This window comes from Patiria miniata, unplaced genomic scaffold, assembly GCF_015706575.1.
Source record: "Patiria miniata isolate m_02_andy unplaced genomic scaffold, ASM1570657v1 HiC_scaffold_29, whole genome shotgun sequence".
Lineage (NCBI taxonomy): Eukaryota > Metazoa > Echinodermata > Asteroidea > Valvatida > Asterinidae > Patiria > Patiria miniata.
This window is the reverse complement of record NW_024037068.1, coordinates 18,052,898-18,124,986: the sequence shown is the minus strand read 5'-3', so window position 1 is coordinate 18,124,986 and position 72,089 is coordinate 18,052,898. Positions and strand designations below refer to the sequence as shown.

Below are 72,089 nucleotides of genomic sequence, written 5' to 3'. Positions count from 1 at the left end.
ATGTTTGCGTCCCGCCCGCTTCCTTTTTGGGGGCCCTCTCCTTTCCTTTTTAATTTTTTTTTTAAATCACCAAAAAATGATAGGCTATAAGAAATTAATAACTTAATATCTTAGGGTGAATTTACAGCTGTCACGGCTGTGGATTTTCTAGCACTACTGCGTGGAGCGTTGAACTGCGATACCCTTCGTACTAACACTCCACCGATTTGGCATACTTTGGTGACATGTACACGGTATGCATTTTGAGCATACCCTCGCGAGGACAAAAGGCCCCCCAAAAAAACTGGTAAAGAGAATACAAATGAGACAGACAGTAAATTTTGTATATGCTTTTGAACATTAAAAGTAGCTTGATATGGTAGAAAAAGCAATAAAGAACAGCTTCTGCATATCAATTATGTTAAACTTATTTAAAAACTTGTTTTTTTGAACGCGAAATGTACGGCGAATTTGTCAATTTTCGTCTGGTGCGTTGTCGTGGAAAGCATTCTCGTTGTCTTGCTTTCCGCGACAACGCACAAGACGAAAACTGAACCCACTTGCGGCACCTGAAAGCTGTGTGGTACCCACATACATCGCACGCGCAGATTTTTTTTCGATGTCATCACATGATGCATGTATTTGAATAATTAACAAAACAAAATGGACAACAGCCGTTGGAACTGGCGTTTTTTTTACGGACAAGCCACCGAAATCGTCAAGATTTTTCACATTTTTTTTTTTTGGTCTGTTTCAAGTCGATCATTAGCTTCGTGAATGACTGCTGAATGAATGAGGTGTGTAAATGAAATCTGGGGTGGGATATTAGAGGTGAAAATGCACAATTTTTGAGAGGCCATTTTTTTTAGGGTCTCTTAATTGCTGCCATTCTAATGAACAGGTTATGTCTCCAGCGTAATGCATGTGAATGAATATGAGCATGTCAGCTGGAGTTCCTCTAGCCCCATAAATGTGGCCTATTTACTGGACTGCCTCCGTAAACATAGGCCACACATCCACCTGTACAAAAAACGTGTCGACTTTGCCAAATTTTGATTTTCGCATTTAGGCTTAGGCAAAATAAAAAAAAAAACATGTTTAGCGTCCTGCCTCTTTGACGAAAAGGAAGGAGGAGGCCCTTTTTTTTTTTCTTTTTTTCTTTTCAAAATGGCCGCCCGACACATTTTTCAAGACAACACGGCCGGGCTATTTTTCAAGATGGTTACCAGCTTTTTTCAAAATGGCCGCCACTTGGACTCATTGACTATTTCCACAGCTTTATACACGGTATAAAAGTCTAAAAATATGATTTCTTTCGTCAGAGATCGTTAAAAGTTATCAATTTTTGTCTTTAAAAAAAAAAAAAAAAAAAAAAAAAAAAAGGAGGCGGCCTCTAAAAAGGAAGCGGGCGGGGACGCTAAACATGTTTTTTTTTTTACTTCGCCTTAGTTTGTAGTTTTTTTTTGCTTTAGAAGCATACTCACCCTCTTTATAGGCTAATCAGAAAGTGCTGCCTTTTTCAGATGTATATTTTTCGTGAAATTTACAGATTCATTTTTACACGTTTGCGTATCAAAATTTCATTTTCAACATGAAATTTCACAAAAATTAGACATCTGAAAAAGGCAGCACTTTCTGACTAGCCTATAAAGAGGGTGAGTATGCTTCTAAAGCAAAATAATCCTACGAACTAAGCCTAAATGTGAAAATCAAAATTTGGCAAAGTCGACACATTTTTGTACATGTGGACATGGTGGATGTGTGGCCTATGTTTACGGAGGCAGTCCAGTAAATAGGCCACATTTATGGGGCTAGAGTTCCTCAAGCTAGATACAAACCATATCCAACGCCTTGTGTCACCGATTCTGGCGTCTGGTTGCCATCCTCGGGTAGTTTTCTGTCTTCAAAAAGCCCTTCAGACATTCTGACTTTTTCAGTAACTAGCAACTAGCATCAACTAAATTCCGGGATTTTTTGTCCCGCTAGCACACTGCAGTCGATCTACAATTGTGAGTGGTCTGGTTCCTGACATTTTCTGGTTGCTGCACTCGTTTGAGAAGTCTAGAACCTAGACGTAGGCTGACGTGTTGATAAAGGGCGCCCTCTATTGATTTCGTTTTATTACACAGCTTCTATTTTCTAACATACATGTATTAATTATTTTGCTTCCTAATTCATTACATTTAATGAATAATTACATTTATTTAAATTCATTGAAATGGGAATCTGGTTGCATAATAATAAAACTAAAATCCTGTAGAGACATCTCAGCTCAATTCTCAGGGAAAACTCACAAAGTGATTTACAATTTTGGTAAACAAAAAATATAACATTTTCCCATTTATCACAAACTGCAGTGGTTTTCAAAAAGAGAGTGTGCCGGGTCTCAACCGGTGGCGGCCTTTAACAAAGCTTTGTCAACCACAGTGAAACATTAATTTTGTTTAAAGACATCGAATCCCTGCATCAAATGACACCTATAACAATATTTTTTTTTATCTAGAGTAGAGTTTACAGACGAACAAGGAGTACACAGTTACAGCTGACACTTTGGGTTCAAAATAATTTAATTCCAATTTTCATTCTTTGGTTCACCATGTACTGAATTAAAAAGTACCAATTCTTACAGTATTTTCTTTGGCTTGGAAAACAAAATTACAACATGTATCATACAAGTCAATACACAACGTTAAAGTTCTTACAAAAAAGTGGCATTTTGAAAACAAAAAGTCACTGGCTTCAGAGTGTATGATGCTACCTGATCAAATGTGACGTTGCAAATACCGTGCATTTCAAATAATCATAAAGTTGACATGAGTTCAGTACAATGTATTAGTAATAATTACTCTTTGCCTGATTACCTACAGTTAGTAAAAAAGTATACTAAATGAAATGAACAAAAACTGCTCTTTATACACAATTTTTACGAAGTCAAACTTTTTTTTTTATAAAATACAAAATTTGGTCACAACTTTATTGCCTTTTAAAACAATAACTTCATATAAATTGTCAATTTTAAATATCAAGTACATACTAAGGGCTTGGTCATTTCAGCTAACAAAAGGAGCTATTCATAAAATTCCCTCTATCAATTTGATTAATTAGTGTTTGTTGCAGAGTTTTGAAGGATTGATGCAATTATGGTCACCCCTCCAATGAACAAATTCAACTTTTAATGGATTTTATTTTAGGATTAAAGCTGAATCCAATTTTTACATGGTGGCAATTGGAGGATTTTGCAGGATTGAGGATGGTTCCTATCCAAAAGGGCCTAGGTTACAATGAAGGGTTACAATGTACCTTTATAATGGAAATAAACTTGCTGCTGACCATTGTATCTTTTCTTGAAAAAAAACACCATAGTTTTCGTCAAAACCTTTCTTATTCAACTCCATTTTGTATATTGGCTCCACACACAATACTGTACAAAATGTACTTCCTTTAGGCCAAAAAAAAAAAGTCTCCAGTTTCTGGTATGGAGCTTGCCCAAAAAGTGGTGCGGCGACGCGGCTTTTCTTTTTTTTTAACTGATTTTTTTGCTTCAAATGTCGGCTGATGACTGCAAATGGTGCCCGACTAAACTTAGTGCAATTACTGCAAATAATATGGGAGTCCAGAGAGGCCACATAAAGCTTATTCTCGACCATAACCCAATCTAAAAACACGTTAAAATTGTGCAGCAGTCAAACCAGTAAGTTTGGCGGTTTTGAGACATCATCTTTCATTGAAAAAAAAACTTTTTCATTTTGCCGACGCGCATGGCTACGGCGACGCGCGCGCATACCAGAAACCGGAGACTTTTTTTTTGGCCTAAAGGGACTGTACAACATTTGCTTTTGCTGCAATTTTCAGAAATAAATCGGGATTTGGAGGATTAGTATGTTATAGCAAATATTGTTACACTGACTTGCTTAAGATGAAACGGAGCAATTAATACAATTTGGGTAATGAAAGGTCAGAGAATCAGTCTAGCAGGCTTGTATCCATTCACAGGTGTGTAATCCATTGCACAGAAAAGGCAGAATAACTAAATATGAAAAATCAGGAAAAGCTTTTTTGAAAAAAAAAAAGTTTTCTCCAATGGTGGTCAGCCGACCAGGTGTGGAAAAATACAGTATTTCTTGAGAATGACAGCACACCAGGAGCCATGATTTTACAGGATGCTTGAGACTGTTAGTCCCTATAATTCAGTAAGGTATTTCGTGATAATTTGATCATTTCGTTTATGTTTGCATATGTTGTAGTTTCCCTTTAATGTTGACCAAAAAGGTTTTATAGACACATGAACGCTACTCCAATGAATATAAAAACAAACAACCTAGACCTTAGCTGTGTTTCTAACCACAAAATGCTGCGTCCAGTAACCACCATGTTGTAAACGTAAACACTCATTGTGATCGTAAACAACCCACATCATCATGTGACCGTCCCCTTGCGCGTTTAATGCGCCACAAATTTTGTTCAAATTTATAGTCTGAAAATTCAGGCGCTTGTCAGGTCTAGGTTTTTGTTTTTAAACGTCTATGGTTCACAAATACAAAGCTTTCTCCAAATACGGCCATCTGCAAGTACATGAACTGTTCATTAACAGAGTCAACAAGGAAATGAATACATCATGTGTACTTATTTCTAAAACTTTTTTGCAGGTTTATGCTCAATTAAATAACAAAATAAAGTAACTCTTTATCACACACAAAGCCAGGTTACTGAGGCTACAAAAATATACAAACACTGGAGAAGCTAAATATACAGTCTCACATCCTGAAAGCACCAGATGAACTTATAAATATTTAAAAAATGCATATCGACATACCAAAAATATAAACAAGTTCTTGTCAAAGTTATGTTGCATAATTATTAAATACATGTAGCACAGAGCTTTAAAATTTGTCATTAGTACCAAACAGGTACAGGTTACTCATGCGACAGCCTACTACACCAAGGACGATATTAGCTCCCCGCGGTATTGGAAGTTGACAAACTAGTTCCTCAGATTTGCCTTGGGAACTAGTTTGTCAACTTCCAATACCTTGGGGAGCAAATATCAAATGCCCACTCTCAAACCATGTTATATTTGTATACTGTTCTGCGCTCGGTTCTATATGATCTTTGCCTACTACAATGACGACACTGACTTTCCAGGGAGGGCCCTCTGGCTTCTACCTATCAGATAAGTCTATTGATGCCTGATATCTCACCAATGCTAGCACAAAGCCTAGCCCGCTCCAGCAGCAGGCTTGACAACTTGAACATTCCCCGGCCGTTTCATTTTCATCTTAGCCTTCAAGATTTGTAGGTAATCAATGGCAGGGTAGGTGATCCGTTTACACTGCATGTCGTTCTTGGCCTTTGGCCGCAGCACGTATCTCTCGATGACCGTCCTGCCGCTCATTTCGCTGACTTTCTTCTTCCCTTGCACGCAGTGAGCCTTCAGCTCCTGGTTGCGCCGCTCGAGCTCTGCGACATCCGCAGCCATCCGCTCCACCCCGTACTCCTCAATCTTGGTCCAGAGCACAGTGTTGAAGTGTTGGTAGAGTTTGAAGTCACCGCTGAGCCACCCCAGGAGGTTTTTCTCCGTCTCGGTAGTGATGGTTTCAACCAGCATGCCGCTGCGAGCATTGCTGGTGAAATAGGTGATGTCATCAAACGTCCAACACATCGTGTCCTTCAGCAGAATCAAGGACTCCTTCAGATGCTCGGCAATCAAGACCAAATCAAAGGACTCTCCCAGGTACTTGATCCATTTGTCTATCGCCACGCCATTATCCATTGCCTTCAGCTCCATTCCCAGGTCATACAGCATGGGATTCCGTGCGCTGTGCTTCGGGCTCTTCGGACCGTACTTTCCGTAGATGGCCTTGGGGGACGAAGCAAACTCTTCAAGGGAGGCTTTGAACTTGTCCTTCATTCTGTAGAAGCTGTACATGCTCTCAAATTGTCTGGGCGGGTAACGAAGGATCGTGATGAATTTGGCTCCTGGGACCATAGCTTTCTTCATATCTGAAATTCAAATAAATGATATGAGTTCTCAATGACTAATGACACATTAATGTAACTTACACTGCTGCTTTTGTGAGGTCTCAACTTCAGAGATGCCGACTTTACAGACTACAAAATAGTAATGATTCTTCCTGCAAAGAGTAATGCTAATGTAAATACATCTACATGTAGGACAACAGTCAAGTTTAAGAGTAACCACAGTATTTTTCAGAGTAACCACAATGTTGGCGTATAGGACAGCTGGAATTTTCAAGAGTAGTAACATGCCTCAAAATCCTAATAATTACTCCAATAGAGAAATGGTTGGCATCTCTCCAACTTTGAAACCCTGTTTTGTAGCCAAGCTTTACATTACAGTAAAAAGTAAAGTCTGTCCCGAGCCAATGTGGCTCATCAGGCCTGTGTTTATCTCCGGTTTCCTTGGCATGAAACGACTCAGAATATTTCTACTCCCCCTGAATGGGATGCCAGTCCATCGCAGGATTACTCCCCAGCTAATTCCGGTACCCATTTATACTCCTGGGTAGAGAGGGACAAGTGGGGGTGAAGTGCCTTGCCCAAGGACACAATATATGGCCAGCGGCTGGATTCGAACCCCGGACCCTCTAATCATGAGTCACGAATCCTAACCACTAGGCCACACACTCCCCCACAGTACAGTACAAAAGTTCAAAACCTTTAAATTTGGTCTTGACTTTATTCCTGGCTCTGGCTTTTTAAATATAGATTCGAGATTTCTTTCAAACGAAAATCACATTGGCTTTTGACCCTTTAGTGACTGCAGAATCAACCACAGCTGCGCTGGATGTACCCAATATTTGATCATCAAACTAATGTCTGAAAGAATTTTTAATCCAAATATTCGCAAAATGTGAGCGATGATGATGAAAGGTTTATTGTTTGGCAAATTCCACAATTTAAAGTGCATGATATGACGGCTTCCGTAAAAAGAATACTAGCTCAAATTTTCTTTTTCAAAATAGGTCAAATATTGGCTGCAATAATTATTGCAAATCCTGAATGGCAGTTGAATCCAGATTAAGCTGGTGCATTTTTAATTGATGGGCACATTTTGAATTATCGAATATTTGATCATGTCCAAGCTTAGAATAAATTATTAGCAAACGCACAGCCCTACAACTTTTTATTAGAAATTTGTAAGTTTAACTTTTGCATAATTTGAAATGAACACACACACGAAAAATGGGCTGTTGCCCCTTTAGCATGTTTAGCGACTGTAGCAGCCGAAAGCAGCCAAAAATCAAACGCACATTCTAGCCGCACATGGCTTGCATATTCAACCATTTGTTATGAATTCATTGGTTTTGAAGAACCTGTGAGGATTAGGTTTACAAAAAATGTAAGTTAAATAATACACACAAAACGGTTTAATCACTTACTCTCCTTATGGAAGCGGGCATGGTTGGCCAGGATGTCGTAAGTCCCCGTGGCCAGCCGCATTGCAAACGACGGCCTAAACTTGGTCGGAGCTCCCATGTACACGTCCACGATGGGTAGGGCGAATGTCAGATCCCTCACGTCGCCGAAGCGATACAAGACGTTCTGGATCGTAGAGCTGCCCGTCTTGTGCGTCTTGAGCAGCAGGATGCCTCTCTTCTCCTTACAAGTTGAACTTTGACCTTTGCCCTCAGGAGATTTGACTCCGAGACTGGAGTTGCCTCTGGCGATGATTGGGTCCTCTTTGCGTTGCGTGATGTTGGTTTCTCCTGCGCGAAGATCCTTATGAACTTTTTTACTGCCAAGGCTGCTCTCTGATTGGTTTGTCTTTGTCGCTCCGCGATTAAGTGAGAGTGCCCTCATCCCCTCCTCATCTCCTTGTTTCTGTCGGTCTTGAGCGATTCTGACACCGGGATGCAGGAGGGGTTGCAATGACTGACTTGCGTGTACATGTATGCTTGGGTTGCTGTTGAGAAATGACAAATTCTGGATATTTATCAAGCACGTTGGCCAACTCTAACACTATTTCATGCCACATTACACCGCTCATTGGTTTAAATTAACCCTTACTCTCTGAGGGTAGTTTACTGCATGTCAGTTGGTTATGCCAATGCCCTCCAGCTGCAGTGCATTGGCAGATAGTTTGTCTTAACAGTGAAGGCTCCAATTGGCAGGAATTGGAGGCCCTGGAGGGTGCCTGATACTGACCAGCTGGGGGCACTCACTTTGTTATCAGAGGACTCTCATTGTTCTCTGTGGCATGTATTGGAGTGCCTGTCCAGTTACCCTTGAAATGACATGGCAGATATTGGAGGGCCGTGCAAAAAACATATGCCATTTTCTTAAGGCACATAATGGCATGCGTTGGAGGGTCCAGTTGGGTAAGGGTTAATGGCAAGAAAACTCAATAAGCCTCTGTTCTGATGAATTCACACTTTGTTGGGCTACAAAATTGTCATCCCTTCCAGGCTCCCATAAGCAAGCACCCATGTAAACAAAGTGTGACGTCATCAGTACAGAGTTATTCTGTAGGCTACCACAAATTGTGGCAACGACACACAGTATTATAATGTACATGAGTTTGTTTCTGCATAATGGGACGTTGAACAATAGAGGACAATAGGGTCCCCAATTTCCCGAAGGCCCCACTTTACAAGCGTGTACAAAACATATGGTAGGTCTTCCTAAAAAGTTGAAGTACAAACAAAAGAGGGACAATAGGGGGTCCCCGATTGCAGGCAAATACACACTTGGGCGTTCATGTATACATGTATGTGTAAATATGTCGTGTGCCCGGCAGAAGGGCATATAAGTGCATATGCCCTTATGCAATAGCGCATAATGACCAAAATGTTCCCAGCAAAAGGGCATATGCAGAAAACTGCCTCCATTTTAATGAAATCTAAACATTTTCGTCAGAAACTAATAGATGTTCTTAAACTTATGATTCCTACGTGTGACAAATTTCAAATTCGTACGATTTATATTACGTGTGGGAGAACATTGGATACATAATGCGCGCGAGGGAACAATGGAACCTTTCAATGCAATATTCTCGAAAATGATTTTTGCGTCAGAACTCTCATACATGTACCTATGCCTTTCTGCCAAGCACCCGACGAATTATCCTTTCATAAACATGTAAGTGGGATGACAGACATCATCAAGCAAACTTGAACAGTAAAAATTGAATACATTATGCTGTACATGTAGTCATGTGAAACATTTCACATGCATGCAGCGGAAAAATGGTAGTGCCAAAATTTGATACATGTAAACACAATGATACTGTTATTTTTGCCGCCTCTGACCGTGACCAATTTTGCCTTTTATGGACCCATCTCCTTCCCCACCCCATTCCCAACCCCCTGTCAAACCCGAAGTAAGCACAAACCTTTTGGGGAATATCCTATTGGTCCTTGACACAGCACCCCTGGTGTTCTGATTGAGGTAAATCAGCGAGATGACCACAAACACTGTTGCAAGAAGGAGGGTCGCAACAAATGCCTTCATGATACTCATGGTGACAGACTCCGCCCCTGGGCTGGCAAGATCCCACCCCCTCAAGCTGGCTAGACTCCTTTTGAATGGAAAGACTCTGACCCTAGGAATGACTAGAATCCGTCCCTTGGCTGGCTGGAGTCTGCCCCTTGGCTGGCTAGGCTCCGCCCCTTGGCTGGCTAGGCTCCACCCCTTGAGATGGCTGGACTCCGCCCCTTGGACTGACCTGAATGGCTAGACTCTGACACTAGGAATGACTAGACCCTGCCATTTGGTCAGCTAGACTCCACCCCTTAGTTGGCTAGACTCCACTCCTTGGCTGGCTAGACTCCACCCCTTTGGTAGCTAGACTCCACCCCTTGGTTGGCTAGACTCCACTCCTTGGCTGGCTAGACTCCGCCCCTTGGGTAGCCAAACTCCGCCTCTTGGGTAGCTACACTCAACTCCTTGGCTAGCTAGACTCCGCCCCTTGGGTAGCTAGACTCCGCCTCTTGGGTAGCTAGACTCCGCCCCTTGGGTAGCTAGACTCCGCCCCTTTGGTAGCTAGACTCCGCCTCTTGGGTAGCTACACTCAACTCCTTGGCTGGCTAGACTCCGCCCCTTGGGTAGCTAGACTCCGCCTCTTGGGTAGCTAGACTCCACTCCTTGACTGGCTAGAATCCGCCCCTTGGCCGGCTAGACTCCGCCCCTTGGTTGGCTAGACTCCACTCCTTGGCTGGCTAGAATCCACCCCTTGGGCTAGCTGGACCCCACCCCTTTGTCTGGCTACACTCCGCCCCCTGGGCTAGCTGGGCTCCCCGTCTTGACAATGCTTGGGCCAGTTAGATCTCATTCCTATAAGACAAACAAAATCCACTTTTGTGTTATAGGCTTAAAAGTTATTAAGCAGTGGGAATATCAAATGAAGAGGGCAGGATTTTGAAATAAGAGGGAAATTATGGTATAAAATGACAACAATCAGGATGACAAAAACAACATGAATCTGAAGATGGTGATAGGGCCATAACACCGGCGTGGTGCCCTTCACGTGTGTACGTTAAAGGAATGGGATTCTAGTTTTGGTTGGGAAACCAGACTAAATTACTCCATGCAGCTAAGTTAGCATCAAGTGTGTGCTCAACATTCGCGATGTCTGATAACTGACGGTGGTCAGTAAAAGCTCAGATTTTTCCAAAGAAATTTTGACCGATGGTCCCAACGCCAATCTTTCTGGAATTTTCGAGAGTTATGGATCAACCGGGACAACTTTTTGAATGGACTTGTGTTTCAGAAATGGGAATTCCAGACAAAGGGTATTTCGTCTATCAAACTAAATTTCTCATTTAGCAGATTAGTGCACTGACCCTTAGCTAATTGTAGTCTAAAATAGACCCTTGCTCTGGCGAGCCGACCATGGTCTACTATTCGTAAACAGATTTGGCAATTAATTATGCAACAAGACTGCTCATGACCTACATGTAGAGAAACTAACCATCAACAGGCGCCTTCTATATGCGCGTAATTTGCGCTCCCCGCGTGCATAAATATCACGCCTACGATGAGTAGCATTTGTTTACAGGCTGTTGTTCATTACAAAAAGGCGGAATCGAAATTGGCCAATCACAATCTTATTTCGGAATTTAATCATAATGTGATTTTGGAATGCAATGACATCACGCATGCTTAGATATCAGACATTATATACAGGAGACTTGGCTTGGTGTATAAGGCCAAAAAAAAAGTCTCCGGTTTCTGGTATGCGCGTGCGTCGCTGTAGCCATGCGCGTCGGCAAAATGAAAAAGTTTTTTTTTCAATGAAAGATGATGTCTCAAACCGCCAAACTCACTGGTTTGACTGGAATCCTGCTGCTGCACATTTTTACCGTGTTTTTAGATGGAGTTATGGTCGAGAATAAGCTTTATGTGGCCTCTATGGACTCTCAATCCCATATAGGCCTATTTGTACTAAGTTTAGTCGGGCACCATTTGCAGTCATCAGCCGACATTTGAAGCAAAAAAGTCGGGTAAAAAAAAAAAAAAGACGCGTGGCCGCACCACTTTTTGGGCAAGCTCCATACCAGAAACCGGAGACTTTTTTGTGGCCTAACGGGTGATACTCAGACTTAGAAGCTAAATGCTGATTGGCTGATAGTGATAAAAAAAAATATTTTGTTTATTTTTTTAGCAGCCAGTCAGCATTTGGGCTTTCATTATGTCAGACTGTCAGGCTTTCTGTTTCACTCATGTTGAGTGAGAACTACAATGTGCACTTCTCACGTCTGACTGCAAAAAAAAGGTAGAAAAGTCAAATTTTCTTTGAAAGTGCTTTCCAAATTACAACTAACATGAGTTTATATAAGGAAAAAAAACTGCATTATTCATTTAGCCTGCAAAAGTCACCTTGGTACTGGGCAGTCATCTGCAAAAGTCAGTTTTTAACAGAACTCCTAAAATACAGGTGTACTAAACTTTAGGACAAAAAATTGAATTCAAAAATGTGCCATTACAATTACAAATGATGGACTATACCTTTCAAGACAATACAAACCCCGCCTTTCAACTTCACCAGCTCTGTTTTGGAAACACTGATGGGAAAACAATTAAATTGATTTTTTTTGTCGTAATTTGTAGATCGAACTGTGCTTCTGGCACTAGCCTAAAGATAAGGATTACCGATAAAATGGCACATTTTCGAATTCAATGGGACATTTTTGAATTCAATTTTTTAAACATGCTAGTCCATGCTGACTGCTTCCTCCAGCCCTTATTACTAATATTTAATACAATAACCCAATGATAATATAGGGCGGAGGTAGACCCATGAACGTGGCGTTGTATTCAACCACGTTCACAAGCCACGTTCACGGGTCTAGGGCGGAGGTAACTCCAGCTACTGGGGACACACAATTTTTCCTCACATGTATCATCTCAATGATAAATTGAAGGTCATTCATTGCCAAAATGATTTTAACTTAGACTAGCCCCATAAATGTGGCCTATTTACTGGACTGCCTCCGTAAACATAGGCCACACATCCACATGTACAAAAACATGTCGCACTTTGCCAAATTTTGATTTTCCCATTTAGGCTTAGTTTGTAGGTTTTTTTGGCTTTAGAAGCATACTCACCCTCTTTATAGGCTAATCAGAAAGTGCTGCCTTTTTCAGATGTATATTTTTTGTGAAATTTCCAGATTCATTTTTACACGTTTTCGTATCAAAATTTCAACATGAAATTTCACCAAAAATATACATCTGAAAAAGGCAGCACTTTCTGATTAGCCTATAAAGAGGGTGAGTATGATTCTAAAGCCAAAAAAACCTTCAAACTAAGCCCAAATGTGAAAATCAAAATTTGGCAAAGTGTGACACATTTTTGTACATGTGGATGTGTGGCCTATGTTTACGGAGGTAGTCCAGTAAATAGGCCACATTTATGGGGCTAAACTTAGACATGAAGAATCTGAAACTGAGAAACATTTCCAATTTTGCTAGGAAATACTTAGAAAATTGTCTTGACTCTCCATAGTCTTTTGTACACAATCGTAGAAGTGGCGTCAGGCTGCAACATTTTTTTCTCCAAAAACAAGTAAAAAAGCTAAACAAACTCACCTGTTCAACACAACAAAATTACGCCACATCATCATCATGCGGTCATACTAAACAGCGTCAACACAGCGTCAACACACTCCAAAGCGTCAACACAGCGTCAACACAGCGTCAACACAGCGTCAACACATCCAAAATGCATTAAAATTGACAAAAACAGTATGTAACCCATACAGTATGGACAGAAACAAGATTTGTGCTTAAAATCAATAGGTTAAACGTCTGAAAATCGCGATTTTTAGTTCAAGAAAATTGGCTCTCCGTGCCGCTCCGAAATCGGCTACCGAACACCCGCCATGTTGCCTCAATGGCAGCGCGGACCATACCATTATTCTAAAGGGTGATAGCGTTGTACAATAAACCAACAGAGAGGGACGCGGCCGGGGTCGCCAGTGTTAAAAATATCTGCAAAGACTAACAATTTAATGCTGTGTTTACGCTGCAATTGCCTTTGTTGTTTAATTTTCTTTACTTGTTCGTTGGTATTTACATTATTGTATAATATTGCAAGGCGCCCTCTGTTGTTTATGACAAGATAATGTCATTACCTACACACCCCTACTTGAAATGGTGTAGTCCAAGCTTTGTGCGAAGTCAAGATGGCGGACAACGGCCGTGCAAGTTAAGGTCATTTTTTTCGCGTGAAAATACGATATTTTTAACAACGAAATGGAAACTCAATCCAATGGAAATTCTCCTTTATTGTATGTTTCACAATTATATGCCCTTTTTGTCAATTCAGAATGTGTTTTGGATGTGTTGACGGTGTGTTGACGCTTCTGTCATGTGTTGACGCTGTGTTGACGCTGTGTTGACGCTGTTTAGTGCGACCCTCATCATGACCATGAATGATGTAGTACTAGTGTACGCGATCGAACGCGTGTGTATATGCCTCTTGGTTTTGCATGCATGTCTTGCTGTGCTGTCCACACTGTGTGTGTTGCGCACTTTAATGATACAGGGTACGAGACAACCATCTTGAGTCACTGTTACACCAGTCTATTATGCTATTTTATGAAACTTCGGCTACATTTCCAGTGCGGCTTCATCTTCGGCATTATGGGATGATTATAGTCGTGTTCCCTAACGTGGCGCACTTCGAAGCTTACCCAACTTTCCTCGTGTAGTGTTGCCAAACCTCTTTGTTGACAAACCTCAAATTCATGCAGTGAAAAACTGGTACTTTTACCTTATTAATGCTTGCTATTTAACCTCTGTGAACAATTTCGGTTTCATAAAATTTAAGCCGAAATTAAAAAACGGTGGCGTCCGGAAATTGGGCACAAATTGGCGGAGTGTTCCCTAACGTGGCGCACTTAAATAAATCTCGGAAAATTCCAAATTCACATTTAAGAATTTCTGAAAACTTGATAAATTTTGATAAGTCATTATTATCTCTACTTACATACCCAGCCAGATGTTTGTCAGAAAATTATTTTCTTATTTTTGGGGGCATTTTCAAAGGGTTCACTTTGCACTTGAAAATAAAATCGGAAAATCACGCCAAAAGAAATTTTTCTTTTAACTTTGTAGCGGGTAAATAAACTCGCGATTTATAAACGGGAGTGTTTAGAACTTGATGAAATTTCACTTTCTGTGAAATTTCAGTTAAAACTTTTGCTGTAGCTAGGCGCTACAGGCGAAAAATCAAAGTGCGCCACGTTAGGGGCCGCGCCACGTTAGGGTACATCAACAACACGCACGTTTCGTGCCTCACTTTTGTTTATTCGAAGACAGTGAAATTAAGTCAAAATAAAAGTGTGGCCCTCAAATTAAGAAATACATTTTCATCGTTAAAAAATGACAAAATTTAGCCAATAACTGTACATCCTATACCATCCTAGTACATGTATAGGTGAGTAGAAGACTCAAGACGTAAAGTTGCACATGGAGCGGGGCCGGGCTGTGGAGCGCGGGCCGGATGGGACTGAAGAGTATATAGGTTTTCTCGGTCAATTTCGGCAAATGAGCAGCCAATTTAACCACTACGCTATTCTATTTCGCGCGAAATCAAATGCTACTGAAAAGGGTCATTCGATTTCATTTTATGACCAGTCAAATGTACTGTTGCGTCATTCGATTTAACAAAATAATCATGCAATTTAACAATTCAACAAAGCAGCATTCAAATTCGCAGGAGCTTTTTGAGGCGTGTGTTTAGTCATTCAAATTCATTTTTGGGCAGTCATTTCTGGAATTTGTGCAATCTAAAAAACGCTTTGTTAAATTTTTGTTTCCTTAAGAATGTTGAAGGCATAAATACGGTTCACTTTTTGGCACTTGAGTCACTTTGCCGATGTACTTCGAAGACGAGCTTTCGCTACAGTTTACACGCATATTTCTAGAAATGGCAGCTCGTGGTCGCTACGCTAGAGTGGCCCAGGTAGATCGAGAAAGGTTGATTGAGGCCTTCGAGGGAAACGAGCAAGACTACCTTCAGCTTGCGGTCAATTTGAACATCAACAAGTCCACAGCCAGATCAATTGTTGCAACATATTTGAGGACTGGAAGGCGAGAGACGCTGGCAAGAGGAGGAGCAACCCACAGCAAGATGGATGATGACATGCGAAACCATCTGCAAGGCATCCTTGACGCTAATCCCGTCTTGACACTTCAACAAATGAAGGCTAGTTTGAGTGAGCATCTGCCAGAGAAGCCCCAGGTTTCTACTGCCACCATAGCCAGGGCCTTGGATGGGATGATGATTACTCTGAAACGGGTGGAGGACGTCCCTGATGCAAGAAATTCCCCTGAAGTTCTTGATCAACGCGTCCAGTATGGTGAGTGGTTCCTGCAGCATGGTGTTCTGGCGCATCTAGTCTTCATTGACGAGACAGGTTATAACGTCTGGACTCGACGCTCCCAGGGTAGAGCTCCACGAGAGATCACTGCAAGACGAGTCGTCGACAGACAACGAGGGAGAAATTGCAATGTCACCTTCGCTGTTTCTATAGTGAAGTAGGCTTGGTGCACCACCGAATCGCATTCGAAACTGTGACGCGAGAGAGATTCGAGGAGTTTCTTGCGGACACAATTCAAGAGTGTGATGCAGTTTTCCCAGACGACGAACCCATTTACCTCATATACGACAATGCGAGGCCTTACGTGCGAGCCCAACTCCCTGAAGGTGCCAACCCAATGATCCAGCTGAAGCGCCTCCCTCCCTACTCCCCATTCCTGAACAGCACGGAGATGGCACACTCTGCATTCAAGGCTGCAGTTAAACGCATCCTTGGGTTACCTGAGTGGCAACAACGTGTCGGAGACAGACAGGCTGCCCAGCAAGCAGGAATGAACATGCAGCAGTGGAGGTGCGATCTCCTTCAACAAGCAGCCATCCAGAGCGTTGATGTCATCACCCAAGTGAAGTGCATGCAGTGGTACAACCATACCCAAACATATATGCCAAGATGTCTGGCACGCCAACAGATTGATGGTTGAGGAAGAAACAACATAAACAATAAAAAACCAGGAAAAACATAAAGAAACACCCCCATTCAAACACAATACAAAATTAGGTCTTGGTCAGTTAACCAATAAAGATCCCCCCCCCCCAAAAAAAAAAGAATGAAGAAGAAAACAAAGAAGAAGAAAAAACCTCATTGGCCACATGTAAAGTCTACTGGAAGCATAAATAAAGAAAACAAGGTTTGCCTGAATTAAAGTGAAGATACAAAACAGTTGCCTAGTACAGTTTATCTGTTTATTCGTATTTCTTTAGTCGTACTTATTTGAATTCTCTTTAAGTGAAATTGATTGCCTCTTTACGAAATTGAAAAAAATTAAATCAGTAAAATCTCCAGTCGAACCAGCTTTGCTAAATTGAATGATGATTGTGTGTCACGAAAAAGAATGACGATTTTCTAAATTGAACACAGTGCTAAAGGAATTTGAATGTCTCAAAACGAAATTGAATGGCCGAATTCTGAATTTGAAACGCAGGAACAACTGGAGAGGCAAAATAGCTTCAATTCGAACGCACGAAAATTGGCTGCTCATTTGCCGAAATTGACCGAGAAAATCTATATTATTAGCCTTCAACAAATCATGACATGTAGTTGTTTCACAGCTTTGTTTACTTGACGTCTACTATAGACTGGGGGCTCTGAATTCCCTCCCCGCAAACCCCAACGTCGGACACGACCTTCATCATTTTCATGGTTTATATCATTTTGATGGATCAACAACTGCTCATGAACGTCCATCGGTAGGATAGGGGGGGGGGGGCTATCATATCCTCCCCCCACTTTTTTTCGTCCCCGAAAAAAAATATCAGCCTCACAGAGCTGTATGCCCTATGTTCAGCCTACATTAGAATAGTTGCTGCACCCGCACCCGATTTCTCGAAGCGCTGCGACGCGTCGCAACTCGAGTTACGACGTGTAATATAACACGTCGCAACTCGCGACGCGCCATCGTATCCATTTCACTCCACGAAAGTTGCGATGGGTTGAACGCGTCGTGCGGGTGATCTTATTATCTTTTTCGTCTGAGGACTTGAGACAATGGGCTTCATATGATAACAATAACTCTGAAGACCTGAAGTGATCGGGAGGTTTCGTGTACAAACCTTATGGAACATCATGCGGAGAAACAAAAAGTTAAAGTCCAAACAATCGGAACAAAAAAGGGAACAATAAAGGCTCCACATAAGCATGTACATGTATAATTTTTGGGTCATTCTTCAATAAATGTCTATAGTTTCGTGTTCCAACACTCTAAGGCACTACAAATCGAAAAAATATACTATGAAAATCTGATTTTTATGCGGTACAATTAACTTTAACATGATCGATTCTGAATTTGAATGCACGTCATGAATCCCATTTCAATTCAACGAAAGTTCAATCGTCTTCATTGTCCGTGCATTCGGTTTGAGAAACAGACGGCCAATTACATTATCTGTGCATTTGTTTACGCAAGCATACCTTTTCTAAACTGATTTCAGGTACAGCTTATTTGATTGACGGTTAATGAAAAAAAACCTTATTGTATCTGGTGCCGATGGCATTCAACTAAAGTGAAATATGATGGTGAATGTTTGAAATTGCCCTGTAAAATCGAAAATGAAGTCTTGTAAACGAATCTGAATGGACATAAACTAAAGGTGCTGCTCAATCACTAAATTGATTGAACTGAAATGGAATCGAATGCTCTGGTAGCGAAAATGAAACGCATGTTCAGAGCGATTCTCAAATTCAGTCAAAAACGAGTGACCGATTTTCAGAAGTGAATGAACAGTACAGTACAGTATAGTATATAGAATAATAAATGTCGAAAAGGGTGCAAAAATTCCCCCAAAACGGGGTTTCGAATACGCCTTTTCAATCAATTTGAGCCATTTCATTTACACATGAAATAGAACAGCTTTGACATTTTGCTAACTATCTTTTACCCACGTTACCGACCTATTCACACACTAGCTCGTCCTCCGTCCATTCGGGGGGGGGGGGGGGGGGGGGGGGTACCCGTCCTCCGATGCCGGGGCGCTCTTCAGAACTGACCATTATTATGCATACTTGAAAATATATGCCAATTTTCACGGCGCATTGTAATGGTTTTCGAGCTGTTTTCTTTTTTTTCCATGCCAGAACTATCTAACCGTTTATGAAAAACTTCCCGACAAAAATTCCCCCATTTGGATACGCCACTGCCCCCCTCGCCAAAGCTCGACCCCCCCCCCCCCCGACATCGTCGACTTGTTTGTATACTGATCTTAAGAACAACGGGATCACAAAGGAACTGTTATGGTTGCACGTAACTTTATTTCACTTTATTAACACTTGCTTGTCTATCTACTTGAAGGCTCTAAAGTATTTAAACAGACTGAACATTAAATCATTCACAATTATTTAAAGATATATAGGGAAGTTATATAAGAATTAGAGTCATTATAGTTGGGCACTTACTAGTTTGCTCATCGGCAAATCAGGCAATTTGTATCACAATAAAGCAACTAACACTCTCAGTCTCCCACTAAAGATAACACAATTGATATGCTCATGAATATGGAAATTTAAGCATTAGACACCCACAAGCAGGCCCTTCCATATTCTTTGAAAAGTGGCAGAGCGAAGACGGAACAAAGGAGTAAAATGTTGGGGTCACAAAAATACTTTTCAAGATTACCATTTTACAAATATAGTTGTACTCTCTTATGTCCAAACAGTGACAGTTCAGTCTCACCGACTGACACTTATGTAGACACAACGTTTTAGATTGAAATTTGTTCAATCCAATGCACCTTTGCATGCTGCCACCATTTCAGTCATGTTCCCTGTATCCAATTACAGTACTGAATTATATAATTATGTGTGCAAAAAGGAACCAGACTAACGTTTCCTTCCAGCCTCGATTTTGTTACGTTGATTTGAATGCGAAAAAACCAAGATGGCCGCAACATGATAATGGTCTAAAGATCAAATTTTCGCTAGAACTTCGACTAAACTGATTTTTTTGTCTGAGTATTTCAATCTATCGACTGGCCCCTACTGTTACCTTTTGGAAGTTAGAGAGTATACTCGGCCCTCTAAGATTTTTCACTTACAATTGCCCCCAAGATTAGAAATGGCTATTATTTAAACGATTCTTAAAATTGTTGTTATTAAATTGATTAATTGTTTCATTCAATGTTCTTCTTACACTAAACTAGAAGCAAGTGTTAAGCGTTGGTTTTGAAGACGTCTTGAAAACCACAGCGAAGCCGGTGAACTTGCTCCTCCTCACTGCAGCCAATCGTCTAGGCTTTTGATTCGGAGAGAGAAAATGAAACAGTTACCTTGTTGAACACCCCCTCACTTTATTTCTTTAGAATCTTACATGCTGTACTCAATTCGAGCAAGTTCCGGGCCGTTAGCGGGATTTGGTGTGTATCTAAAGGATGGTACTGTTCGAAAGCTACCAACATGACGTCAACGCTCGTCATGAATATTCAAGTCTAGCCTATATATTTGGCTTGTTCTCAATAATTACTTTCTGTTTTAAGGGAGGCACCGTTCGAGATTGCCATCAGATATTTAGCAATTATTATACATGTATTATTAATCATTATACATGAGCAGCTGCTATAGGCGTTACCTGTATTAAGTGCCTATCAGTTACATGCTTCGACAGTCACAGAGAGCCTATAGGTGGCAGCGTACACCGGTCCTTTCAATAAGCAAGTTCGGTATTCCAACTGCGCATGGGCATATCAAGATTTGACGATTTTTTTTCGGGATAAACGTTTCATCGTCAGCGTGCAAAGCATAGCGGAGTACCAGCGATAATGATGAGATCGTCGTGTTCTGTAGTAACATTTTGCAAAAAGTTTGAATAGCGAGGCTTTTTAGGTGTCTTCTGTGTCCAAACTAGTGTGCGAACGAAATTTCCATCTCTTTGCGATTGCACGCATGAAAATTCGGTTACCACGTCCCCCATAGCCTCTTGTGCATTTATCTGCCGCGTCTATCCTCAATAAAATCGTCGAGTCTTGTTGTGCACCAGATTATTTTGGTATACCGACCTTGTGAGAATTTTGAGACGCTTGGTGGCAGCAAACACATTGGTCCATTTCGTCAGTTTGAACATGCGCACAATAGCTTCACCATGACGCAAACAGTTGAAAAGGGCCGATGTATTTGCTGCAACCAAGCTTCTCAAAAGTCTCCCATTGGTTGCCTAGGTGTAAATCAACCTCGCTCCCCTTGGGGACGTGCACTGATGCATGTATTTTGTGTGCAAATGAAAGCACTCAGTGTTACACTACCCGACCTATTTAATTGCGAACATGTCTGAATTCAGTCACCGCAGAACGTCATACGTTTAATGCCAATCGGTGAAAAGGATACTGCTATTAAAGTGGTTTTGCTTATTGGATATTTTGCAGACATGGTTGGTGCAATTACGTGACTGTCAATGCATTTTGAATTGAATTTTGTACATCGCACAACATTTTGTTTGTCGCCCACAACCATTGTTCCGATGTATGTACTAAAAGGTATACTTACACTCTTCGCAATTCCTTCCACCGTAGTAAGCCGGGCACGAGCAGTAGTAGTCTTGTTGATCAACTGCGTAACAGGTTCCACCATTGAGGCACGGGTTATCAAGACAGGGAGCTGAGGTACAAGACCACCAAAAATATGAAGTGTGAAAGGGTGTAGGTATACGTGTACGCATGTTGACCTTGGATAACAACATACAATGATGGTCCTTGACTGGGCGCAGGTCAAAGCGTAAACCTATTCAGGCCGTTTTAAATCTGTTTATCAGTTGGATATTGCGGCCATAGGCCGTGATGCCAACTTTCACCGAATGGTTCTCCTCTACACTGCATTTCTTGAAATGTAATTGTTCGACGTCCCGCTGGTCCGACGTCCCGCTGGTCCGACGTCCCGCTGGTCCGACGTCCCGCTGGTCCGACGTCCCGCTGGTCCGACGTCCCGCTGGTCCGACGTCCCGCTGGTCCGACGTCCCGCTGGTCCGACGTCCCGCTGGTCCGACGTCCCGCTGGTCCGACGTCCCGCTGGTCCGACGTCCCGCTGGTCCGACGTCCCGCTGGTCCGACGTCCCGCTGGTCCGACGTCCCGCTGGTCCGACGCCCCGCTGGTCCGACGCCCCGCTGGTCCGACGCCCCACTGGTCCGACGCCCCACTGGTCCGACGCCCCACTGGTCCGACGCCCCACTGGTCCGACGCCCCATAGGATTAGGGTTAGGGTTATTAGGTTAGGGTTAGGGTTAGGGTCAGTCAACCTAACCAGTGGAACTACACAGTATCATGTTTCATCGGACCAATGGGACGCCGGACTATTGAGATATAACCAAAAGTGCCCTGGTGCCCAAATGAGCTATATCTTCGTAAAATCTGGCAGGGTTTTTAGATCCACTTCTTGCTGTATTCATTGACATTACTTACCATACTGACACTGATCTCCTCCGACGTTTGGCGGGCATTGACAGATATAATCAGTCATTCCAGTAGCTGAACACGTGCCACCATTCTTACAAGTGCCATCGCACTGGTGCTGAACTAAAAGGACATCAAGAGAGTGTCACATTCAGTCAAATAATAACGATAGCGCACATGATGAACCAAACATGTTACTAAGGTGTGGTACATATTACTATTACTGCTAATCGGGCCGATGGATATAAGCCAACAAAAAAAGCCATCTCAGCTCCTTAAAGTATACAGCTCGATGCTGCCATAAGTTAAACCGAAATGTACATTCAATCTTTAAGCGAATAATACCATAATTGGGAGGAGTCAAACCTCATACAACGCACCCCTTTTCAGTGACGTGTACAAGCATAACAATTAACATTCACTGTGTGGACTTCCAAACAAAAGATGTCCACATAAACCAGGGCGCGTTTTCGCGACCGTGACCAGAAAAATGTTTCGGCCTTGGTCATTGGTTGAGCGTTTTCGTGTCTTTGGTTGACTGGAGTGACGTCACTGTTCCGACCAAAACCGAACCAATGCCAATACCAAAACAGTGTTGTGGACAGTAAGCTTATAATGGCTTATTTTTAATACGTACGTTGTAAGTTTGTACATTTTAAGTGGCATGTTATACAATGTTTATACAACTTACAAGCCCACAAGGTATTATCCCAAATTTCGCCGGGACTGGCCCCAAACACCTAAAATTTATCGGTGTCCGCCATTTTTGTTTACAACTTTTTGACACTGTTTTCAGTTCAGTGTTTTTGTGCGCATGTGTAAACATATTTCTGGTTATCAATTTTGACGTCACAAACATGTTTCTGGTCGCGGTCACGAAAACACACCCCCTTGTTTCAGATACGCTGTGTGGACTTTCCCGCGTCCTGACAAGGTTAATTTTCCCCCACTCCGGAACACAGGTTAAGAGGCATTTTGGGATTAGGTTTATCCGTGGCAAAATGAAGACAAACACACAAGGGAATTATGAAAAAAATGGGTTAAAGAGTTTTCGCAGTTTGAGTACTAAAAATGAGGTTTTTTCCCCCAGGTTTTTTTTAACTACTTGAAAACAAAGGAATGTCCACACTAGGCACGTAACGTAAACATGCGTGCGAGCCACGTGTGATGGGCGTTCCAGTTTGCGTTCAAGCACAAACATTCACGCAGCATTATTCGCATAATCGCCAGGCAAGGGTTCCTCTCAACAAAAAAGAAACATCACTGATCGCCTTTGGTTTCAGTGCATTTGAAATTCATTAATTGAGGCCACGCAGGTTGAAGGTTTGTGGTTACCGATCAGTGATGTAGTGCCTTGATGCTGGGCCTTGGCCTTAAGGCTGCCTTAAGGCTAGACTTAAGGGCCTTGGCCTTGGCCTCGAGGCTTGAGGGCAAAAGCCTTGGCCTTGGCCTTGGCCTTGAGAGATCAGTGCCTTGCAATTTTGAGTCAAGGCTCTTCAAGGCCCATAGATTTTTGCATTTTCCAGATAAATCTGTTTGAAATTTTGCTGTTACCATTTTAATCGTGTTACCATGGAGGAGGGAAAGTCGGAAACACCCTATAGATCTGTGTGTTGGGCACACTTTCACTTTTATAGCATCACATATTGTTACCATTGTAGTAGATTTGCTGCAACAATATTCTGTACACTTGTGGGGCTAATGAGATGATCACTTAAATTATATACAATTATGGAATAGATCTGATTGGTTGTATATGTCTCCCTGATAAGTGCTAAAGATTTGCATGTATCTGTTTTAGATAATGCTAATATTTCTGACCATGTTGGCCCAGCAAATACAAATTTCCCAAATCAGTTTCTTGGATCCCCCTTTTGTTACACTCGGGAGAATTGTGCGTCAATATATCGTTATTTTGTTTTAGTTAAACCATATTCATGAAGACCTGAACTTATACTTTAATAGATACAATGCAGTCATAAAACAGTGTATGCGAGCATGTTCTTCTTCTTAATGAGTGATTCGTGATGATGTGTCATGTGACTATAATTAGTTCTATATCAGTGGTCATTTTATAAAACAGGGCCTTGGCCTTGGCCTTAGCCTTGAGGGTTAAGCCTTGGCCTTGGCCTCGAGGCTTGAGGGTCAAAGCCTTGGCCTTGGCCTTGGCCTTGAGGGTCAAAGCCTTTGCTCCAACACTGTTACCGATATACATTGTAGACAGTACATGTAACAACGGAATGTCAACCTTGATCTCACATTCGATTCTCCAACTTACCGTTTTCACAATTATTTCCGTAAACATACTCTGGGCAATAACACAAGTAGTTCGATCCCATATCCACGCACTCACCGCCATTCATGCAGGGACGGCTGTCGCACAGACCATTTCCTGAAATTAAACCATTGCTGTGACGTCACACTATTGATAAAAGTGTGGATTCAGAACTACGAATCTGTTACACTAGTCAAAAAGAGTGGATTCGGAATGTCTTATCTTCGGTAAAGTGTGGATTCAGAATTCGGACGATTCACAATGCAGTGCGCCACCAAGAGTTTGCCAGATCCATTTTTCAACTTTACGGTCGAAACGTGGCCCATTTGAATGAGTGTCAGTAGACAACTTGAGCTATTTTGATATAGTTTTGGGCATGGCGTTCTGCCGCCTTACAAATAAACACCATATTGATAAAAAGTCAACAACAAAAAAGGGCAAACATAATACTCAAATCATTCGCTTACAAAAATACTGACCGAAAAAAACGAACAATTTCAAATTTCCCGCGCTGTGAATTTGTCGACCATCTCCCACAATGCACTGGGAACAATTAATTCTCCATGGCAAACACTTGATGGCGCACTGTTTTGTAAATCGCCCGAATTATGAACTTTAAACAATTATAAAAATGTGTGAACCTCATCAAACTAATTATCACATGCTAAGTAGGCCCTATGTCCTTTTTTAAGAGCATTCTCAACACATTTTAAACATTTTCAAGTTTTTCACTTGATTAAAATCCACGTCGACGAGAAGGAGTCGCCATACAAAATGACGTGGTTGTACGGGTGTGGCGATACACATTATTAACAGAAACACACCACAATGCAAATGTCCTTTTACACAAAGCTATTAACAGCTCGAAAAACTCCCTTGAATGTAAATTCCGCCTAATTAAATGGCCATGATACGAGATATGCAAGTCTTTTCATCTCCACTCGCTGGACCATTAATGACAATACTTCTTTCGACGCAATGATTTAAGTCTCAGAATATCATCTCGCAAGTGTGGATTCTTAATTTTTTGCGCCTCGTGAATTCTTAAATTACAAATCCACACTTGCGAGTGTATTCTCCTGAACCGAAATTTAGAAACTATCGATGTTAATACTACTACTTTTGAAACGATACAAGCAAGACTTTTTCATATATTGACGTGCATTAATAGAACATACAAGCATTGTAAGGAGCATTGTACAAATCACTAGGGATGTGTGTGAATTGTTTTCGTTTGCTGAAAGAACGCGCACCTTTTTTTGTGATCCGTGGACAGAACTTTAAAACGGAGTTTGTGTTTAAAATTCTGTAACTTGAAAAGTAAATTTCAATGATTTTTGTACTAAAAGACAGCTTATAAATTGGGCTTTCATACCCTAGATTTTGTAAGTGCTACATGCGGAACTTAACTAAAACAATAGTGTCGACATTTGGGTTTCGTTTTTATTACTCACCCTGTGCAGTTCACAGGTGTTACGAACATGCGGAGTGAAAGATGTTGGACTATTTGCAGGAATCAAGGTTAAATGTTAAGGTTTAAAGCTCAGTTTAAAGCCATAAAGCGGGGTTCAAATATCAACATTACTGTATTGACACTCAGTTAGTTACTTCTATAAATGTGTCCGACAAAACACTTACGGGTTTCCTTGAGTCCGTTGGTCAGCCCAACTGGAGTGCATTGATGAAAAAAAACAAGAAGGAACATACAAATCATATAGTTTCATCCAAGATACAAGTGATTTAATGATAGTTTCCTCCTCTTGCTGAGTGCATTATGTGGCAAGAAGCTTTTTTTTCTCAAACTGTTAGCAAGACATAATATAGCAGTATAATGATAATAATACCGGAGTCTTAAATAGCGCACGTATCTACCAACAATTAGGTACTCAAGGCGCTGGAAATTATGTCTATTAATCAAGACACACTGAAAAATTGCCTGGGTTAATTTTACCAAAGAAAGGGTGAAAACTGGAACTACCCAAACTTGGGTTGTTCTATAACCAATTGTTTTGGTTAGAATTTATGTTAAATTCAACCAAAAAGTTGTAGTCATACAAGAGTGAATTAAATCTTGGTCTTGAATGACGACAAGTTTTGATTGAATTTAGCAGAAATTCTAACCCAAACAATTGGTTATATAGCAACCCAAGTTCGGGTAGTTCCAGTTTTCACCCTTTCTTTGGTAAAATTAACCCAGGCAATTTTTCAGTGCAGGTAAATGAAGTTTATGAGAAGTATGAGGCCCATCATGTGTAGCACCTTATAAGGGTTTACAAGGTATCAAACAAAAATTCTCAATGACTTTTGTTCACATCAATTGTCCGTATTTATTACGGAGGGCGTTGTAGCTCTTGCCTTTGGTGTCAAACCTACAGACTGACATTTGGCTGTCATACTGTATGATGATAATTTGATTGGGTACATGAAAAGTTGATATTTTCTTTTTCAGATTTGTTTGGACACAATGTGGTTATTCCTTTCAAGTCTTTCCATGCATGTGATCTACACACTGTGGCAGATAAACCGACTTATTTGTGTTACAGGTTATCATGTAAGATAGCACTGCCCGGCTCACAAGTAGCAGCCAGTCGGTCATTCAGTCAGTCAGTGAGATAGGTACTTACCAAGGCTGACTAGAAGCATGCAGAAAGCGAAGCGAGTTGTCTCCATGGCTGCTGATGTCTCACACAATGACTGGTGCAGACAGAACCAAATCCAGTCATTCTTATATACATTTCATTGTTTAATCAGAGTGCAATTAGTCAGACACTGATGACTTTTACTGATGGCTTTATCGGTTGACCCGTTGGAAACTAGGATTCCGACACCAATTAGCAGAAATGAGGACTCTCCTCAATAATTTGCAAGGATGTTAATCTTTCATACAGACCAATCTGTTTTTTTTACGCCATGAATATTTAAATTCCAGACGGTGCCGGCGCAATGAGGCTCCATTTTTTCTGTATGAGGTTAGCATTTTTCTAGGACGCGTAGGTAATAGATTTGATACTGTGGGAAATATTCAGAAAATTGCTTGTATATGGTGGGATTTTGGGGGACTGTTTCCAATTCCTTTAAAAAAAGAGGTTGACCATTGGGGGATACACTTGATTTTTGGCTGTTTTTTTTTTTAAAGAGGTTGTGGAATGCTCGAAGACATTTCCGTCATTTTTCGGGTATTATGTAGCCTAAGGTGTGATGAAATAACAACGACTATTGTGTCTGTCATGAAATGAGTACAAAAGGTACTTTTGAGAGCTGTTTTTCAGGTCCTGTTTCGACCCGAACGTGCAATTTGAAACGTCGGACTTATGAGGCGTCGGACTTATATGAGGCATACACATTATTAATTTCGCTTCGAAGGTCCGACGCTAGCCTTTAAAGCCCCTGTCACACTTTCGCGTATCCTAATTCCTATCCAGCGTACTGGGCCGTACCATGCGTATACCTGCGTACATAAAACTTACACAAAACGATAGAGATGCATATGAGGTGCGTATTGTGCGTACGACTGCGTATGAAAAAAATGTCAATGCGCAACTCATAAGGAATTAGGATACGCAGAAGTGTGACAGGGCCCTAAGTCCAAAACAGCGTTTGTCCATTGTCGATGTCGGACTCATCGTGGCCCCGCGTTCGGAGTCATCACGTGTTCATCACCCGAGTCCTGAATTCCATCAACCTTTCACTTTCTTGACAGGTGATTTATTGTTCGATAGGTAAACCGAAACATATTCCACTCGGGGTCGCGTATTCCAGGACTTGACTTAATTGCTACAATTAGCAGCTGACGCTTTGGTAGATTGTGTCGGTCACGCGCGCGTAGGTCGCGATGACATCAGACATCAAGTTGGCTGGCTGAGTTGTTTTCAACATTACGATTGGCTACACTCTACAAACAACTTAGTCAACATATTGACTAGTTTTCCTAGTTATTGAAAATTGACAAGGAATTTAGTTAAACGTGCAAAGTTTCATACTATAACTAGAAAAAAAGTAGTTGGGTTCGACTGAAATTTCAGTTATTTGCATAACTATTTTTCCTTTAGTCAATTATACTGACTGGAAAAATCTAGTCAGATTGACTGATTTTCAGTTGTACCCAGTTGGCCCTGAATTGCTAGTCATTAATTTTAACTGGTTTCTAGTCAAATCTGACTATAATGCTCTTTTTTTTGTTTTAGAGTGTAGGCCTATTTTATACATGAACTCATAGACTTGATTTCAAGACTTTTTTTGGTCAGGGTTTCGTACGTTTACCATGGTATATGTGCGTCACGCCAATAATTATGCACCGTATAGGCTTATTTCAAATCGGGGTTGGTGTGCAACGTCCATGTCAAGACACTCTCGCTGTACGGATGGTCTTTCTCGATAGCACTGCGCGACCGTCTAGCTCTTTAGCACAGATATGGCGGGCCATGCCGACGAACGAAAATCCGCCGTTTTGAATGCAAGTCTAAATCAACAGTAACCTAGTAGGACAATGTATACACCGCTTGTTCTAGTGAGTTATGCACTACCCCAATTACATTGCCAATTACAGGATCAAGACCAATACAAAAAAAAAACACCAGCCAAACATCCATTGTATCTCCAAATGAAATACCACTTTTTCTTTAAAAAAATGGAAATATTCCTACCAAAATTCCGCCATATTCAAGCAATTATTCTATGAACAATTTCCACAGTATCATAACTAATACGGTACACAGGAGAAATTGGAGCGGCATTGCGCCCTCAACGTCTGGAAATTAATATGCATGACGAAGACTACAGATAGGTCTGTGTGAAAGATTGTCATCTTTGCAAACTATTGAGGAGAGTCCTCATTTCTGCTAATTGGTGTCAGAATCCTAGTTTCCAGGGGGTCAATTGATAGAGCCATCAGTAAAAGTCAGCAGTCATCCTTTGGCCTATTTGTCAGGGTTTCGTACGTTTTGGTACGATCGTATAATACTGAGGTATAGGCCTGTGCTGCAAATCGGGCTTCATGCGCAACGTCTACGTCAATGCACTCTCGTGGTACGGTTGCTCTTTCTCGATCCCACTGAGCGACCGTCGACCTCTCAGCACACAGATATACGGATGGCCGTGCCGACGAACGAAACACGACACATTTCCGTCTTGACTCAAGTCTACATCTCCACAACAGAAGTAAATCAGTAGGACCAATATGCTGTCCTGCTGGCGTAATTTTTTTTCCTAGGAGGGTTAGGGGCAATGTCATGAATAATTCAGTTTTTCCTTTCAATCATTGCAAGACTTAGGTTCTCGTTTTATTTTCCCCTTAATTTAAAATTATCTCAGTGATAAATTTGGAGAAGAAAAATAGCTGATGAAAATGAGCAGCGACGACGTGGATTCGAACCAGGGATCTTTGTATCCATAGCTCATCTCGCTATCCACTAGGCTACTGTGTGGTAGCTCGACGACAACCGTTCTTTAAAATGCTTTAATGTATTGTAACTAGTTGAGTAACTAACAACAATGCTGTTGATGTCATTGTCTGTTCTCATGGATAAACATGAATTATTCATGACATTGCCCCTAACCCTCCTAGGAATAAAAATTACGCGTCCTGCTGTATTCCGTGATATTATGCACGACCCCAGTGGCGTAGCCAGGAATTTTTCAGTGAAGGGGGGGGGGGGGGGGGGGGGGGGGGGCTGGAACATTTCATGGGGGGGCGTCATGTATATCAATGATAATTTTTGTAGAAACTCAAAATCTCAGTGGGGGGGGGGGGGGCGACTGGGGGAGGGGCGACAAGGTTGGGGCGACAAGCCCCCCCCCCCCCCCCCCCGTGGCTACGCCACTGACGACCCCCCAATTGGTTTTTCAAATTTTAGGGATCGGCATCCCATCCTGAAACAATGTTAAGCCCCTTCCCCTCCCATCTTCCATCCCCTCCCATCCCCCACCCCAATGAACAAGTAGTGTGTAAAAGATTTGGGGAAAACTGAAAGCCAATGTACGCTAAGTTCAAACAATTTAACTGAATTTTTCCCACAGTCAAGACCCCTCGGCCTCCTTTGCGTCCTAGAAAAATATGAACCTCCAAACAAAATTATTGCAACGTTAATGAACCTGCACAATCTGGAATTACAATATTTATTGCGCACAAATCGGATTGGTCTGTATAAAAGAGTTTCGCTTTTGAACATTGTTAAGGAGAGTCCTCATTTCTACTAATTGGTGTCAGAATCCTAGTTTCCAGCAGTTCAATTGATTAAGCCATCAGCAAAAGTCGTCAGTATCTGACTAATTACACTAATTGATTAAACAATGAAATGTTTATAAGAATGACTGTATTTGGTTCTGCCTTCACCAGTCATTGTGTGAGACATCAACAACCATGGAGACAACTCGCTTCGCTTTCTGCATCCTTCTAGTCAGCCTTGGTAAGTACCTATCTCACTGACTCACTCAATGACGCACTGACTGTGTCACTTGTAACGCAACTGGCTGTAGACTGATCGAAGTTGCCGGAAAGTGCTATCGTATAGTAACCGTAACAAAAGGGTGGGCTAAATCTGGCACAATGTGCAGACCAGATGCATGAAAGGACTTGCAGTGAATAGCCACTCTGAATCAAATGAATCTAATTGTCCACGCTCTGTGACACGCTTGACTAGGTTTGCCTTTGCTTGATTGATCCAGAGAGGGCATGAGTTCACCCAGACGATTGAAACATCGCGGGAAAAGGACTGCTGTTAAAATCGGTACCTGCTTCACGCGAATGCAAACTGCGTTAGCAACTGAGTCAATTGTATACGTGACTCCAAAAACAAACACACACACACGTTTTCTCTATTTTCTCATTTTTGGGTGTGAGTGTCCAGAAAGCTAAAGCTACCACAATTTGGATGTAATGCACCCTTTGTTATTGAGCAATTGTGTTACTTCAAACGAAAACAATGCACAAAAGAGGAAATGATCCTATGCACGTGGCGTGAATGCGTGTTGGCGTGTTCGAGCATTCAAACCGTGGACGATAAATGACGGAGAACAAAAGAGAACAATATCGTCCTCGATCCCAGCATACGTCGGCGATTGGAATCGTCATATGGGAGTATTCCTAACAATTTGGAGTACAAACAAAAGAGGGACAATAGAATGCCCACAGTGGGAGGTCGATACACGACGACACGCGATGCTTGAGTATGTAAACACCGGGACGCGTGGACCTAAGACACAAGGGTTAGGGCACAAACAAAACGTCTGCGATTGAGTGATAGTCCACGATTGAAATTCGTCTACAAAACCAATGACAGCTGTTGCTAACAAGTTAGAGTACAAACAAAGGCATGAGGATTAGGGACAATAAGGGCCCACGATCGCCGGTGTTTATAAAGATGTTTGTGTGGTGGGGGGGGGGGCCTATTTTACCTACCTTTCTCCCCAATTGATAATTTGAACTTTATTTTCCTTGATTTTAATTTCATCAATGCACCATATGCAGTCGGACTGACCAGCGGACTTCCTGGAACGGGTAAGTGTAATAGGCACCTACGTCAGACACAATAATTATAGAAGTTATTATCATCATGGCACTCGTGTACTAGATACTGAATTGTCCACAATGACAGAAGTCAGGGGGGGGGGGGTGGACTCGAGAACGGCAAGTGACCAAGGCGATGCTGCATTTGTAAAGCTGTTGCTTGACAGGCAAAGAATGCTGCCAAAACTAACAGTCAGTTGGTTATAGTACAGTCACGATTTAGGTAATATTCAACTCAGTAAACAGAAGCTATGCCGCGTACCGCATAAAACCTCATAGAACCATACTAATGGCAGATGTATAACACTTTTGCTTTTTGGTGTGTGTTTTTTTCTCAGGAGCAGTGAGACATTAGAGTTTTCATTCAATAAGACCTTTGAAATAGAATACACAGTAATACAAAAACATCCGAACGATATGTCTCTTGAACCTGTCATTGTTCGAGTGAATTGAGAACTCTTTCTATTATTCGAACATATCCAACTATTTTATGCCAAACATGTATTTTCTTTATTTATTTCATCCAATAACAATGACTGTACGTTCAGATTTTTGAATGTACTTCAACAATGGAAATGCCTGAAATGTTTTGTTTTGAAAAGTATATACGCATTAAGTCGAAAGTTTCTGAAATTGTTTGCAGGTACGGCATGCGACAGCCACCCGTGTATGAATGGCGGTACGTGCAGTCCTAATGGACCTGACCCCAGTTATGGGTACGAGTGCTACTGCCCAGAGCATGTAATTGGACTTAATTGTCAAGATGGTGAGTCGGCAAAATGAATTTCTGAAGAAAAAAAAAATCAGGGCTAACATTCATTATTATTACAATTTTTAGATGACGCCTGAAGAAATCATGTGTCGTGTAATTGGCAGGACGTTGATCACATGTCATAAAATTATTCGTCCCAACCCACGGGCCGACCGCACCCCCAAAATAGAAGTTCTATTCAAAGGTAAATAGAACTTCTGGTCACACTGTTGTTGACTCTGACCAATGAGATGACGAGGATTTATTCACTGACGTGACAGGTGTTGTATGAAACAAATGATGAATATTTCACACTCGTCCAATGGTAAGAATCATTTCGTTTGATGACAGATAGAATGTTCCATTCCTTTCGACTTCGCCTCGCGAGCTCGTGGAATGCAACATACATCTGACACCACGTGAAATTGTTCTTACCATTGCACTCAAACATTCACTATTGGTATAATTTCTTCAACGTTGAACTCTGTGCAAGTACTGTTGATATCCTGCGTGGCCTCAATTGACGAATTTTAAATTGTCATTGAAACCGAAGGCCTCTCTGCTGTCTTCTGTTGAGATGATTAAAACAAAGAAAAAGTCCAGGGCAGATTGCAACGACCAGTCTTTAAGTTGTCTGTGCGCATTAGACAGTCTTAAAGTTCTGGCTATCAGTCTGTCCATTTCTGGGACACTTCCTTACCTGAACGCCGTAATAACGCGTATGTTGTGCATTGCATGCTCTCAACACGTTTCTAAATGGGAGTGTAGTGTCAAGTACCAAGGCAAGACATTTCAATCAAGCCTTGGAGCGTCCGAGTAATGGATGAAAACCAACTCTAAATCTGCATAGGGAGTGTGCAAAACATATCAAAATTGGAAGATTCAGGACTGTTACAAATAGTGGAGTACTCGGATTGGTTTATACGATTTTTTTTTGGGGGGGGGGGTTAAACGATTCTTAATCGTGGCAGCATCGAGCGGTATGCTTCTAAGGGAGATGAGATGGTTTTGGGCTTGTTTCCATTGGCCCGATGAGCAGGGTTAGCAATAATGTACCACGCCTTGATAACATGCATGTTCACCGTGTGCGCTATGTAAATCCATACCATTGTTTTAATGATGTCAACCTTTTGTAATATCCTTTCAGTTCAGCACCAGTGCGATGGTAATCCTTGTATGAATGGTGGCACGTGTGATGCGACTGGCGTGACTGAGCCTTATGTATGTAGATGCCCGCCAAACATCGAAGGAGACCGTTGTCAGTATGGTAAGTAGGGCCAATGAATAGAGCGTGTAAAGTGACCTTCTAAAATCTGCGAGATTTTACCAGAATACAGCACAGGTATATCAGTGATACACCCAAGATTTGGCTGGGGGAGGGATTGAGCTCTGGGGGCTTGGTTCTGTTTAGTGATGTTTAAATGATTAACCTTTGCTAAAAGGAAATTGGTTACAATGGTCAGAAAGTGTCTCGGATCGCGAAAAAGAGCGACTCTACAATCATTCTTTTCGGGGCCCTTATATAAACATGCGGAGCAGGGCCTACGGAACACTGGTGCCTATAGGGCCTACGAAACACTTAATCCGGGCCTGCTATTTTAACCATAATTCATAAATACCTCAGACAGTTTAGCTATACCTATGGTCGAGAGCCCGTCACGTGGCCGGTCTTAAACGGATGATAAAGACATGGCTATAGCTGGTCTTAAACACTTTTCCAGTGTCACAATAAAATGTGGACCCCTAAAAATCCAGTGCCTCTGACCGTTTTATTGGTTGAACGTTCACAATCCTCACGTAGGCATGCGCAACACTACCAGCGAGTCAGAATTTTATAGTTCTAAATTCAAAACGCAACGCCCCAGGTGCGTTCTGCACGATATCAAGCAGAACATGCTACGCGCGCGTCAATCTCCATAAAAGGGTTGTTTACATCTTACTCGCCAGCTGAACACTCCATTATTTTGCTAGAGGGATGTTTAAAAAAGCATGAAGTGAACTTGTTGAACAAAATCGGGATTTTTTGAACGAATTATTTGATTTTGTTTTACCGAAAAGGTATTTATGAATGGGAATAAATATGTACTCGGTCGGTATATTTATCACTCTGTTTAAAACCGCTTAGAGTCTGATTGCTGATAATTACCCTCGCCTCCGGCTCGGGTAATTATCAGCACCCAGACTCTAAGCGGTCTTAAACAGAGTGATAAAAACCTCCGGAGCACACATTTATTCCCTTATTAATTTCCTTGGCTGAAATTCGGACTTAATATCCCTTTTCTAAAACTCTCCCATTTGCAACAAATCACCATACCTTGGAAATTCCTAGTTCTTGAGTAAAATCCATTTATTTATTTCGTGATAACTTGTGGAGACGTATTCACCTATAGAAATTGCCCTGTAGAGACATATATACAATCTTTTGTTCCCTATTGTGTGCATGTCTCCAGAGGGCACGGTGTATCAGATCCATGATTGCCTTCTATATTGTTCAAGGTCCACACATGAATGTGGCGAATAAACACCATCTCTAGTGCAGTTTTGGAATTCCCTTGAATTCATAATATAATGTTTGCTTGTCTGGTACCACAGCTTTCTGTCTGGACGATCCGTGTCTGAACGGCGGAACGTGTTATAATAGTGCCCAGGGTTTCTGGTGTATGTGCCCTTTCCTGTACCAAGGAGAACACTGCGAACAGCGTGAGTATAGGCTTGCCTAGCACGATCGGTGGGCCATAATCATGATATATGACTCCCGGGTCAGATTTGACTCGAAATCAAGAGGGGATTTGACATGACACCTATCGAGGTCAAAATGGAACTTTTCCAGGTTATTTTTGACACATGCATGTTCATGCTCAAATTGATCCAGTGCCTGGTAAAAGGACCCAGTGTCTGGTAAATGACCCCTTCGACTGGGGTAATTATCAGCACCCAGACTCTAAGCGGTCTTAAACAGAGTGATTAAAACCTCCGAAGATAATGATATGCAGTACTCACGTGTAGGCCTCATCTTTGCTTTGATTTTATAAGATTGTGACCCCATCACTGGAGAATGTACAGCTTGATCTGGCATGGGTAAGCTTCAAGATACACTTTTTCATTGTTGACTAAGATTTGGTTCTTTATTGAGGACCTGTTGTGAGATAGAAGTGGCCTAAGAGCGCCTCACTCAAAAGAAAGTACATGCAATTAATGTTATGCTAGACTTGAATAAGCATGACGCATGTTGACGCTATACCGGTAGCCTTCGAACAGTGCCATTCTTTTGATGCACACCAACTCAAGCTCACGGTACGGAACGTGCGATATTAGTTTTAATAATTAAGCGATTTTTTTTACCTCAAATTAATTTACAACTTTTACAAATTATTTAAAGACGTATAAGTAGCTGAAAAAAGTTTATATTGCGTATGTTTATCAATCGGATCCCTCAGGCACTGTTAACGCTTGCTGAGAAATGAGGGTTAGTGAAGTTCATCGACACAGCTCATGCATATTCAAATGTGATTATTAATGATGTTGGCAATTCTCGACCAGTGGCCTCCTCAAAAGAACGTAATTACTGAGAATAAGTTAAATGTTATGCTAGACTTAAATATTCATGATATTTGGTGACGTCGTGTTGGTAGCCTTGGGACAGTGCAATACTTAACGCACTCACCAAGTCCAGCTCACGGTCCGGAACATGCTTGGAAAGAGTACAAAGGAGTATTTAACCAAAAAGGAGTTTTAACAAATTGATTGTTTTGTTTCTCTCTCCTAATCGGACGCCTAGACGATTGACTGCAGTGAAGAGGAGCAAGATCACCGTCTTCAAGGCCGTGGTTTTCAAGACATCTTCACAACCAACGCTTGCTTCTAATTTAGTGTAAGAAGATTATTGATTAAAAAAAAATATTTTTGAATTAATTACAACAATTTTAACAATCATTTCCATAAAATCCATTTCAAATCTTGGCGTCAATTGGAATTAGAAGGCCAACATTTCGGCATCCTGCTATTTATAAAGTTGTGTTCTTGGAATGTATCTTTGTGACTCATATATAGACCTGCAGTACTCTGTTTTCAATCTCCGTTCTGCCAATTTCAAAGGATGGTGAAGACCCAGCTGTTTCATGTTTCTGCGAATTTTAAGTGTTTCAGTTGCTTTTTTTATATACAATTTACCAGAAAACAAAACAAAACAGTGGAACAAACAAGTTTCAAATCACCATGCAAATATCGCATTTTCAACCTAAATCACATCCGTATTCCGTCGTATATCTTACAATAATAAGAATACTCCGACAAATTGAATTAACTGCAAACAATTATATACTACTTTATCTTTTGATTATTATGATTCCTTTAATTTTCAAGTCTGCTTACGGACTTTAGAGACTTCTAATACATGTAGGTAGACAAGCGAGTGTTTGGAAATAAAGTTAATGCAGCCATAACTGTGTCTTTGTGATCTTGTTGTTCTTAAGGTCAGTTTATAAAAAAATCGTAAATGTCGGGGCGCATTTAGCTTTGGCTCAGGGGAGGAGGGGGTGGAGGGGTAGTTCCTCTTCCCATTATTTGGTAGAGCCCACCCTTTTCCGTTCAAATGCCCTTTTTTTCACCAGCGCTTACCCCCAATATTTTGTAAAGAGTGCCCTTTTTTAAAGAAGAGCCCTTTAACCAAAATAAGTGCCCTTTTTTCCCAAACGAGTGCCCTTTTAAAAAAAAAAGAAGTGGTGCCCTTTTTTGTGCCATCGGCCGTACCGGGTGTCCCTTTTTTTTTTAAATTTCGCGCATGCATCGTCCTAAAAGCACCATATATTGTCCGTTACTGTGCATAATCGTCGGTTTTGAACAACGCCCCCATCGACAGATGGTACCAGCCCCCCTCCCCCTCCCCTTCCCCCCCACCGCTTTTTCATAAGGAGGCCAAGTGTCCGGAGAAAAAAACAACATGTCTACATTTCACCACGGATGTGCAAGTGCCTTTTTCAAACAAAATTTACCCCCTAATAAAAATGACCGTGCTACGCCACTGTAACTGCGCTAGCAGAAAAATTGTACCCTATCCAAGTAAGCACAGAATCCTCAATTATGGGATGTACGCATGCGCCGAAGCCAAAATTCCTCGCTTGCCCGTGAAATATGCTTGCTGTAAGCTGGGAATTTTCTGCTATAATAAGGAGAGCTAAGCAGAGCAAGGAAATTAGGCCCAGGGCACGCGAGACCCCCTTCAATGGAGAAACCATTGTGCGCGCTATTGTACGACGCTATTGCCCGATTATCTGAGCAATAACTATATAGGCCTAAGCCTCCCCGTCTTTGTTTTAACGACAACTTTTCAACAAATAGAATGGTGGTAACGTAATATGTTAGGTTGTTAAAACACGTTTTAGAAGGTTCAACTTCAAGTATTTATTTTAAAAAAATATGGTTTAGTTAAAAATCAGTACTGTTTTGCTCCTGTTCTGGAGCTATTAAGCTCTACGATTTTCAGCAAATTTCATATATTCATTGTAGTTGATATTTTGTAAAGTCCGAGTCCCAACTTGAACACTTTAACGAAGAATGTGCCTATAGTGCTTCGTCATTGCAGGGAGTCTTCGTGATAGAAATTCGTGACCAGGGCTCAATTTCTTGGCTCTGCTAACCACAGAAATCCGCGCTTACGACCACAAATGTTGTGCTAACCGCGCTAGCAGAACAATTCCGTGCTGATCTGTAAGGGTGCACGCCTGTAAATAGGCCAATAATCAGTCCGCTGAGCTCATGAATAAACTTTATATCCTCAAAATATTCTATATTAGAGAGTTTTGAGAGCCATAACATGGGGGGAATTGAAGAGCTATGGTAATGAACCTCTGGCCCGGACTTGGGGCTTCCAATTCTGAGCAATTTGGATGCTATTTGGCTCGAAAGTGTCGCTATTTTGCCATGTTGTGGAGGGATTGTTTTTCAAGGTGGCTACTTTTCCGCTTTCCGCTCCGGGGAAAATAGGGGATCGAGAGTATCTCGAAAAGTCAATGGTCAACCCACCAAAAAAATGAAAAGAAAATGAAAGATGACACATTGATCATCATTTTTCTATTCTTGAATACCTGTGAGAGTTCTGAGTATTTTTAAAAGAATTTTGAAGTATGCGCATTTAGCACCAGTGTCTATGGGAATTTTATTGAAGGGTTTGCACTCGTAAGCGCAGAATCCTTAGTTATGGGATATACGCATGCGCAGAAGCAAAAACTCCTTGCTTACGCTTGAAATACGCTTACCGTAAGCACGGAATTGTCTGCTATAGTAAGCAGGAATTTTTCAGTAACGATAAGCAGAGCCAAGAAATTGGGCCCGGATTGGTCTATAGACTCTCTACATTTCGACGAGAAGGCCTATCTATATTTGGACGCCATTTTGGTCCAGCTAAGTTCGCGTTTACGTCCTCGGGAATTCACGTTGAGTTGCTAATTTCTCTAAGTTTCTGTCACTGTCATTCAAATCGCCACCTCTCATGTCACACCTCTCTCCATATATGGCTCTTTGGCTGTCGGTTCCAGCGAGTCTCTCCTGTCAAAAATTAAAGCTACCAAAAACAAATTAAGAATTAGAGAACAAGTCTATTTTGTCTTTAGGCTGAAACTGAAAATAGCACGGGAAGAGCTACTCTTTATGTCGACATTGTACACAGTAACTCATGCCAATCGTTTTTAACAACAGAGATCTTGAATCTTTAGGCCCTAAGTCACTTGAAACAGAGGCTCCCATGGCGATACCAAATTTCAGTGCAGCAAAAATAGTTTAGCAAGGCCGAAATGCACATCGCGGTAGTCGCTTCAAAAATGTCTTTTGCAGCCTCAATCAGTCTTTCTTCTTTGGATTACTTCATTACCCAAAAAACATTTTGGACACTCGAAAAATAATATTTATAAGTGTCTTTTCGTTCTTTTTCGTACAACGACTGGGGTCCTAAACCACACGACTGGCGGGAATTGGGTCATGTAGGAAGGAATGTGGCCAAAAAGTTTGGACTTATTATTTAAGAAAAATGAAAGGTTGATGGAAACCAAGACTCGACTTATTGAAACATCAATACATTTACGATTTAAATAAAAATAAAACAAGATACTGCCCTCCCCCCGGCTGGATGCGCCACTCACTAGGGCATAGTATTCGCCCGTACCCCCGCCCTGCAAACAGGACGATGGGAAGGGCTGATGAATTCACGTTTTGATTGGATATAATTTGCGTGACCTGTGACCTGCAAGTCATCACGACCACGACCTTCCAGTTCCGGTTCAAATTCATGAAGGGTCAATCTCATTTGGTATTAATGAATTTTCAAATTTCGTTGGTACCCTGTTAAAGCGCCCGGGCCATGTAAAACGTAAACAATGACACAATTGTACCCGAGGATTTAAAACCTACTGTGGCTGACTTCGGTTTATCGGCCTTTATATTATTGTTAACGATTGACATTTAAGCCCCCCCCCCCCCCCCGCCTTCAAAGGCGGATCCAGAACATAATTTTGTAGGCCCCCCCCAAAAAAATTGGGCAATAATTGAGGCTTGGGAGCATCTTTGGTTTGTAGATGCTCTGCGAACAACGAGATATAAACAATATAAACAACAAGATGTGATGACCGTCGCCAAGGCACTGTTATGGCTGTATGTAACTTTATTTCCAAACACTAGCTTGTATAGGCCTATCTACTTGAAATCTCTCAAGTCTTTAAGCAGACTAAAAATTCAATTAATCATAATAACCAAAGGGTAAGGCAATTATGTAATTGCTTGCACTCAAATAAAATGTGGCATAGTAACGAGTAATCTTATTACAGTAAAATCTCGAACAGTCAAAATCTGTTAACTCAAAAACTCGTAACTCAAAGTGAAACCTTATTCCGTCAATTGTTGTTGAATAGAAAATCCATTGGATTACTCAAAACTCTGCTTAACTCAACAATAAGTAAGCCAATTCCCCTGAGGTGTGACTTATTGAGATTCCACTGTATTGCAAGATGTACGACGGACACGGGAATACATTAGGTAGAATCTGCGAAGACTAATCTTAATACTTGAAGGAGCAAGCGGTATCTTGGAGTTTTCAGGGTCACATTTTGAGAGGGCTCACAGTAATGAACTTCACACAAGACAGCCCCTTCAGGGCAAATATTCAGTGGGCCGTGTGAAAACGATGTGACACCATTCTTTATACTTATTGGCAATGTTTACGAAGTCAATGCTATTGCCTATACAATGGGGAGGGGGGGGGGGCTGTTAAAGTGATGTCACGTTTTGGTATAGAGTCATTATAGTGAAAAAACTATATTTCTGTGCTCCTCCAACACAACATGGCGCCCGTACACTTGGGCACTCACTAGGTTTGGTCATCGGCAAATCAGGCAATTTGTATTATAATAAAGCAACTGAATCGCTCAGCCTCCCACCAAAGATGACACGATTTATATGCTAATGAATATTGAACTTGAAGCATAAACCCCCCCCCTCAAAAAAAAACCCCCAAAACAAACAAAACAAAGATAGCAGCAAACTTCGGCTTTCTATGGTTATTTACTTGCAATTGACAACAAACTTGGAAATGGCTACCAAGTGTAATTAGATTAACTGTTTCATTGAATGTTGTTATTACGCTAAACTAGAAGCAAGTGTTAAGCAGTGGTTGTGAAGACGTCTTGAAAACCACAGCGAAGCCGGTGAACTTGCTTCTCTTCACTGCGGCCAATCGTCTAGGCGTCTGATTAGAAGAGAGACAATGAAACATTACATTTGTTGAATACCCTCCCTTCTCTTTGTCTTTAGAATTGTACCTTTTGTAGCCTACTCAATTCGAGCATATGTTCTTGACTGTTGGCTGGAGTTGGTGTGTATCAAAAGGATGGCACTGTTCAAGTCTAGCGTAACAATTAACTTGTTCTCAGCAACTACGGTACTTTCTTTTGAGGAAGGTACTGTTCGAGAATTGCCAACATCATTAATAATCACATTTGAATGTGCATGAGCTGTGTCGATGAACTTCGCTCGTCCTCTCTTCTCACTCATGCAGCAAGTGTTGATACGCAATTCCAATTTTGTTTCAGCTTTCGTACGTCTTTACATTATTTGTCCAAGTTGTAAATTACTTTGCCGGGTAAAGGATTGAAAACTTATACCTTGCAATTATATTAGCCACTTTCATCTCGCAACAGGTCCGCAATAATGAACCAAAGCTTACCCATGCCGGACTAAGCTGTAGCAAGTTTCCCTCCTTCCCCGTTGGGATCCTTGCCTATAGTACAAGCAAAGTAAAGATGATGAGTCATGCGTGAATACTGCATATCATTACCAGATTAGGTACAGTACAACCTCGTGCCCCGTGGGTACGATCTTGCAGCGCCATGTTGTTTCCCATCATGCCTTGCGCGATCGTTAGTGTAAGGAACGAGCACGCGCCCCTGGAGTCGAGGCGGGGTAGTGGGTACAGTATGTTTGCATGTGAAACACCGAATATGGCCGGGTTAATTCTTGGACTGGAACCCCAAATCTGCAGCACACGCTGCGTAGCCCCAGTAATGCCACGCTCTTCGTGCTGGGATCAAAACTACTGCATGTATGTGGGGTTATTTCAAATTGCATGCTACAAATTGAATTTTTTCTTCTACAGGCTGGAATTCATTTACTTTAGTAAATGACTTTACCAGTCTGTAGAAGGCAATTTGGTGTACGGGACACATGTTAATTGTATGCACCTCAGCTTGAAGATTGCCCCTGGTGCCTAGCTAGCTACTAGGAATAGAACATGAGTGTGAAGAAAACAAGATTTTAAAGTGTGCAATCCTTTGTTATTATTCCTTACAAAAAGGTATATTACCCCTAAAATGACCCTTACGAAATACTGCATCTACAGCCTTGCAATTTAGCTGATATTTCAACTGACTTGATAACTACGTGTAGTTTAATGGGAAGTCGGAAAAGGAGAATTTCTGAACAGTTTGGTGCAATCACAGTCACGTCAGTTGGTTCGGAGTTGATCTTGTACGGCACACATGCGCATAGCACATTGATGTTTTCAACTTAAAACATTGATCCTTTCTTCAGTCTTCTCAACGTTCCATGCATACAGCCACACTCTAATAAATCCCGGGTCAAAGTTGACCCTGATTTGGGACAGTTGACCTGACACTCTTTACGGTCAAATTTGACACCTATCTTGGGTACTTAACTAAAAAATGTGAGCAAAAATCGTATAGCGCCGGGCCACTGCACGTCTCATCGTGCAATAGATCAAATGGGACGAAAGTGCACGGTGAATGGAACCAAAAATGCACGGTTATGACGTAGGCCATGCAATAGTTCGATTAATGAATGCCGCGTGACCTACAATCCTCAAATCAAATGACAAGGATTTACTTGGTTGTTATATCAATGGTTATATTGAAAGAAAATTAAGCATTACAATTGACAACATATTGAAAATACTGCGAATCTGCGACTAGACTAGTCAGTGTTTGGAACCAAGATAATCTCATAGAATGTGAACTGCGATTGGCGAGACTTGAACTCTGTATATGAAAGAAAGAACAGGATAATTGGCTTAGAATAGAGGTAGTTTGGTCTTGATGTGTTTTTTTGGAATTCCATATAATTACGTACTATAACGTTTGCCTGTCTTGTACCACAGCTTTCTGTGTGGATGAGCCGTGTCTGAACGGTGGAACCTGTTTAAATGGTTCGACCAGATTCTTTTGTTCATGCATTTTTCCGTACCAAGGAGAAAGTTGCGAGAAGCGCAAGTATGCCTGCTAGCACAACCGGTGCACCCTAATAACTCCCGGGTCTGATTTGACTCGAAATCAGTTCAGATTTGACATCGAGGTCAAAATGAAACTTGTCCAGGTTAAATTGACACCTTTTCAGGCTCCAATTGACCCAGTGCCCTGGTAAGATGACCTTTTTCTTGGTCAAGTGACCAAGAAAAGGACATTTTTTAGTTAAGTACCCAAGATAGGTGTCAAATTTGACCGTAAAGAGTGTCAGGTCAACTGTCCCAAATCAGGGTCAACTTTGACCCGGGATTTATTAGAGTGTGGCTGTATGCATGGAACGTTGAGAAGACTGAAGAAAGGATCAATGTTTTAAGTTGAAAACATCAATGTGCTATGCGCATGTGTGCCGTACAAGTTCATCAAAATAATAAGAGAAAATCTGTGAAAAAAACCGAAACCGAAACATCTACCTTGTGATATTTTAGAAGTAGCCTACCTCATACTTTTTTCCAATGATTAAAGGTGACTCGTGACTCGACTCGGACACGGACTCGACCTTTGTGACTCGTGACTTGGACTCGACCTGCATGACTCAGGACTCGAACTCGGACTCTGGAGAGGTGTCTCTGACTCGGGCTCTTACTCGGTGTCTGGTGACTCGAATACAAGTCCGCGTGCTGGGTGCATTAAAATTAAAGAGTTTTCGAACCTTAAAAAAAAAAACACGCCAAAGCAGGACGTTAAAATGTGTCCGTATCTATCAATTTCTCCATGAGATTTTGCACATTACTTGTCCATATACATTAAAAGAACATAATAGAGTAGCTCTTTCACGATCGTGTCACACACATGTTGACATTTGCTATCAAGATTGTACGATGAAAAATTGAAGTTTCAGCTCTGTGGATACTATACATTTTGAGAAAAACAGAGAAAACTTTGCAATTTGCTTGGGTCTCGTATCTGGGTTCCGTTGTTAACGTAGTTTGCATTCGCGTGAAGCATGAATCAGTTTCAACAGTAGTTCTTTTCACGTGATAATATGGGTAAGCAGTTTGAATTGTCTGGGTGACCTCTCTGAATCAATCAAGGCACGGGCAAACCTAGTCAAGCGTGTCACAGAGTGCCGAAAATTGTATTCAATTGATTCAGAATGACTTTTCACTGCTGTTTCATGCATCTGATCTGCACACTGTGCCAGATTTAGCCCACCCTTTTGTTACCGTACTATACGACAGCACTGCCCGACTATCTCGAACAGTCTACAGCCAGTTGCGTTACGCGTGACACAGTCAGTGCGTCATTCAGTCAGTCGGTGAGATAGGTACTTACCAAGGCTGACTAGAAGGATGCAGAAAGCGAAGCGAGTTGTCTCCATGGCTGTTGATGTCTCACACAATGACTGGTGAAGACGAACCAAATCCAGATATTCTTATATGCATTTCATTGTTTAATCAATTAGTGCAATTAGGCAGACACTGATGACTTTACTGATGGCTTTATCAATTGACCCGCTGGAAACTAGGATTCTGACACCAATTAGCAGAAATGAGGACTCTCCTCAAAACTTTGCGAAGGTGACAATCTTTCAAACAGACGCAATCTGTTACGCCATGTAAATTCCAGATGGTGCAGGCGCAATGCCGCTCCATTTTTTTCTGTATGAGGTGAGCATTTTTCTAGGACGCGTACAGTATTGGTTTTGATAGGCTTTCTCTGAGAAATTTGCAGAAAACTGCTTGAATATGGCGGGATTTTGGGGGGAAATGTTTCCAATTCCTTGAGAAAAAGGGGTTAGTTCATGACAGAGGCTTTACTTGATTTTGGGCTAGTTTTTGGATTGGTCTTGATCATTTAATTGTAAATGGCAATTGGGGCCGTGTAAATAGCTCGCTAGAACAAGCGGTCCTCCTTATTTACGTACCCCTGTGTTGTAGATCTAAAATCAAGACGGTCGTGTTTCGTTCATCGTTACCGCCCACCGTCTATCTGTGCTAAAGCCTAGAGGTCGATGGTCGCGCAGTAGTATCGAGAAAGACCAACCGTACAGCAAGAATGTCTTGACGTATAGGCGTTGCGCACCCAGCTCGTTTTTTTTCCAGTACGCCTTTAATCATTAGCTCGACGCACATACGATAGTAAACGTACGAAACCATGACAAAAAGGACTTGAAATCAAGCCTATATGTTTGCGCATGTGTTTTAGGCTTAGCCTATCAAAATTTTGAAAACAACTCAGCCAGCCAATTCGACACTGTCATCGCGAGCTACACGCGTGACCGACATGATCTACGAAGGCGTCAGCAGCTGGCGGCAATTGAATCAAGTCCTGGAAAATGCGACCCCAGTGTTATATGTTTCGGTTTACCTATCGAACAATAAACCACATTTCAAAAAAAGTGTAAAGTTGATGGAATTCAGGACTCGGGTTTTGAACAAAGATCCCACGTGATAAACTGTTTACATATTTTCTGCCCTTCAGCGACATCAGGTTGGCGTAGCTGTACTTTTCTATGTCTCAGTGGCGTATTCAGCGGGGGGGGGGGGGGTATTAATCGTAAATGTTTCGATGGTTTTAAGACGGTTCAGACGTCGATACAATAATGTCTTCATTTTACTCCCCCCCCCCCCCCATAAAAGCTTGATGCGCCGCTGCTCTGCCTTCTTCCTCTGTTACTCTGATTCGAATCCAATCCAGTCGTTCCTATGGAGTGTTGTCATTCCTTCATGAGTCTTTGGCTTTTTCATGAAGTACCTGTAGTGTTTTGTTTCGTTGAAATACGACGAATGTCACGATTTGCCTCGCACACTTAAAGATGGCGAGTTCTAATCACGTCGAGGTGAAGATGCGACGCCGGCTACATGAACGGCCGATTCGAGCAATTTAAGGAAAACGGGACGTTCATTTCATTTCTTCCTTATCCTCAATCGCAAATTTGATTTTATTGCTTGGACAATGGCAAGGTAAGCCTACATTCTGCAGTGGTTATCAGAAACTGGAATATCGTTTAATTTTGATGGGTATACATGACGTATACAGTTGTACCAAACTGCGTCAGAGTTATCGATGACATGGGGTTTTCGTTATTGTAATTCGAGCCCTGGTTTCAGTCAACTTTTCATTTTTGTAAAATATGATTAATTGTTCGAGAGTCAAAAAGGAAACATATTCCACAGGGGTCGCGTTTTCCAGGACACGACGCAATTGCCACAAGCTGCTAACTCATGCTGGGGTATACCGCACTCGTCACGACGTGAGTCTTGAGTGTAGGTTACGATGAAATATTCAATGGCGGATCTACGGGGATCTACTTGAGCTAATGATAGATAAGGGCAGGGCATAGCGTTCTGCTGCCTTACAGAAAACACCATATTGATAAAAAATATTGATTTATTCGGTTGAGTACCGGGACGAATTAGAATAAATCTGCTTTATCATTGATATGTAAATGAGACACGGTAGAGTGGTTAAGGGCGGGTAATTTGAATAGGGAGTGGCACAGGAATGTGTGCGTGGTTGGATTGAAGGTAGATCACTTCACGCTTGCGGGCAGCAACGACAACACACAATTTTTAACACAGTTGTTAAGTCTGGTTGTAATTTCATAGTTGTTCAATGTCTCAAACAGTATTTATAAGAGACGAACATTGCTACCCTTGCCTGAAGGAGTTGTCTTGCATAGTTCAGGTGTACGTTTCCATTTTTCCAAATATGGTTTTGGTTTTTCGTATCTGGCAGTCAACACAGCAATGTTAGATGGGGTACAAATCCAGAAACAGCCATAATGTAATAGACGAGTGGTATCTTGCGATTATTCAATTATAAGTTTAGCTAAAGGCTCTGAAGCCTAAAGGAAAGTTTTGTAAAGCTGAAAGGTTCAAATGAAATCCACCGTAACAAGTGGCAATCAAGGTATGGTCGGAGTAGTCTCTGACGGAGGTATAAAACGAGAATTGCAGGTTGGCAGTAAGATTCATAAAGATCAGATATACTAGATGAGATGCTGGAATTGTTCTAGCGATCTAATGCGTTCAGAACGCAAACAAGTCTGAATAGACTTGCACCATAGTATGCGTGATTTATCCCCAGCGGAAGGTATTTGGTATTGTACAAAACCAAAAAAGATAGTTCTGAAAAGCTTGCCTTAATATAATATCAAATGTGGTACGAATATTCAGAAATAACCATAACAATTGTAAAGAGGAGAGAAGTCTCAAGGTTAATTCTATTATTGATTACGCAAATATGCTAAATGAAAGGCTCTTACGCCTAAATGATAGACCCTAGTTCTGTAAATATTGTCTCCATCAAGACGTCTTTAAGGTTCAAATTATTGAATGATGAATTAAAACACTGTCGTACCTGGTAGTCATCATGCACAGCAATGACACTAAACATAATATCAAATGGGGTACGAATAATAAGAAATAATCATAACAATTGTAAAAACGAGTGTTGTACGTCTCAGGTATAATTCTGTATAATTAATTGATTACTTAAATGTGTCTATAATGAAAGGCTCTTACGCCTAGATAACAGATGATAGTTCTGTAAATACTATCAAGTCTTTAAAGGTTCGAATTATTGAAAGATGTAATTAAAACATTGGGTCGGCGTACCCGGTTGCTGCTGCAAGCACAAATACCAAAATCAGGATGATTTGATTGTTTATTGTGTAGAATGGTGTTGAAATGATAAGAATAGAAAAGGGCAAACAGATACTCGAATCACACGCTTACGAAACTACTAATCGGAAAACGAACAATTTCAAATGTGTCCCGGGCTGCAATTTGTTGACCATCCCCCAAAATGCACTCGGAAAAATTAACTCTCCGTGGCAAACTCTTGGTGGCGCACTGCATTGTGAATCGCCCGAAATGGCGGAATTATTGTATCAACCTTTCTTAAAGGGAATATACATGATTTGCTTTTGCTGTAATTTTCAAAAATGGATGGAATTGGGGGGTTGGAAATATATAGCAAATACAGTTACACAGACTTTTTTGAGGTTTTGGGTTCGAAAATGCTATAAAAACCAAGAAAAACAATCATTTTCCTGTAGTCTGGTTCCCTGACTCCATTTAAGAAGAAACAGAGCAGTTTACATATATTGGGGAATTGTAAGGTCAGGGAACCAGTCTAGCTGGCTTGTACCCGTTCATAGGTGTGTAATCGATTGCAAACCAGTGCGATGGTCAATTGGGGCCAGTATTTGAAAACAGCCAGTTTTTTCCAAAGCTGATCGGCCGATCAGCGTTGGAAATTGATACAAAAATACCACTTTTCTTGAAAATGACAGTATACCAGGTGCCATGATTTTACAGGATGCTTTACACTGTCATTCACTAACAGTCCAGCAAGGTATTTCAAAATGATTTGGTAGTTTTATTTGTTGATGTTTGCAAATGTTGTATTTTCCCTTTAATATAGGAATCAATACAACATTCAGATCAGATTAAATGGAACATGTCCCTCTTGCCCGGGTGAAACACATTTAGATTTGTAATAAAAACATGTACATGCTAACTTCTTCGTTTTAAAAGTTGAGTTCCTACCTCACTGCTCTCTATAGAAATTATTATGCTCTTACAACTGAAAAGCCTACACATGTGTTAACAATGTCCCTACGCCTAGTCTACATGCTTGCAATAATCATATTTCGCATGAAATTAAAATACAATGCAGTATTGTAATGGTGTACATTGAGAATAAAAAGCTGTACTCAGTATTTGAAAGTGTAGAGTTTCCATGTAACTGTTAAAGCATTGCGTTCCTCCAAATATAATAGTCCAGATATGTTTTAATAAGATTGGTTACAAGTATTAACAGCAAGTATTAATGCAGTAATTCCAATACAATTCCGCAGTTCTGAACAAAACATGAGTCAAAATATATGCTATAGATCAAACAAAGACGGTTGCTACCTTAGATCCGTTTTAATTTATGACAATCTAGATCCGTTTTAGCGGCTAAACAACGCGCTCAAAATCCTTGGAATTGATTATTTTATTCGAGATGGGGGGGGGGGGAGGATTTTAAACAAGGAAAGATTTCCCTTGGAGGTTCCCTGATTGCTTGGAGTTAAACACTTAAATATGTGAATCTAACTCTTCAGAGATTTCCATATAATTCGGCGTGCTCTTTCCCTTCCCTTTCTGGCTCTGAGTCTGAATCCGACGTGCCCGAGCCCTATATGCCAAACAACCCCCTAAGAAGAAGACAGCCAACACCAATGCGCCTATCACTGCTCCTATCAGAGCTCCAATGACGGTACTAGCCTCCTGTAAGGTAAGCTTCAAGCCGAGACCCTCACCGACGAGACAAGGTTCTGGGTCCGGTGGGCAGGGAGTAACCTCTGCAGGTGGAGTGACAGGTGCAGTGACGGACGGTAGGTAGCTTGCCCAGAACTGATGGAGATGTTCCCAGTTGTTGTCATTGCCTGAGTAGGTTTGGGGACAGTCGGTGAGTGACATGTACGTCAGGCTGGCAGAATCGAATGCTGGCCACTCCACTCCAGACAGCGAAGTACCAGGAGTCCTAAAAGTGGGAATAATAAGACAAAAACAGAAGGTTCATGATAGCTTTACTTATCATGTACTCTTTTTATAGGCGGATCTGATATTTTAAGTGGAGTTTCATGATTTTGATAAGTGGAGTTTCATGGCCTAGCGGGTAGAACACCTCACCGGACTCATGCTCTGGGTGTTTCAGAGGCAGCAGAGTGTGGGTTCGAGCCAGGGTCTGGACACTAGCGCCCTTTAGCAAGGCACTTAACCCTAAAAGGGCTGGGGTGGAATCCGCCCCCTCAACTTTTTCCACGATAGCCTTGAATATTTTTTTCGCGACCCGAGCTGTTATGATTTGTTAGTCTCGAGCCTTGCGCATCTTTTGATACCAAAAAACATAAAAATCAGACCACTGGATGCTGTGCAGCGAAAACTGAACTTTCACATATACGTCGTGTACACAGAGCACAATTACCATTCGTACATATGAATAACTAATTAGCCATAATTCAAAACCCTTTGACCTATAGTCATGAAATTTCTTGGGTATGTTCATGATGAGATGCTCTATGCACGAACCGAGTCACTCGATGGCCAAGATCTTAGGGGGGGGGGGATTCCGCCCCCCCCCCCCCCCGGCGGAGAGATGGTCAAAATAACCCTGCCCTTTTAGGGTTAAGCATATAGCTTGGTCATTCGGGTGGGACGTAAAAGCCGTAAAGGTCCAGTGTGTTGTGTAATTCAAAAACCCAGTAACACTTATCGCTAAGAGAAGGGGTTTGTCCCGGTGTTTCTGGCCTCCTGTTCAAACTCCCCTTTGGAGTCATCAAGAGAAGAACCAACCAAGTACAAAGAATCTACGTAGTTTTGCAGGGGTGTATAAACGTTCTGGGGTTGTTTTTTTTTGTTTAAAGAGTACATTGTATGCGGGTGTATTTTATCAGCATTTTGGCGACTAAGAAAGCATTTCTTTACAACTGAAGTCGGCGATGCGCCCGACTAGTAACGAAAAACTGAACCCGTTCTTGGATACGATCGCTAAATCTGTTCATGTTGAAAATCTATCAAGATGTCATTAATTCATATGATAATTTATCCATGACTTGTCTCGTGTCAGAGATATTTGGTTTGGAACAGTAACTACAAACTAGGGTACATCATCTTACCCAGTGTACACGAAGTTCTTCAAGAATGCCATCAGCTCCAAGGTAACCTGCTTGTCTTCTAGCCTGTAGGATAGCTGGAGTTTATCCACGAGAGGACTATATGGATCTCCAAACAGGAACTGCATTTCATCTGCCAAGGCGGGTCCTGCATGGGGTGGAAGTGGTCCTATGTAATGAGCAGGTGGTTTGTGATCAAACGAGTAGTAGTAGACAGAGTGGCCGGCATCAGCGTGCAGTCTAGCAGCTTCCAGTGTGCTCCAGAATGAGAGATAATCGTTCATGAATTGTCTGAAACTTCCCCGTGTCTCGCAAGTGTCATCAAGTCCACCCTTCCCGGTATATTCCGTTATCAGAGCGAGGGCTGCTTTATCTGGATTAGTAAAAGACAGCCTGCTGACATCTTGTATGTGCATCTGAACTTCTTCAACACTTGGACATGTCAGGCCGGTGAACAAAAATGCAGGTGCGGCATTCTCGTCCTGCGCAACCCCAAAATGACGGCCACGTCGTTGATTCGTCCGGATTTCATCAACTCGATGGGTTTGTTGGTGATTAAATCACCGTCAACAACGGTTGGAAAAGCAAGGCCAAACGGAGGAGTGACAGTGTTGGACACAAAGTCAGCCACGGGCTTTTCACGGAGACAGTCGATCATGATCACACTGCTTGTAGTAGGGCATCCCAGTTTGATGGCTAAAGCTTCTGCTTTCTCGGATGCACTTGGAAGGACTGGGTTATCGACGGGTGGCGATATGGCAGATGCACTCATCAGAACAGCTCTGTTAAATAGACCATTTGCTTTCTCAGAAAGAATGAGAAAGTGGGTAAGAACCGCGCCTGATCCTTGGCCTTGGACTGTGACCTGTTGTGGGTTACCCCCAAAGCTCCCAATGTACGTATTGACCCATGTTAGAGCAGTTAGGATATCGTGCAGTCCGTAGTTACCAGGAGCTACTTCGTCTTCAGTGGACAGGAATCCAAGAACTCCTATACGATGGCTGATCACCACAACAACAGCTTCAACCTGAGATGCAAGAAGAGTTGCGTCTTGGGTTGAGGAAGTACCTATTACTCCATACTTTGCGGGGTGGATGAAAACCAGGACTGGCAAAGCAGGGTCGTTAGGTTCTCGAGTTGGAGAATAGATGTTAAGAGTCAGACAGTCTTCACTAGTTTGATTAAACCCAAGTCGAACCATCCAAGGATCTTGGGTGACATCTTGTGGGCAGGCGGGTGGTAGCTTCTCTGGGATACCGAGTGGTTCATCGCCCCACGGTTCTATTTCTTGAGTTGGTTTAAATCGCAAATCGCCGAGGGGTGGTTTTGCGTAAGGAATTCCTAAGAACTCGACAATCTCTCGCCCACCCATTGCCTCGTCAGCAACTCGCACAGCACCAACGACAGATCCTAACACTTCTGCGTCTTGGCTTGAAATCTGTACCGTCTTGGTGTCTGGCTTTTGTTCGGTGCCACTTCTTACAGGGACTTCATAGGAACAGGTCTTTGTATCAATGAGTTCAGTGATGGTTGGGATGAAGTCCTTCCAGAAGGTTACTCTGTCAGCTTTGAGACGGTGTCCTGTCCTAATGTTAGCGTCTAGTATGATGTACGTTTCGTTCTCTGCCTCAAATTCAGGCCATTCAGGTAAACCGGCTCCGTTCGGATTCCTAGACAAAAAAGAAAAAAGCCATTGACCAAGAGTATTGTATATGTATAAGCCGTATCTAATGTACCCACATAAACGTTTGTTGTTTAGTGACACTGTGATTGGCAGCATTCGAATAGAAAATAGCCAGCTACAAATTAAGAAGGGTCGTTTAATCAAAACTACGTCCTCTTATAGAAAACAATCTTGGAAAGACAGAGTGCAACGAATCAAGACATTGCATAAATTTAGACATTAAAATAAGAAGTCACATGTGCTGAGTATGAAACGCCACTGTTTACATGTACATGTACACGGATTGCAAGCTTAAACCTTCTCTACTGATGTTGAATGTGAAATGTATTGAGCCTGACTCAATATTTGAAGCATAAAACAAGGATTTATACAGGGTGTACTAAACATTCAAACCGAACCCCTGAAGCGTCCTCTTTTTCACAGCTTTAAAAAAAATGCATCCCAAATGTCTATACATATTTAGAGAGTTGAATACATCTTTCCAATCGGGAAAATATTTATTGAGTTATGGGCAATTGAAAACAAGGCAAACAAACCGCCGCTTTTCGTTGTGTCCACAATGACTGACTTTTTGACGTTCGCAATATGAACATTGCATCTTTGCAAAGGCTACCAGGGCAGAGATAGAGCAGCAGAGTAAACATCTAAGACGTTAACCAAGCAGTCCTTTCCTGGACTACCATTACTTCCAAAAGGATAAATTACCATTGTTTAAAAAATTAGAACCAAATAAAGAAAGACAAATTACACGCAGAAACTTGCCCTTTTGGGGACCCAATTTTGTTAATTACCTGAATAAAAAAAAAAATCAAACCGATTCTGGTGATCTTCCATCTAATCCTAGCCAGAGACACACACTACGGATATATACAGTCACCTTTAGTGTGTGACCCCGGGTCAGGCATATCTGAGCCTGACAACCTGGGCTGGCGACAAACCGCCCATATGCACGTGCACAAAACAAGGTCACTTGCGGGTAGACAGTGCACGGCTTGACCACAGACTATGTATACAACATCTGTTTCCCATCAAGGACGGCCTTATTTATAGTCTACAGACATGTCGAGATTGTGTACATTATAGATACAGTGTTGTGTAGCCTCAAACCAAACCAAGGCGCTAGATATCTGAGTCCCCGGAGGGACCCCTTACTGTAAGCGTGTTAGTAAATGGGCTGTCTGCGTCGGCGGGTTAAAACATTTAAGAAATTAAAATATACCCTCATCCCAAATCCATTATATTCCTAATGAATGATAATTGAGACCGTGGAAAAATCGGTGCTTACGTTAGAATTGGCCATAACTCAATAAATGTTTACCCCATTGGAATTATCCCCTATATGTCTCATATTTACCCAATTGGAAATATTTTGTTCGACGATGAAAAGCTATAAATGAACTATATATACTTTCCAAACATGTATCGATATTTGCGATATATTTTTCTCTAACGCTGGAAGCTTAGCGGGTTCGGTTTTTTTCGACACGATGTAGTCCATATCCGTAATTGTATAAAAGACAATAAATATTAATAACCCTCAACTAAAAAGAAAGTCCCCACTTCCGATACTTTTTTTGTCTAACTCAAAAACTACTGAGCACCTCTCGCTCAAATAACGACTAATCAGTACAGAAATTCCTTAGCAATCCAGCCATACTCTCTGTTTGGCCCAAAACAGTGTTAATGTGTACGAATTTATGCAATTTATGACAAATGATACCGAAAACAGTTGCACTTTTGTATACGTGCAAGTTGTGGTTCACACTCGCCTTGCACGCATACAAAAGTGCAACTTTTTTGGGGGGGGGGTACCATTTGTCATAAATTTCATAATTTTGTACACATTATCACTGTTTTGGGCCAAACAAAGAGTATGGCTGGATTGCTAAGGAATGTCTGTACTGATCAGTCGTAGTTTGAGCAAGATGTGCCCAGTAGTTTTTGAGTTAGACAACAAAAGTATTGAGGGGGGACTTTATTTTTGGGTGAGTGTATTTATTTACCCATTCCTTGCAAACTGCGACCAGTACTGTATGATGGTGTCGGATAATGACTTCACTTCCGAGTTTCCTGGGAAGAGAAAGTTAATGAGTCCGAATACATAGAGGAGATCAAGACCGTGAGGCGCCCCAGCAACACAGTCAGCCAAATCAGGACGAAGCAAAAACTCCTTACCAGCTTCGTAGTCGAAATAGTAGTAAAATGTCTTGGTGTTACCGCCAGATATCGTTGCATGTTCATTACGGAAATTGGCGACAGGAATGTCGAAGTATATATCGCCAACCACATCTAATGATTTTAGAAGATTTTTCTCGGTGTCTTCTAACTTGTCCGCACCGAAATAGAAGGCAAAAATTGCATTGGTGATTTCCTGCGGGTTATCACATTGGCATGTATTTGCTATATGGCTTTGTATGGCATCACGGAGTCCCTGTGCGGTGTAAGTATCGGCACTCTCAAAAGCAGACGCTTCTTGGCTATTAACTCCTAGAAGGAGGTCGTATTGTCCAACACGTGGATGGGATAAGAGGGAGATGATGTCGGTAGGAAGAAACTCTCCATCAACCGTGGCTGCTGTTGTTATAATGTTCGATTGACTCATCAGCTCCTCCACGGTTAATCCCCGTAGGCAGCTAATCAGATCACGTGTAGTGCTGATGCCAAAGATAATGTTGCATCCCAAGGATGCAGCAAGTTTCCAAGCCTGAAACTGGGCTAAATTACCTGGGATTACAGCTGCACGGAAAGCCACTCCACTCTGAGATATCACCTTCTGAAAAAGGTTCTTGTCGTTCAGTGGTGAAGCCATCTGGTAGGTCACGCTCAATGCTCCTGCCGACTCACCAAAGATGGTGATTTGGTCTGGATCACCACCAAAGCTTGCGATGTTGTCTTTAACCCATTGGATGGCCAGGCGTTGGTCCCAGAGTCCGTAGTTCCCGGGTGCTGCGTCGTCACCGGTGCTGAGGAAGCCAAAAAGTCCGAGACGATAGTTGATGTTGACGACGATGACCTGTCCTTGAACCGCTATGAGAGTTCCATCATAGTGTGCACCTTCACCGAAAACAAAACTGCCACCATGTATGTAAACCATGACAGGCAAGGGTCCCGTTGCTTCAACAACGTCGTGAGGGACATACACATTCAAAAACAAACAGTCCTCATCTACATCTGTATTCGGTAAAAAATTATCAACTGGTGAAAACATAGACTCATCATCGGAATCGTCGGCTTGGGGACATTTGGAGCCGAAGGTTGTCGCGTTGAGCACATCGTCCCACGGAGTTTTCGGTACGGGCTTGGCGAAGCGTCGTTGCCCAATGGGCGGTTCAGCGTACGGTATGCCAGCGTAGCGTGTGATTACAGGTGCCGACGGTACACCTGGTATGCCCAACTTCACGCCCATAACCGGGCCCAAGGTGGTGTTGGATATAACCGTCTGCCCGACTACATGATGGACAGTAATCAAGCCGATCCAAATCAAAACAAAACTCCTAAATCGCATCATTGTTGACGAACGATGTATATGAGAGGGATGAATTTACTGCGGCAGTCGCAACGAAAGAAATGTATGGTGTTATACTATGGAACGCCAAAGAGGCCTTTAATGTGATCACCGAATCGGTGATGCACTTATGCAATCAGTGATGCATATTCACGATCGGTGATGGACTTTTGCGACCGATGATCAACTTTTACTGGTGATGCATATTCGCGAGTGGTGATGGACTTTGCACTATCGGCGAAGGACTTTCGCAATCGGTGATAGACTTTTGCAATCGGTGATGGACTTGCACGACCGGTGATCGGTGATCAACTTTGCAATCGGTGATGGACTTTCGTGATCGGTGATCAACTTTGCAATCGGTGATGGATTTTTACGACCGGTGTAGCGTGAATATCCGACTCCATAAAATGTGGACTAATTGGTAGTATTGCGCACGCGTGAGTACTATACTTATGTTATTTTTAGGATTCGCTCGTACCCCCGCCCTGCAAACAGGACGCTGGGATACTCTGATGAATTCACGCTCTGATTGGTTGGAGTTTGCGTGACCAGTACCCTGCGCGTCATTAAGGTCATGACTCCACAAGGTTTGAAACGGCCGTTAAGACTGATTCATTACTCTTTTATTCCAGTTTAGAGATGTATTTTTCTCGTTGAAAAACGTAATAATGTAGGAAATTCTGTAAGATTTATCTGTGTTGTAAATTTACAATTCCCGTCACTTGCTCAGGCTCCGTTTCGAATCACGAACGGTCAAATGCATTATGCGACGCTCAAATTTTTTTCCACATGGTCCGCAATGAAACAAAAATCACATCCGGTATTGAATGTGCACTTTTCTATAAGAAGTTTTCGGATAGTATTTGCGCATATTGTCTAACTGCGGTCTTGAACAGCTGCAGCCAGATGCTTTATACATAGGTCATAGGCCACTTCCTTCACAAGATTCTGTGAAGCTCATCAGAGTATCCCAGCGTCCTGTTTGCAGGGCGGGGGTACGAGCGAATTTTTAGGATCGTTTCGGGAGAGTGACCTGTCACGTGCGAGGGATTAACCAATAATAGGCCTAGGTAAAAGGGGTCCGATTTTCATAGGAATCGGATTTCATATGACACCGGTGATCAACTTGCAATCGGTGATGGACTTTCCCGATCGATGATGGACTTTCGTGATCGGTGATCAACCTTGCGATCGGTGATGGACATTTGCGATCGGTGAAGGAGGAAAACCCTTGTCCGTTTTACCGTCCTTCCGTTACCGACCTCAATAATATTCATGATTTATGAACGAGAGGTATTCTTGCCAAAACAATAGTGTGGAAACTTGAAGGTAGCATTACAGCAATACAATTGCGACATTTGTTTGATGTAAATAACAGTGTCTGTGATACACATTTGAAATGTTGTATAAGGAGTGAAAACGTCATTCCGTTACCGCGGAATTGCCCATTATTCAATGTTTTCCTTTGAAAACTCCGATGTGTAAGTACCCCCAATTTTTTTTTAAAAGACTTTGCACACCGATGAATCATTATTCATAAGTGAAAGAATATGTAACCATTGGGTTACATAGCGAGTGTATTTTCTGTTTAATTGCACTCAACAATTAAACAGGCTCGGCCACAATACTAATGACTCTGGGTTCAATGACATGTTTAATATTTCTGGGCTACTGAAAAAAGTACAACAGCTGTCATATATACAATCAAGGGCATACATTTACTTATTAGATTGGAATGTTAACACAACCACAAGGAGTTGAGTTCAAATTTCCATGAGTTAAGTGCAATAATTGAGCTCAGTCCTTTCTCATTTGTTTTGTTTACAATGAAAGAAAGATAAGCCAATAATTAGCTCAACACGAGCAACAGGTCATTTATCCACAAATTAGGAGGCCAAGCCCGAGTAAAAAAAAATAAAGTTTATTTGTCGGTATGTGATGTGTGTATTGGGGGGGGGGGGGGGTATGATTTGATCCATGAAAAAAGAGCACAGCCAGTGCTGTAAAAACCCTTCCCTTAATTAGTTTTAAAAAAGCTTTATACCATGTGTTCTAGCTGTTTTTGGTGGCTAAACAAAAACTGATATTACTCGAGCTTGACCTCCAGCCGCTGGTCATATATTGTGTCCTTGGGCAAGGCACTTCACCCCACTTGCCCCTCTCCACCCAGGAGTATAAATGGGTACCGGCATTAGCTGGGGAGTAACCTGCGATGGACTAGCATCCCATCCAGGGGGAGTGGAAATGTTCTCAGTCGTTTCATGCCAAGGAAACCGGAGATAAACGCCGGCCTGATGAGCCACATTGGCTCGGGACAGACTTTACTTTTACTTTACTTGACCTCAGTCCACTTGATGTTTGCTGGGCCTCTCATTCCTGGGCAAACCACAAAAGGATAATGACCAAACAGAGGGGTGATAAAATAAAGTCAGTCAGGAAGATAACCTTATGAATAATAATTATGAAGTAGTGAAAGTTGATATGGAACTACCTGCAGAGAATTGCAATGTTGATAATCTCGTCAGAGGGGCAAAACAACAGATTTTTCCACAGCGGTCTTAGACATACAATGAATACTCATTACAAAATGTATACACAATTTTTTTACACAAAATGTATACACAATCCGAAAAAAATGAATAATAATTTCAAATTTAAAAAATGAAAATAATCTAACTCTTGTAGAAAAACATATACCACGGACTATTGATACATTAAAAATATAAGCAATTAAAAACTCTGCATCCAGGTTATATATTATATAAATTAACGATAACAGCTTGTAGCGGACGTTGTGAATTATCTTCCTTTTCTTATGTTTTGTCTTTAATTTGTACCATAATCATCTCTACTCTAGGTTTAGAAAATATTTTCCCTTAGTATTTAGCTTATTCATGGAGGAAGGAATAGATCCCGGCCTTGACTTCGGTCCCCGATCCCTGGACGGCCTTGTTTTACACCATCCTTCAAGGCCTGGGTGGCGGTCCCCATAGCAACCTCTCCCAACTCCAGACCAAACGTGTCCCTAGTGTACTATAATTCATCCTGCTAGGCGGGCACTGTGCATTTGACCATAGTTTTAGCCCTATTCCCAGTGTGACAGTGTCCACTGAGTTAACAACACGTCCTGCTTTTATACAACTAGACACCCAATTTTGGCAACACCGCCAAGGTACAAAACCTTCCTTCCATCAACTCTTCCATCAAACCTTCATTTCTTCAAACATTGCTCCAACCCATGAGTCTTCAACCCATAAACAGTTTTCAATACTGAACTGTGTTCAACTGTAATAAAGGAAGCGTATATATTGTACCATGGGACCAAATCTAACTTCTTCATAAATATAACTGCAAGTCAATAACTGTAGTCGGCTATACAGCTAAAATCACTAACTGATGCCAAAAAAATGATTCGAAATTCCATCGGTTACGTACTCTTCATAAAGTAACTTATCACTAGCGAAAGACATGAAAAACTAGAAGAGCAAACTAAGTCTCTGCACAATTGCAATGGCCACATTAATTAATTCATTATCTAGTTCAATAAAATCTACAAATGATACAGAGTTTGTAAAAATTGCTCCAGTTCTTACAAGTCAGTGAGCAAGGAAATGATAAATCAGTGTGAAACGTGCCAATGATACACGCAACACACAACAACTGATTGTAAAACGAAAGTCCATCACCGATCGCAATATGTCCATCACCGATCGCGAAAGACCATCACTGATTAAATGCCTCTTTGGCGTTTTTGTTCCGCCAACGGAGGCATTTAATCGGTGATGCACTTTCGCGATCGGTGATACTTTGCAATCGGTGATGGACTTTGCAATCGGGTGACGCTCTTTCGCGATCGGTGATCAAAGTTGCGATCACTGGTCGTTGATAACCGGTTGCAAAAGTCCATCACCAATTGCAAAGTCCATCACCGATCGCGAAAGTCCTTTGCCGATTGCAAAGTCCATCACCACTCGTGAATATGCATCACCATGTAAAAGTTGATCATCGGTCGCAAAAGCCATCACCGATCGTGAATATGCATCACCGATTGCAAAAGTGAATCGATCACCGATTCGATGATCACATTAAATGCCTCTTTGGCGTTCCATATTATACGGTTTATAACTGTCCCTTGCCAGCACTGACCGCCTTTCAAACCCACAACTGAATCACACAATACCGCCTTAGGGAATCGATGAACCTTCAGAAATAAGCAAAGCAAATCTACGGGTATTTTGTCCACTGCATGTTTGATGCAAATGCATTTCCTTTTACATGCAAAAGTTAATCGATCTAATTTACTGAGGCATTGTCGCGTCATAGAGCAGGGGACGTACTGCTCAACGGTCGTGTAGATAAATGCTTCACAACTTAAGAATGGACCTATAGGCATGGTCACGGTGCAGTGGGCATTCAGAATGAGATAGGAGCGAAAGGGAATAAAAAGGGCTAATTAAGTTATGGTACTAAGATAAGTTTGCGGTAGCGCCATGTGAATAAATCTTTTGTGAGTATGTGTGGTTCTGAAAGGGAACCGGAGGACTCGTCAGATTCTTCTGAGACGGGCAGAGCATACTGTTTCCAAACGTTGAGTCCCTCCGGTTCTTTTCAGAACCACACATACTCACAAAAGAGATTTATTCACTCGGTGCTACCGCAAACTTATCTTGTCTTAGTATCTTTCCACCATGCAAACCTTCAAATCTCAAGTTATGGTACGGGATTTTCCTAAAGCTACAACATATTACTGAGTAGTAATCTAGCTGTAGTATGCATTCTTTCCATACAAGTGTGCACAACACATGTAGCATTCTGTGGTATTTGGCACTTGACCTCCAAGCTCTTGGGGGGTTTGGGGTAGCTACTAAGATTCTTTACCACATTTTGTGCAGAAAATATTACAATATGGAAGCTTCCAGTGGTATGCGAGTATTTCTTTTTGTTGTACTGACAATATGGCGGGGAATTGTTTACCACTTGAATCAAACACAAATGAAGACTCTTCAAATGCGGGTTATTAATGAATCGACAGGAGCAGCAAAATATCTATGATCGTTATATACAAACACAATAGGGACTGTGTGAATGCTTATATATTAAGTGCTAGATATATATAGCCACGAGATCAGTCATCGACAGCGACGCGAGACAGCAGTAAAAGTGGCAACTTCTCGAATCGAGGATTGTCCAACAACGACGAGAGCAAGATAAGGGAAAAAAATTATAAATCTATTTCCCGCCCCCCGAATATAAATATTTATTTCCTGAGAAAAAAAGGACTTGCAAGGCCTGCGAGACACAGATAGTTAACAACGTATATAGGTTCACAGGTCACCTAAAATATACACTCAAATTATTCTACATTAGAGAGTTCCGAGAGCCATCATGGAATCGGGGAATTGATGACATAAGTACATATGTCACTGCACCTCTGGCCTGGATCCAGATTTCCATTTCTGAGCATTTTGGGTCCGAAAATGACGCTATTTAGCCATGTTGTGCACGGAGGTTCTTTTTTTTCTTCAAAATGGCTATTTATCCAGTTTGGGAAACATCGTTCATTTTAGGGTTAATCTTCTTTGGGTGAAAATTTTTCCAAAACGTCTATGGTCAACCCTACCAAAAATGAAAAAGAAAAGGAAAAATGATATGTTGATAATCATGATATTTCCAGGCAGTATAAACACCTGTGAGAGATCTGAGTTTTTTTTTAAAGAATTTCGAAGTGTTGGCATTTTATCACTGGTGTCTATACTGGGTGCACCCTAGTAAACACGCATTTTGTTATCCATACGCGGACAATAGATGGCGCTATGGGACCTACTCCACAGGGCTGCAATTGGACCCCGTACGAATTGTGTTCATAATGAGGCATATCTGGAGAAATTTCTCCCAAATATGACTTCTCGAAAACTATATTTTGAGTGGGGAAATTTGATCGTGAGTCCCAAGTCAAACGGTAAATAATGCGTTATCCAATAACTAATGCACTTTTACATTACTGAGGAGTTTTAGTTTGCTTAAAGCTGATATATAGGCCTACGCGCTTTTTCATTAGTATATATAGGCACCGACGTGCCTTTTCAACATTTTCGCTTTATTTTTTAAACGACATTTTTTTTAAAGGAATACAATGTCCTGTAACAAATACATTTGCTCGTTTGCATTTGCAGGCCTTTTATATACAGTTTTAAAAAGTGATTTTAAATGGCAAGCTCCAAGTTCAGAGCGTTTTGGTTAGTACTTTGGTTGCTACGGGTATAGTAATTTTGGCCGTGCACAGAACGATATAAAGCATCATGTGACTCGCTCTCGGCCAATCAAGACACATAATATGTGGGTGAGGTGTTATAATAATTTAATATATATATAGCTCTATCCTTTGCGGTAGGCAAGTAATTTCACTGAGCGTCAATCGTCATGCAGAAGATGGGAGCACCGTGGTTTTGCAGTTTGTTGCTTCTTCTGGGGGTGAGTTACGTTCATATTAACCCTATCCTCTACACACGCTTCGTGGAAAATATTTGGGGAAAAACACATCCATACAAAGTAGCAGAAAATCAGTACACCTTTACTCTTATTAAAAGAAAAAGACAACCACGCAGAAAGCCCACTATTATGGAAAAATATTGAAAATATTTCATTTAGACGCTCTCTCCTCTTTGCCTGTCTATCAAACAATTTCTTATCAGTTGCAATATGAGTCTTGAGTCGCAATGTCGGTGACTCGGATAATGACGACTTGACGATTTAACGAATCACGTATTCCCCCCCCCAAAAAAAACCCATGTTAACCCTATATTTTTGAAACACATATTTGTGAACGTTAATTTTCCAAAAGTAGCGTTAAAGAATCCCAAAGTTGCGCTCCCCGTGCTACCTTCGAGTTTCATCTCAAAACGAAATTCAGTAAATTGTTTTTTTTTCTTGCAAAATTTATTTGATTTTGAATGAGACATCGACCGAAAAAAATCGATTGCTGTTTACTTCTTGAATTATAACTTTTCAATTTCGAATCATTGGCTAGCTGATAGACAATAATTTTGTTCTCGCGAGATAAGCTCCCCACAATCGTTGGTGCGCGAAGCGGGATCCTGTGGGATTGTAATAACACACACACAAGTTAAAAAAACTATTAATAAAAACTAAAATTCGTATTTGTAAAAGAGAGCAAGGGGCACGCAACTTAGAGCAAGTGGGGTCCAACCAATGTTCTCCAATCCCCAGGCGCGGATCCGGGGGGGGGGGGGGGTCAAACCCCCTCTGCTCTGTCAAAAATTTTTTTCCATACAAATTCCTAAAAAATAAGTCGAAACCAACCCAATCCTCCCCCTCCCCTCCTCCCCCCCCCCCCGCTGTGACACCCCAAAGAAATGTATACTGGTATAATGTCTGTTCTAAATGCGGTACACCATTCTGTAATGTAGTGCTAATAATAGTCGAATTTGAACAGCGCCCCTATTGACATATGGTACCAGCACCCCCCCCCCCCCCCACACCCAATTTTAGATTTTACCGAGGCCAAGTGTCCGGAGAAAAAAACCTGTGTACATTTTCAGACTTTTTTGCTGATGAAACCCCCCCCCCCCTGCGAAAATTCCTGGATCCGCCCGTGAGTCCCTATGTCCCTAGTCCCTGTGTTCCCTTTAAGAATAGGGTTAGGGCTAGTGTCTTTACAGTTTCATGTAGTTAACGAATACAGAAGTTGTGTTTTACATGTACATCCAAAATGACGGTTCGGGTCTCGTTTGAATTATGCTGACTTTAAAGAAAACATGCATTATGATTGTTATGACTTACGCCTTCGAGCTTCAAGCCCAAAACCTTTACGCAGAATGGCCACGTGGAGATTTTTATCACCACATGTGTTTATAGGTCACTAACCCTGGCATGCCTGTACATGCACAAGATATAGGTCATTCACATGGCCAGGGATTGTTTACAACCTGTCTGAGCTCAAAGAGTCATTTCGTGTAATACTTCATATAAGTGTCCACGCAAAAAAATATCGAATTGTTTTATACTTTGTGAGATGAAAGGACTTTGGAAGCAAGTAACCAAAATAGACTTTTTAAACTTTTATTTTGCCCGTTGCCATGGTTACGGACCATTATGTGTTTGGGCCATTTTGGGGCAATTAGGAGGCTGCAAAAAATCATTGTTTTGCGTTATTTTCAAAGATCATCAAGCCAAACCGCAAGGTAATGTCACAAAAGTAACTATATCACGACAAAGTATCATCCTTACCCTTACAAAAAAAAAATAGAAACACTTCTGAAAAATCATCTTTATATCATTTGTAGGCCCTACCGTACAGCATGTTTTTTTCAACTAGCGAAATTGCATTTTTTTTAACTCCATTTTTAGCCCTCCAAAATGGCAAAATATGAACTTCCCACCTAACCAAGCGCCTACAGATTTTAACCCTTTTCTGGCGGGTATTTGGGTTTTTCTGAAAGGGAGGGTACAGCACATTGTGATCCCCATGTTGATTTGCATATGCTTTCACCGCTTTTCCTACAACTATTTGGCAGGAAAATATTGGTTGACCACTACTCTAAATATGACATTCTTTGTTCTAGTGCTGCTTCCACTAGAGGTGTTTTTCTATATATTTTTCCAAACTCTTGTCTAGATAACATGTTGGGCATAATTTCTATATTTTATGTGTAAATGGTTCTATATTTAGTACGAACATTAGTGGTCTACACATTCATCGTAGTCAGGTAATTGTATGCATCCATTGTCACTGCCATATGGACTATATACTTACTGATTATTTTTTTTTTAAATGGTTGGTTTTCACCCCGAATTAGCAAAAACTGAGGTAAATAATACATAATTATGGCGATGTTATTTAATGCTCTGCAATTGATTCATGTAATAATCAGAACAGTACATCAAAACAAGAAATGGTACAGATTGAAAGGTGAAAATTACATTGGCTTAATTCTCGCACCAATGGTGGCCACGTTACATACCTAGCATGTATTGTTGTTAATTATATAGCCATGAATTTCAGTCTAAAGATAATACTTTCGTGATAGGTTTTGAAAATGGAAGTATGACCTTACTTTATGAGCACCGATGTCTTTACATCGGTTGTTGTGGTAATAATGAACACACTACATAAGTGTGTTTGGTGCCATGGTGACCACTGTTAAAAGTTTGGAAAAGTCACAAAATTTCATGTTGATCAGGCAAAGACAAATTTGGAGGACACTTCCACTTAAGAAATACTTTAGACCCTAACTTCATGTATATAGCCAAGTCACGTCAGAGTGAAATTTATTTAATCAAATTGACGCTGTGTTCTCTCGGAGTTTTCACTGGAGTGATAATTGTTTTAAAGTACATGTATTTCAGTATAAACAAATAAGAGTTAGTTGCTCTCTTAATCGCCAGATCTTTTCCGTTTTGAAAATAATAAAATAAATGTCATTTTGTTCACCACACCTTTACTGTAATTCCAAAAGTAACTTGCATCATAGATACATATGCACAGTGTACATGCATGTGTCCAGATCACCCTTCCCGCCCCCCCCCTGACATACACACTCCTTCTCCCTCGCTGTTCGGATATTCCAAGCTGCCCCGTGTTGTAAAAAGCTACCGTACAGAATTAAGACTTTCCCCAAGGCCATATGCATGTACATAATCTAACAAAATTGTACTTGTTGACTTGTTGGGGGAGAGGGCGGGGCTCTCTTATGAGCATTGGGAGTGGGGGTAGCAGGGGAAGGGGCTAGCTGTGAGACGGCTGTTGGTGTAGATTGTATAAAAAGGTTCACTTGCAAATTGATATGTAGCATTTACAGTTTAATTTAGGAAAATACATGTAGAAATCAAAATCTAAATTTGGTGGCAAGGGGCGGGGCCTAGCTGGGCGGGGAGGACTAGACATCATTTGAATGATGGATGTACTTCAATCAGAGGACAATGGATATGGCCATTATTATTCATTGCGGCTTGCAAATACATGATTTTTGCCCATGTGACAGTGATTTTACCGACAAAGCCAAGTTATTGGTGGGTGGTCACACCCCAACCTCAACCCAAAGCAAGGCCCCGGGGTGGGGGAAGGGGAGGCTGTGATAAGGAAGTCTTTCTAATTTCTAAAGTGTTCACTTGCAAACTATTTATTTACATTTGTGTCGTTATGCAACATACAGTATCTAAATTCGGTGGCGGAGGGGGAGTGGGCGGGGCCTAGCAAGGTCGGGGGTAACTACACGACCTACTATTCATCCACTGGTCTAAAAGTGATACACAGTCTGATTGTGTTTGTGGAAATGTGCTAGATTCATGAACAATACCACTTATACAAGTTATTACTCAAAACAAAGGACAAAACTGAAAATACACTTTTTAAACTTTTTGTGAAAATTACCATTTTTTTTGGAGCGCCACTGCACAAAGGATATACAATAACCCGAGATTTTCTCACCAGATATGAAAAGGCCAAAGTATGAACTAACCATAGCCGAAGGGAAATTATTCTGAGTGCCCTGGCAAGTGCCATTTTGGAGGGTTAAAAATGGGGTAAAAAATGCAATTTTGCTAGTTGTTATAAGTCAAAACCTAACCCTAAAAGTAATATAAAGGTAATTTTTCAGAACTGTTTCTACATTTTTCTTGTAAGGGTTATGATGATACTTTGTTGTGATATAGCTACCTTTGTGACATTACTTCGCATTTTGGCTTGATGACCGTTGAAAATAACGCAAAAACTTGTATTTTTGCAGCCTTCAAATTTCAGTCCTTCGATTTTTTGAGCGTGAACACTTATATGAAGTATTTACACAAAATGACTCTTAAATACATTTAACCCTATAGGGGCCGGTGGCGGAATTCGCCCCCCCCCCAACTTTTTTCCGCGATAGCCTTGAATTTTTTTTTCGCCACCCGAGCGCTACGCGCCGTGAAAACTGAATTTCCCCATATATGTAGTGTACACAGAGCAGTTTTACCCTTCGTGCATTCCAAAACCCTTTGACTTATAGTCATGAAATTTCTTGGGTATGTTAATGAATAGTTTGTCTATCCATGTTCCGAGTTTCAGAATTTTTCGTCACTCGATGGCCGAGATCTTGCCCCCCCCCTCCACCCACGGCTGAGAGATGGTCAAAATAACCCGGCCCTTCTAGGGTTAAAACAGCTTTTTTGCCATGTTACTATGACTTTTCACCTCCTTTGTAGCAGTGTAAGGGAGACATTTCAACATTGTAGTTTTTATGCTTAAGAAAATTTCCATATTCATGAGCCTAAGTGTGATGTCATTCAAGGCAGAACGGTAGTATCTCTATATCTTTGTGTACAAATATATCTAAAGCTTTTCTTCATTTTCTTGGAGTAAGTGCCAATTTGTACTTGTTTATCATGTTAAACAGCTTGTTTGGACAATAGTATTTATTGTGGGCAAATTTGAAGGACAGGGCCCAATTTCATAGCACTGCTTAATGGGAATATTTCTTTCTCAGGTGTGCACTTTGGTGCATTCGGCCGCCATTGTGGAGTTCAAATTTGTCTCATGGTCTAATCCAAACCATGTTGAACCCGATGGAGGGTGCTGCGATCCCGGGTGGACGTCCTGTTATCCGTGCGACAACCGTTTCAAGCTTTGCCTTGGTACAGGGTGAGATCTATTGCCTTCTATTCAAATTTCATTAAAGCCGGAGTCCATCATTTGCAGCCATCCGAAAAAGTAATTAACTGGCGTAATTATTGTTGAAAAACATACTTGGTTGAATGATAGTAAAGGGACTAATCTCCCTGTGAAATTATTCTTTCTAGCAAGCTCTCATTTTGAAGAAATCAACGAAAGAAGGCATTTCCAACGATTCGTCTTAAAGGGACACTATATGTCCTGGAACAGCCCAATTGGGCTACAAAACGCGCTTTGAACGAGATGATGATAATAGGAAATTACTTTTAAAAGTAGGATATAAACATCCACACAACTATCCTTTCAAAACTGGGCGTTTTTGTGTTATTCCTGTATTATGCGTGCCAGAACGAATTTCGGGGTCCACTTTTGCGACCCAATAAATTCGAGCTGTTTGGATGCTAGTTGTGATTTCATTCGTACGCGTAAAGTGTTCGCCTTTTGCGGACGTTGAAGAAACCACAATTTTTTTGCATTGGTGATTGGTCACCGCGCGCTGTTCCAGAGACACACAACGTGTATAGCGTACATGAGAACGACACGAAAAACGTATTCGTACTCTGTCATGTCCGATGTAAACAAGCGGGTTTTTTTTCGTCTTTTCTCGGGAACGGTAATTAGACATTAGGTTGGTTTCCTTTCAACCAGATGTTTGAAATAGGCTAAGTTAACAATCCAAAACATAACATTTTCGGGGATTTCAGGACCTAGTGCCCCTTTAAGAAGCACCGTGGGAAAATTTAAATTAGTAGTTCGTTTTGTTATTTGGCGCAGCGCGCGCAAGCATTGGCACGACGCACAGGCGCGCGTAAAACTGCAAATTCAAAACAATTCAAAACATGATTCAGCAACTTTTGAATTGAAATTGAGATCCTAGAATGTTGTTTTTTTGGGAATATACAGCTGAAGCTGAGCTGAAACTTCATCAGGTTAGTTGTTCAGTATCCTTCATTAATTTTTAACACTTTTGTTGCTTCAAACGAACAAAATGCACAAATTACAAATGATGGACTTTACCTTTCAAGACAATACAAACCCCACCTTTCAACTTCACCAGCTCTGTTTTAGAAACACTCATGGGAAAACAATTAAATTGATTTTTTTGTCGTAATTTGTAGATCGAATTGTGCTTCTGGCACTAATTGTGTTGCGACGAACATGGTGTATGAGAACAACGATGATTTTCAGTTTCCGTCGTTGATTCCCGATGACATTTCCAATCCGGTGTCTGCTAGCGTTGCAAGATGGACGGTATGTTATTAAAGACGTTTGCATAGTTTTATTTTCTTTCACATTTTGCACAAAATGTATTTATTATTACTTTTTAACCTGTAGTTTATCATCAGCAAGTTTCGACCCCTACGTCAACCCCTCCCCCTAAGAAAGTTATTACAAACTAGAAGCCTGTGTCTGTTCGATAAACAGAATATAGGGTTTTTCTGCATTTATATGGTTTTTCAAAACATTTGGTACAGTGTAGCCACAAACCATTCTAAACTGCCTATGTCTATCACAAACTGGAGGCATTTGTCCTTCTGTTCGATAAATAAAACATACGGCTTTTTTGGATTAACGATTTTTTCAGAAAATGTATGTTTTGTTCAGTGTAGCCACGAACCATTCTGTTCTTAGCTCAGAGGAGAATTTTATTTTGCCCGTGCAAAAACACAAGATCCATTAATAATAAACATTTATTTTCTGTTGTCTAGACTCCAAGGACGTTACATGGCCCGTCCATATTGAAGTCTACTCATATTGTCTATTCTGAGTATCCATATGTAACCAGAAGTGCGCTTCAAAGATAGAGCATATGAATAGGCCGACATTTGCCGAGTCAACAACAAATTTTAAATATTGTGAACAAAGATCAAAAGTTGTTTGCTTTCTTGCTTTGGCTGACTGGCTGGCATTTGAGAACAATATAGATCAATGCAAGTTAATATTCATGAGTATAAAGCAGGATGAACAACGCACCTGGTTCCACGCACGCAAAATATCACTGCAATGCGCGAAGCCCACTGATCTATACACGTTAGTGTAGAGATCAGTGGTGTAGCCTGGTTCCCAGACCAAAATGATGCTGACTATTGATGTTCAATAACCGACTTGGCGAAAACGTTTTCTATTTGTACACAACATATGAGAGTATTTTGAATCGCTAACGAATTCTATGCGAGCACTCTGATTGGTTCAGATTTCAGCGTGTATTCTAGGCCGCTACAGAAGGTCAGTCTCATTACTTTGAGAGTTTGTGCTTTGTGTTGTGAAACGTTCCAAAATTCATTATAGGGCATACACGATTCAAATAAATCAAGTATATTATCAAAATGTACAATGATACATTCTATTTCTATACACAGTTGACCAAGCTGAGGGATTTGGCCGTTAAAACGTCGCCCGATCTGCAAACATGTCCCGATTTGTTGAGAAAAACTCCCCATGTAACGGAATGAACGAGTCCTCATTTGCATTGCTGTTCGCCATTGGATCTCACCGCATAGATTCACTGCATATGTATTGCGCTGCACGCATATGTGAATATCGTTCTGAGAACGTGCCCGTCAAGTCGTTAGATATGTCGTAACCCCGGCCGATTATGTACTAGTCTAATACCAGCCGCGCCGATGGAGTTCGACTGAAGTTCACAGTCAAAATACGACTATCTTACGACTTGTCATCAAGTCTAGATGAACAACTTTGCAGAGTGGTGGATACTTCGCCCTCTCATTTTTATTATAGACCTGCCTCCGCGGTGTACAAAGCGTGTCATTCCATAAATAATTCATAAACATGTATGGTTGTTTACAATGACAAGAGCCAACGAACGCAGGCATCATTAGTAAAACAAACAGGATTTCCTGCAAACGGTTTAATTAACCCTCCGAGCAGCGAAGCGGTGATAAAATTCTCCACATTTTCCAAACATGGGCATAATTTTTTTTTTCAATGGGCCAATTAGGCCAATTAAGCTTCCATCTAATCCTCACCCCTTCTATACATCACAAGCCTGTAGACTCCCATTGGCCAGACCCTAGCCACTCCGGAGTAAGGAGTGTTGAAAGACAGAAGCTAAGATGGCGGCTCATGCCTTTGTGCAGTAATTGGAGAAAATGGCAGCCAAACCTGTTGTGCCGCCGATCTCTTTGTGTCAGCCCCTCGTGCCGCCCAGAGCCCAGACAGGTTGTAAACGATCCCTGACGATGTGAATGAACTATATCTTGTGCATGTACAGGCATGCGGGGGTTATTGACCTAGAAACACATGTGGTGATAAAATTCTCCACGTGGGTCCACGGTGTGATTTTGTTTTACTAAGTTGCTCCCAGGGTTAAGGGATTAAGGGATGAAGATGACAAGAAGTTTAAGGAAAACATTCACAAATACTTTCATCGTTAACTTTTGAACTGAACTGAGTAATTTTTTTGTGAGATGGTAGATTGCCTTGGGCAACATGTTTGAATTCCGAGCACATTGAAATTCAAACACTTGAACTTTTACTTCCGGGCTTACCAGAAGTGCAGTGACAAATGAATACAACTTGAATACAAAAGCATGCATTTGCACGTTAATTAAAGAAAAGGTTTAAGTCAGATACGCTAAAAACAAAAGGAAGTAATCATGACGTCAACGCTCACATGAAGGGCGCCCTCTATGGAATATCAAGAAGTTGATGGTTTGATTTGACAATCCTTTCACACACAAAATACTGCAGAAATTACCCACCAACTTTCTTTGGACGGTTAGAATGATGACGTCATCAGACCCGGAGGTAATACTAGGGAGAATACTAGGGATTTGTTTTTCTTATATTCAAATCCATCATTCAGTGCCTACCTAATAGTGATGATTGTGGCACGACTGTTGATATCATCAACATCTCTTGATTTAGGCATTCAAATGCTGTGACGTCATCAAACCGGAAATTACAAACGCGCACGATGCACCTTCGTGTGATTCTCATTTTCAAAGGAAATGTTTCCTATCATTGCCTTTGGCCATATGATCATTGAAATTGCATTGTTTTTAATTAAACAGATCTCTAGAAAATAAGCAGGATCTGTGGGTGAGGTGTTATAAAACAAATTCAGACTGCTTTGACCCAAGGTACAGTAAAAGTCGGATCCATGGAGCGTTCTATTTTCCCAAAAAGATGGTTAATTTGACCAAATAGGGAGGCTAGTTTCTAAAATCTACATGTCACTTCGTGGTCGTTCTGTGTGTCTGTCCCCGGAAAAGGGACCAAAATAAAAAAAATACACATTTTATGGCTGTTTTTTCTTTGCACAGACGTAATAAAATTATGTTCTGAATTATCGAAAGAATGGTTCGTGGCTAGACAGTACGGATCATTGATTTTCTGCATAAGCAACATAATATGCTT

The 72,089-nt window shown here is 41.3% G+C and overlaps 4 protein-coding genes and 1 pseudogene across 5 annotated transcripts in view; 1 reads left to right on the top strand and 4 right to left on the bottom strand.

Moving 5' to 3' along the window:
• The window catches only part of LOC119736160 (selenoprotein S-like), an 8,929-nt gene extending 6,952 nt beyond the window's left edge, over positions 1–1,977 (bottom strand). The window contains exon 1 of the mRNA XM_038210182.1: positions 1,818–1,977. Coding sequence (XP_038066110.1) covers positions 1,818–1,902 — 85 coding nt within the window. The 5' untranslated portion in view covers positions 1,903–1,977. The remainder of the gene's footprint in view (positions 1–1,817) is intronic.
• A 2,324-nt stretch (positions 1,978–4,301) lies between these two features.
• LOC119736158 (galactosylceramide sulfotransferase-like) lies at positions 4,302–13,069 on the bottom strand. Of its 2 annotated transcripts, none has more exons than XM_038210180.1 (4): positions 13,030–13,069; positions 9,332–10,272; positions 7,380–7,903; positions 4,302–5,979 (listed from the first exon to the last, which is right to left on the bottom strand). In XM_038210180.1, the coding sequence occupies exons 2-4, from the start codon at positions 9,457–9,459 to the stop codon at positions 5,195–5,197; spliced, it is 1,437 nt and encodes a 478-aa protein (XP_038066108.1). In that variant the 5' UTR covers positions 9,460–10,272; positions 13,030–13,069; the 3' UTR covers positions 4,302–5,194. The 2 variants fall into 2 exon arrangements, with proteins under 2 accessions (XP_038066108.1, XP_038066109.1); XM_038210181.1 differs by lacking the exon at positions 13,030–13,069 and having other exon boundaries at positions 9,332–9,577; positions 9,622–9,693.
• Positions 13,070–19,485: 6,416 nt separating this feature from the next.
• Positions 19,486–26,859, bottom strand: LOC119735235 (delta-like protein D). Its single transcript, XM_038208941.1, has 7 exons — positions 26,814–26,859; positions 25,828–25,857; positions 25,644–25,692; positions 24,193–24,323; positions 21,924–22,037; positions 21,015–21,125; positions 19,486–19,770 (listed from the first exon to the last, which is right to left on the bottom strand). Exons 1-7 carry the CDS (start codon positions 26,857–26,859, stop codon positions 19,766–19,768), a joined length of 486 nt encoding a protein of 161 aa, XP_038064869.1. The 3' UTR covers positions 19,486–19,765.
• A 3,470-nt stretch (positions 26,860–30,329) lies between these two features.
• On the top strand, positions 30,330–36,886 carry LOC119735417 (delta-like protein A). Its single transcript, XM_038209117.1, has 7 exons — positions 30,330–30,593; positions 31,655–31,684; positions 32,337–32,459; positions 33,592–33,711; positions 35,037–35,144; positions 35,478–35,522; positions 36,223–36,886. The coding sequence occupies exons 1-6, from the start codon at positions 30,548–30,550 to the stop codon at positions 35,510–35,512; spliced, it is 462 nt and encodes a 153-aa protein (XP_038065045.1). The 5' UTR covers positions 30,330–30,547; the 3' UTR covers positions 35,513–35,522; positions 36,223–36,886.
• Positions 36,887–48,669: 11,783 nt separating this feature from the next.
• On the bottom strand, positions 48,670–56,141 carry LOC119735723 (annotated as a pseudogene).
• Positions 56,142–72,089: the final 15,948 nt, after the last annotated feature.

What these genes read in the sequence shown, in the direction of transcription:
- LOC119736158 (XM_038210180.1), bottom strand. Translation starts at nt 9,459, where the DNA reads ATGAGTATCATGAAGGCATTTGTTGCGACCCTCCTTCTTGCAACAGTG. An exon ending in AATAGGATATTCCCCAAAAG is followed by an intron (nt 7,904 to 9,331) that starts GTTTGTGCTTAC and finishes ATTTCTCAACAG; the next exon opens with CAACCCAAGCATACATGTAC. An exon ending in TGCCCGCTTCCATAAGGAGA is followed by an intron (nt 5,980 to 7,379) that starts GTAAGTGATTAA and finishes TTTGAATTTCAG; the next exon opens with ATATGAAGAAAGCTATGGTC.
- LOC119735235 (XM_038208941.1), bottom strand. Translation starts at nt 26,859, where the DNA reads ATGGAGACAACTCGCTTCGCTTTCTGCATGCTTCTAGTCAGCCTTG. An exon ending in ACACCTGTGAACTGCACAGG is followed by an intron (nt 24,324 to 25,643) that starts GTGAGTAATAAA and finishes GTGACGTCACAG; the next exon opens with CAATGGTTTAATTTCAGGAA. An exon ending in AGGAGATCAGTGTCAGTATG is followed by an intron (nt 21,126 to 21,923) that starts GTAAGTAATGTC and finishes CTTGTACCTCAG; the next exon opens with CTCCCTGTCTTGATAACCCG.
- LOC119735417 (XM_038209117.1), top strand. Translation starts at nt 30,548, where the DNA reads ATGGAGACAACTCGCTTCGCTTTCTGCATCCTTCTAGTCAGCCTTG. An exon ending in CAGCGGACTTCCTGGAACGG is followed by an intron (nt 31,685 to 32,336) that starts GTAAGTGTAATA and finishes AATTGTTTGCAG; the next exon opens with GTACGGCATGCGACAGCCAC. An exon ending in AGGAGACCGTTGTCAGTATG is followed by an intron (nt 33,712 to 35,036) that starts GTAAGTAGGGCC and finishes CTGGTACCACAG; the next exon opens with CTTTCTGTCTGGACGATCCG.